Genomic DNA, 72,089 nt, shown 5'->3' with positions numbered 1-72,089 from the left:
CATCTTCAAATTTTTCTCTGTCAAAAAACAAGCCCCAGCTGCACAAAGTACGTGTACTCTCAAGCGGCTATAGCTAACTCCTTAATAAATTCACAATCCTGAAGAATTCAACTCTCTCTCTCTCTCTCTCTCTCTCTCTGGGGTGAGTGGTGTAGAAATCCAATAAAGATGATATTTATACGACTCAATTAGCAGAGAGGGGCAGATGCAGAAGGAGCAGTAGTAGCAGTAGGTATAGGGTGTGCATAGTTTCACTGTAGAAAAAAGTCCGTACTGATCATAAGTTAATAATGAAGCCATAGATTCACTGTTTTCAATACTACAATTCTACTGTGGCCTCTAGGCTTGTTGCAAAAGACATGAAAGTAAGTTCCTTTTCTTGTTTGCTTATGCACAGCTCTCTGCTACGTGTACTATCTCCCCCCTCCTTCCTTTCTCTTAAAATGGTATCGAGGTCTACCCTCTTGTTGGGTTCATTTCCAGGTTACAGAGTTAACCCCACTACTTTTTACCACATGCATATCAAAACAAAACAAACACAAAAAATATATATATGAACAGAATTATTTAATTAATTAATATTCTCTCTCAGTCACAAGAAACGAATTGTACTCTTATGTGTGTTTTTTCCCCGAGTTCCAGATTTTTATTTGAGACATCAATCAGCCCTAACTATAGCTGATTAGTTTTGGGTTATTACCAGGATGCATGTGTTAGATTAATATTCATACAGAACTATCAAATTGGTCAAGGTTTAGGTTTTAACATGGTTTATTATTATAACAAAGTTAGTGTTTAATATGTGAATGCTCTATATACCAACTTTGTTTACATTATTATATCTGAATTTCCAAGTAAAAGTTCCGTTAAGATTAAAACTCTATAAGCAGTTGAAGATTCAAATAAAAGTGTTAGTGTATTTGGGAATAATTCAGATTGTATTCTTTTCTCAAGGAAGTGAGATATATATAAGGAAATTCCTAAATACAAGGGAATCACAATATTACTAATATTACAATAAATACAATAATTCACGCCAACACTTCTCCTCAAGTTGGTGCATAAATATCTACTAGGCTCAACTTGTCCTATGAGTCATGAAAACCCCTTTCTAACACAAATGGGTTAACACATCCACTGGTTGCTCATCTGACCTCACCACATCCAACTTTTCTTCGATAAAATGATGATCCACCTCCACATGTTTAGAGCAATCATGTTGTGCTGGATTATTCGCTATTTCCCAAGCTGCGTGATTATCACAGTAAAGCTGCATATATCCTTGGGGTTTAAATCAAATCTCCATAAGCAGAGTTCGAATCCACAATAGCTCACAAATGCTATGAGCCATCCCTCTATCTCAACCTCAGGTGAAGACCGAGTAACTACCTTATGTTTCTTGCTCTACAAAGTTACAAGATTACCAGCAACAAACATGAAGTAGCCTGAAGTTGATTGTCTATCAGTCACAATCTTAGCCAAGTCTGCATCTGTATATCCTTTTATTTCCATATGTCCATGCTTCCCAAAAATTAATAATTTTTTTAGGAGCGGATTCCAGTATCTCCAAATTCTCATAAATGCAGCCATGTGATCATCGCTTGGAGAATGCATGAATTGACTGATTACACTGATAGCATAGGCTATGTCCAGATGAGTATGCGACAAATAAATTAGCTTCCTACCAACCTCTGATATCTCCCCTATCATTCGGAAACTGATTGGGGTAAATACTCAAGTGATGATTATGCATAATCGGTGTCTCAGCTAGTTTACAAGCTAACATACCAGTTTTAGACAATAAATTAAGTACATATTTTCATTGAGAAAAATACCTTCTTTTGATCAAGCAACCTCAATCTCCAGTAACTATTTCAGTCCTTCCAAGTTTTTCATCTCAAACTCAGAGGCCATATATCCTTATAACTTTTCAATTTCTTCCGCATCATCTCCTATAATAACCATCTCATCTAAACAAATGATGAATAAGGTCATTTTACCACCTTTTTGTTTGATAAACAAGGTGTGATTAGAGTTCCCCTAACGATAACCATACCTCTTCATAGCTTGAGTAAATCATCCAAACCAAGCATGAGGTGATTGTTTTAATCTATACAAGGCTTTACGAAGTTAAGGTACTTTTCCAGGAGTACCTTGTATTCCATATTTAGGAGGAAGATCCATGTACACCTCCTCCTCCAAGTAACCATGCATAAAAGCATTTTTCATCTCGAATTGTTTTAATGCCAATCAAGGTTAGCTACCAAGGACAATAATACTTGTTTGATATTCATTTTTGTGACTGATACAAATGACTCTTGATGATCCACACCAAATGTTTATATAATACCCTTTAGCAACTCACTTAGCCTTGTATCGATCTATGGTCTTGTCAACTTTGTGTTTGATGGTGAACAATCATTTTCAACCCACTGATCGATTCCCTTTTGGCAAAGACATAAAATTCCATGTCTTATTTTTCTGCAAAGCTTTCATCTCCATTTGCATATCCACTGTCCAATTTGGATCTTTCAAAGCATCTTCAACTCGAGTTAGAACTTGTAGACCCACCATTTGATTCACCATTGCCTGGTATTGGGTGAGAGTTGGTGGGTATCTACATACTAAGTAATAGCAAATCTAGTCTTCCTTTTTGGTGAGTACTGAATTGGTGGTTTGTCGCGATTCTGCCTTAGAGCTAATAATAAAATTGCTCAACACCAATAGGATTAGATAAAGTGTTAGTTTCTCAACTACCACTTACCTCATGGATATCCACAGGCTCATGGGCGAAAATAATTGAGTGAGGAAAAGGGGTTATTTCATGGTTGCTTGATGATTGACTCCATGGAAACCTCACTTTCAGACTCGAATATGAAACAGACTCTTGGGAAATTGGTTGTTGATCATTTGTTTTGCTACTGTTTGATACAGTATTCCCCGTAACCGGTTGTGCATCATCCACTGGTCGATCATGCAATTGCACATTACTCGAATTGTTCATTAAAACTACTTGTACACACCACTTCCCAACTGGTTGTCTACATGCATAGTTATTCTCTCATTTCCAAGCTCACACCAAGGGTATTCTCACGTGTCTCACGTGAAAAGCATATGGGTGTGATCAGTGGAGAACAAAAGCTCTGGCTTAGAGAAAGTAACATCCATAGTGACATACATATGACGAGATACTGAATGATAACACCGATATTTTTTTTTTTGTTGAGAAGAAAATTTCAAAAAAAAAAAATACAACAAATAACACATGGATCAAGCTTACTCCACTGGTTCTTATGAAGATGTACATAAGTAACACACTTAAAGACTCACGGGTACAAGTGTAAAGTGGAAGATAAAAGAAATGTTCTTTGCCAAAACCGTTAAAGGAGTATGATAATTGAGATTTGGGAGGGCATTCAATTTATGAGTAAAACCACATACATGACCGCATATGCCAAAAAAGATAAAGCAGCTGATGTGGTAATAAGGAAGCCCGAGAAGTCTTTATAATATGGAAATTTTTCATTCCCTAACAACATTCTGTTTCGGAGTTTGAGGGCACACATTCTCATGGAGAATGCCATGCTCGCTAAAAAACTGAGAAAGCTTTGTGTTAACATACTAACCCTCATCTGTCAGACCAAAGAACCTTGATGGGGAGTGAAAATTGAATGCCAATCATCCGACAAAAGCTTTGAAATATATAGCAAAATTAAAATTTATTTTTTATCACATAAACCCATCTCATTCCGGTGCAATCATCCACAAAAGTAACAAACCAACATCTTCCATAGAGTAGTAACGTGGGAGGGATCCTATACATCCGAATGAACCAAAACAAAAGGAAAAATCTCTTTTATTGAAACTCAAAGGGTACGAAACACAATTAGCTAAAGTGCAAACATTACATTTTAACTCAAAGTCTTAAATACCAGAAAATAAAGTAGGAAGAAACTTTCTTAAATAGCTAAATGATGGATGTCCAAGATGACGATGCCATAACCATATCTTCATAAGCCATTAACTATCACATATGCGAAGTTGATGTGCTCGACCATATGCCACATCGTATATATAGTATAGCCCTTTCTTTTAGTGCCACATCCAAAGATCGCCTGAGTCTGGATATCTTAAAGCAAGCAAAATTGGCAAACATTAATACAATACAATCTAATTGTTCCGTAACTTAAAACAACTGAAAGAAGATATTTTGATAAAGTCAGTAAGAATAGTGTGTGATGCTAAGATAGAGTAGAAGGAAGGCGATTGAGCCCACTCCTGCAACAGAGACCAAGTCACTGTTGGCAGTGACAACTTTTTCTTTCGGAGATGTAGTTATATATTTAAACAATGATTTATCATGTCATGTAGTCAATTGCACCTGACTTAATATTCCCACAGCCGTCTTTACCGTCAAAATAAATGAAGGCTTTACCGAGGTTACCTGAATCATCCATAGCATCAGAGCAAAAATGGAGTTGATCAAGAAGGGATAAAATTGATTTAGGAGTGTTAATCATAGTTGCATTTGTACCGCCATTGTCAGTAGCTAAACCACCATTTCCTTGCCTAGCATCTATTGCTGCAACCCTTGTGGCTCATTCGATCATTACTTTGGCTTATCCTGTGCAACGTGCACTCCTCTCAGCCTTGAGTTTTTTACATCACTCTAGAAACCAATCTAGATAACTGCACTTTTTGAAACACATTTCATTCGTGTGTTTAGTGCCATTGCAGAACACACAATGAAGACTATCTCTATCCACAAATCTTATAGATGAGTGCTACGAGACAGTCCAGATGCATAATTCTTAGCCACTATGGCAATGAAAGATTCACCAACCGGTCCCTTAATCCTAAGCATCGCAGGTTAAAGTCGAGCTTCTTAACGAATATTGTTGAAGCATTCCTCCAAACTAGGAAGTTGTTTCGTCTGCAGAAGATCATTCCGGGCTCGATCGAACACCTCATTAAGTCCAGCGAATAAACCATAAATACCGTTTTCCATAACCTCTTCCTTGTGGCTTTTCACATCAATAGTGCAAAATCGTTTTTTCATGGTGGCGCTTGTCGAGTTCTTGCCAAATATTCTTCAATTCGATAAAATACATGTTGATCGAACGGCCCTCTTGTTGGGTTTGAGTACCTTTGAAGCGAAGCTCATAAATCTAAGGCTCATTAGACCCATTGTAGAACATTTGGGTTATGCTCTTTCAAATAGCTTTGGATATCGATAATTTGATAAACGATAGATGGGATTTCGTGGTTTTCAACAACTAACCCCTAACAACTACATCTTTAGACTTTATTTGGTATAACCAGGATTAGTTTCTTCAACCTCAGGAGTTTTTCCATTAAGATAGCCAAGTTTTCCAAGCCCTGTAACATGTACTTCCATCATATTTGACCAAACCTTGAAGTTTGAGTCACACCACTTGAACCCAAATGGTATGGCGTTGATGTTGGTGGGTTCACTGGATGAGTGATTCACATGAACTATAGTTTCAACCTTATTCTCTTCGGCTATTGGAGAATTAGGATTTTCGATGTATGTGTAGCATGGAAGAAAGAATTGGGGTCAATGTTGTAAATACAATATGGTAGCAGAGCTTTAAGGTTCGATTTGAGCTAACTATAATACAATAGCCTGTGCATGGATGCTAGCCAAATATAGGTCGGCTAGTTTTTTTTTTCCGAGAAAAGACAACCTAATTTGCTTTGGTGCCAAGATAGAAGTAGTATTGTATTTGTGAATAATTTAGATTGTATTATTTTCTCAAGGTGGTGAGATTTATTTACAAGGAAATCCTAACTATAAGGGAATCAAAATATTACTCCATATTACGATAAATACAGTAATTGACTCACGCCAATAGATTCTTAGTTATCATTTTGCACGATGGTTGTTATTCTTTGAAAGAAAAAAAGAAAGGAAAGTCGGCCAAGTTATAGTTGATTTCTTGGATAACAAATTTTTGTTTTGAAAAAAATTTAGAACACAAAGGAACGTCACTAATAATGATTGCAATTATAACTTGTAAATCAATGGCATGATATCCCTGTAGGATTTCTTGGAAGTGATTTGGGATGGGCGTGAGAAGTATGGGCCTCGTTTGGTATAAGGAATAGATATGAATAGATAAACAATCACTTTCCAGGTATGTTGAAAGAAGAACTAAATTTTTTGTTCCAACTTGGAAATAAGAGATGGATTACTCAAGATGACAAGTTATCCATTAAAAATGAGAAGTTTATTTCATGTCTAATCTTCTTCTAATTCCCTTTAGATGAAAAATCATTCTTCTTCGCCTTTGAAATACCTTTAATTAAGAGGTTATCCATTTCAATACAATCCTCTATACTAGATAAGGCTTTAGATGTACTATGGTAAAAACTATGTTCAGTTTAGCTATGTCATGCTAGATGCCAAATTTTATTGGGAAATATACATATAATTCGTTGGTTCAACATAGACCTATATTTAGCATTGTAATGTCGCCAAATAAAATTAGAAACCCATCTTCAATGCATAAACTGTTTGATTTGTGCATTACCGCTTACGGTGAAGATGTCCAAACTCGTTAATCTATAGAAGAACAAACAATCGTAAGCAAGCATAGGACTCAAGGGGGGTGTGTCGGTTAAAGGCTCTCTTTTGGTCAAGTTAGTAAGCAATATTAAGACTCAAACAATAGGTAAAAGAATAAGTATGCAGAAATTTCGCTACCAAAGATGAACCTTAAAAGGGTGTATTTATACCAGTCGAGGCGAGAAACTTTTAAGATAGTAGATCCTTATTGAATCGAGAGAATCCGTGAGGATATCTATGAGGTAGATATTGCATCCTCTTAGGAGTGTGATTACTCATGGCACACACCAATCCTTAGATTGTAAGGACTCTAAGATTATAAGAAACCTGCTTATTCCTTGCTAGATTAGGTTCCCGAATCTTGCGGAATAAATAAGAATGATCTATCTTAGCAAAGTCGACGGACTTCACCCATTGATTTTGGAATAGGATGATGGTAGCATTGGTGATCCGTTTAGTCAGCTCTGCAATAGAGGCTGTTGAGTCCATGGCCAAACTTTTAAGGTAAGCATATTCTGATCCGTCTTACTCCGGCCCTGGAAAATCATGTTCCTACATTATATTTAACGTCAATTATAATTTCTTTCGACTTAAATGCATTGGATTTGAAATTTATATTTGGGTATGTAGTTTTTCCCTTCTATAAGGCTATTTATAAAGTCATATGTGACTCCAAATGTGGTGGTGCTAGTCATAGTATCTCTAATGCATATAGTGTCAAATTTAAATTTTAACTCTTATGTATTAGAAAGGGATATAGTGAACTTTAGAGTTAAATATAATTTCAGCATCTTCTAAAGGTGGGGTTCCACTTTTAACTCTTGAGTTCTACCTAAAGTGAAATATGACTTGCATATAGCATCAAAGCCTGCTCTGCTTCAACTTAAGCCTTATGTGCCAACTCTAGCTCCTTGCTCGCCTCTTGGAGGTCTCTATCTCCTTTTAGATTAAACTGTACCTGGTTTCCTCATTGCAAAGTTACACGACAAGGTTAACTTATGCTCATGTTTGGAGACCCACTGGTCCATTAGCACCTTCTCCCAAGTCCGCAACTTTTTCCTTCAATTGCCTCTCAAGCAGCACCCTAGATTCGAACTCGTTCTCTTAGGCAACTTTCACTTTTTGGATCTTGTTTGCCTCGTCCAGAAGAATGGCCTTAATCTACACTTGGGCCTATGTATTGTAATAAATCATATCATGCACTAAAGATCTTTAACATTATGAAATTTAAATAAGTGTCAGAAAAATGACTTACAGCATAGCTAGCCTGGTAGCAGTTTTGAATTAATTTGTCCAGATTAGACATTGCATTTTTCAAGTTTGTAGGGGAAATTACTGATCCATCTATGGCTTGGGAATGCTCAACGTTGTTTAATCCACTGGCATTTGCCAGTAGCTGTTGCATGTTCCATGAAGGCCTAAAAATAGGTGTAGGTTGTCTTGACTACTCAACTCTAACTCTGAAAGCAGTGGAGGAGCTTCCATTTCTAATGGGCACATAACTTAGCCTTATCGAGGCACCTGTCAGAATAAACAAAGACATAGTTAGAGCGAAATGAGGTCTAGATGTTGATACCTAATTGGTAGTTGGTATGGGTAGTGGCAATCGATAGAACATAAACTTGATTTGGCTCCAGGTCAGAGTTGACATTTTAGGTTCCTGAATCAACAACTTGGTCAGATTGATGTTGTTGCGCAGTTGGATTTTACCCTCTGATTTTTTTCCATCACTTTGTTGGCCAATTGCCAGGGATCTTTATAAATCTATCGCCTTCACTTACCGATGCTTCTTCTCTCTCTTTTATTACCTTCTCCTCAGTAACATGCATGTCAATACTTGGCATTAATGCCTCATAAACCATTGCCTCAACATGAATTGTTGCTTCAGTTCAAGACGATTTCACAATCTTCTTTCTAGAGGACTTGGATGTTTCTTCATTGAAGCTACCTTTTTTTCAGAGCAGTTTCTTTGAATTTCTTCTTGCAGACTTAACCTTGCTTCTTGCTCTACTTCCTCTTTAGCTTATATGGCTCATCAAAGAACCTTACCCCTTTCTTCGACTGCTCTGTGTTAATCCATATCGTATCAGGGATGACAATTTTAGAGCAGTGCCTCACGATGACGTCTCTACCATTGGCCATGTTATGTTCTAATGCTAACAACCATCGCTAATATCGATGCTTCCTAGAAATAATTGTGAAGGCTCGATCTATGAACTGGGGACAACAAGGTCCATCATATTTAATGTGTTGAATTTCAAATCCGTTGTAGCCATGTGAGGAATTTTGATGCCAAAAATGTTTCATTCCCACTCTTAGTCAACCACCGGCACATCCTTGTATCAATCTTTATCCTGTTTCGGATTGTTGTTGATGTACATGTCCTAGTGGAGGTTTTCCTGTTATTGAAAGAAGTACTAACTCTTGGAGCTGGTCTGCACGGTGTATAAGGCTTTGAACTATTGTACTCCAAGTTCTACACCGTACCACTTGTTTAGCAGTTGAAGCTGGTAATGATTCGAAATGAAGTCGAGGTAAGGTTGCAAAGGGAAAACCTATAGTTCATGATGATTTCCTTGGTAAAGTCCAACAAAGAAAATATTAGGCCCAAGTCTAAATATCATGGGTGGATTCTGGTGCAGGGGAAGTTTGGAATGGTCTGGCAACGAGGAATGGATATCTTAGCCGACCTCCCATTGTAGGCTATAATTGTTTAGAAGATCTCGCATATGATGAGCAAAATTTTGGCAGTCTGCTTCGCTTTTCACTCTCAGCAATGAAGGCTTGAATAAAGTATGGTAGTTCGTGGCTAGGGCAGGTTGAACGTTACTTGAAAAAGCCATGGTTTTAGCAGAAAAAAAAAATGATAGAAGAAAGAAGTTGGAGGTCTTTAGAAATTTTTGCGCAAGTGATATTTGGAAAATTTAGGAAAAAATGAATAGAAGAAAAGGGATTTATTAGCGTTTTCTTCGTAATCAAATAGTTGTTGAATCTGGAATGACTCTCTTCAAGATTCACAAACTCCATCAATTGAAACCTTTCAGGCTTCATGCACATGGGATGGGACAACCCATCTTAATGGCATGACCTTCCAAGTTGCATGCTTGAATTTGGAATTCTCCACTACCCAATGTTGGTAACGAAGTGAGATTGGCACGTGTAAGAAAATTTCGAATGACATGTTATCCTCCAAAAACCATGGTCCTTGGTAACTATCCATCCTCAAGAGGAATGCCCTTTCTGAAGTATACTTTGGGGCATTTGTGGAACCATGAATTCACTGGGCAAAACTATGGCGGATCAGAATACTAATGCCTCAGAAGTTCGGTTATGAACTCAATGGCTCCGATCAGGATTATGATGTTGGGCTTCAAAATGGTAGGCAAGACTTGCATGCCTTGTTGAGATTGACCATGCTTGCTCCGTAAGACACGGAAACCTGATCCAAATGAGGATCATATTCGTTTTCTATATTCTTAGAGGTTTCTACAATCTAAGGATTGGCGTGCGCTGCAAGTTATTGCAATCCGAAAATGAAGTAATATCTTATGAGCTATCTTTTGGGATTCTTTCGATTTAATGTGGATTTTATATCCTAAAAGGATTTTCTTTCGACTAGTATAAATACACCATCCTAGGAAATATCACTAGTATTGCATACTTTACTCTCTTTCCCACTACTTGAGTTCCAAGATTTATACTTACTTAACTGTTGAAGTGTCCTTGCCTGATACCACGCCAGTACCTTAGGCTAATCATCGTTGTTTGCTCTTGTTTATAGGTGACCAATCTCACATAACTCAACCATCGACGGTGGTGCGAAATATAGGTTCCAACATCATATATGAGTCCAACTTTTTCGATGCATTAGAGAGGGATATTGAGTAAAATTTTAGTGTCAAATATAACTTTTGGCTCTAAAGTTTCCATTCCATCGAAGATAGCCTAATGCACATTGTTAGAACTAGATCAAATTTGAGTTTTAACTCCAATATTTTTTTTCTTCAGTCCACATACTCAAATGTTAAAAAGCCATGTTTGTGTTTTAAGATTTGGGTATGCATTGGAGAAGAAAACAAACAATTTAATACACTACCAGTTTTACCACTTTTAATAGCCAATTATCTCCCCATCGGTAGATTACTAAACATTGCATTCAAATTCTATTCAAACTCATCACGTCGATAACACGTGAGCCACTTAAAAGAGTGAAGTTATTTTCACACTCAAATGACTCGTTGCTACAAAATTTGATAGATTATGCCTGAACCACTTGGAAGGATGGTAGAATTTGTTTGCCAGAGTGAGTTTTAAAGAGGGGAGAAAAGTCATTTGGTTCTGTAATGTCTAAAATGGCTCATGGGTTGTCCACATGACAATTTTTTTTTTTTTTTTGTTTTGGGGAGGGGTGGGGGGGGGTTAACTATTTATAAAAATTCAGCGGATTAATTGACAAAAATAAAAGTGCTGGATGAAAAATAGTGAACTTATAAGTTCACACAATAAATTGTTGGGGGGGGGGGGGAGGGGGAGGGGAGAATAGCATATCAAAGTTTTAAAATATTAAAATATGGCATTGAGAAGAAAATTAACTATTTATAAAAATTCAGCGGATTAAAGTTTTAAATCCGCCCCCGGGGGGAGGATCAAAGTTTTAAAATATTAAAATATGGTGTTGAGAAGAAAATTAACTATTTATAAAAATTCAGTGGATTAATTGACAAAAATAAAAGTACTTAATGAAAAATAGTGAAATTACAAGTTCACACAATATATCTATCCATACCTCGTATAAGTTTTGCATTGTAGATGACCTAACATGTGACATTATAAGACTAGAATAACTATTTGAGAATTGACCCACGTCCCTTCAATGTACAGAAAATATGTTGACAGTGTTTGCTCTGTCGAACTTGTTTCCCAAATGACCCACGTCCCTTCAATTTGCCCTAAGCTCGATTTGTTTGGTCGGTCGTTTATACCTTTGCCACCAGACTCCAACATTCTTGTAGTTTCAAAACACATGGTCTACCATTGTTCCTAATCTTGGTGACTGCCTTTCAAAACTTGACCTAATTTACCTGCCCAGCATCCAAGCAGGTTTCTGCATGTGGGGTTTGGAGGATTTATTTTGCTTTCAATTCATCCAACTTTGTTGTCCCTTCGCATCCTTTTTGTTAATTAATTAATTAATTAATGTTTTAATCAATAAAATCCACTCTGATTGGGATGAGGATCCTTTTCGGATCCTCTTTGTGAGGATCTCGGGAATCACTTCATCGTGCTCGTTGATCGTACATCGTGCAGTCAGTTTTCGTCAAGTACTGTTTATGTTTAATTTTAAATAAAAAAAATTCAAAATAATTTATGACTTAGATGATAGATGAACGAACACGATGAAGTAATATTTAAGATTCTCACGAAGAAGATCCGAATAGGATCTATTCCCTATGATTGACTCTCATCAAAACATGTCCCAAAACCACTCCAACATTTGGAATAAATTATTGTGATTTTGCATGCTGTAATAGCTCCATCAGAAAGCAGATTTGACAGCGTTTAGTTTTGATTTGGCTTTTTCCCTAAGCACTTTGGATTGCTTCTGGATTAAGACCCAGATGGACCATTCATTCAAGGACCCAAAGGCCTTGTCACCTCACGTGTTGCACCACCAAGTTCCATGTTAAGACATAGAAAATGTGTCTTTCGGTAAGGAAAAAACAAATAATGCCAGTGCAGGATTTAGTTTAGATTTTGATATCTAATTGCAGACTACATCAACTTACTTGTTACGAGTTCATAACTATCTTTTCTAGTCCTCACATGACATGTCACGTATCACACGAGGGGATATGGGAGAAGAGAGAGACATAGAAAGTAGGATATGAACCCGTGACATGCAAGTTTATCTCGAACTCCCATTTTTAAACAGTTACTGTGTATAGAAGCCAAACTATAATTCATTGGAATGGCACCACAAAATAGGCACCACTAACTTTTGAAATATATAAACAATTTGTCCCAAGAAATTACAGAAGCAAAATTCCCTAGAGAGGTACCATCGTTTAAAACTTTCTGCATCACAAATCTCATTCGTATATTTATTTTGAAAGCCAGTAGATAATAAGAAACAAGGTACAAGCTGCAATGACTGCAGACAGAATAAGCGTGTCTCTTGATCGCCGCCTTCGAATCGAACCTGTAAAGAAAAAGAGTGAACAGAAAATGAAAAAAAAAGCCACATCAGAAGATGAAAACGAATAGCATGGATTGTTTCGTAAAGTACCAAGTAGGCCGCGGATTATAGGGAACTTGTCACTTAGATTTTTCACTTTCCCTTGAACATCACCAAACAGAGCCCTTTGAGAGCCCAAGACTGCCCTTGTTGTTTGAGCTTGACTAATCACCTCATCTATCTGCACAGACAGGAACATATATGTTCTATCAAAGAAGATTTTATTTTGTTATATAAAAGTAAACAGAACTTCCCACGACGGACTTTCAGTTGAAGGCGAAATCTGAGCCCAATATTTACCCCACAGGGAAATAGTTAAATCCAAGTGCAATGAACCAATATGACAGATACAAAGTGCTTTATAATTGTCTGTTGTGTGTTGCTTCGATGCAAGGAAGTATTGTGCCAAGCCTCGGGGAGCTTTGTGCATTATTTTCGGAACTTGGTACAATCATCCACCATGTATGATCTTCTACCTTTTTAAGGAACCAACCGCAGTTGATAACTAGCTAGCAAATCACTGTCCTAACACAATAGATTGGATAGGAAAGTTATTTTTTTATATCATTAGAATTTTAATATAAAAAAATGGTTACTGAACCATGAGACCTTTTTTCCTTATTTTTTCGGGCCTAAACAATATGTTCTAATATGTAACATATCATGCAGATTGCTAAGGAACTACTCTATTAAAAGGCAAGGAGCACATGTGTTTTCCTCTCTGTAAATTTCACTTCAACATTGGTGGTTCTCTAAGACTTTGGTATACAATTGTTGGAAAGTGGAAACCAAACATATTCAGTGCTGGAAAAAGGTTAGGGAAACTTCTGTTTTGCTTTATTTCTACGTGGAAAACGCATCCATTTCTAACAGGATGTATAAGAGGGGAAGATATCAACATAAAACAAATCCTAGAGTTGCAAGTCTTAGAACTCAAACTACGAATTCACTGTAGTAATTGCAGGACGGTGGGCCAGCTAAAAAAATAAGGTTTCTGAAAATAAGTTGCACATAAAGGCATTTCACATCCTTCAGTGTTATCCTATTCCTACTCCCGTAAATATTCTTCATCAAATAAGCACGTACTGCTCATAAAACAGCATCAATCTCACAATAGAAAGACACCTGCCGAAGTGCAAGAAAATCTACCACCAATGTCAGAATCACCCGGCTTAGCACATCCTACTTGTAACTCCAATACCATTGCCTTGGGCATTATCTAAAGATAAGAAAATGGGCATATGGAAAGGATCAGAAGCATTTTACAGCCAGATCTTTGATCCAAGGAAAATTTGTTGGACCACTTTCGATCTGTAATATCCTAACCGGTGAATAGTTTGTTATTTGCGTTGCCCCTCATCCACTTCTATATTTACATTTGTTACTTTGAACTTCAACCTGTTTGAAGTGTAAAATCTGTATTCACTAAGACCTAGCATTGCATGCAATCTTTACCAATGTTTGCAAAGGGTTTATGGAATGGAAGAGAGGTACTCTTGTGAAGCTCATATAGACCAGATAAGCCTCAATTAGACCCAAATTAAAGAAGAAAGGAGGGCAGTGTTCCATGGGAAAATACAAAAAGCAATTATGTTGGTTCATAACCTAACATGTGATTATCAGCAAATAACACTTAAACTTACATGAGATACGCTTCCGTGGATGGCAGCTCTCTCCCGTAGTATTTGCATTCTTGGTGACATACTCCCCGATGCCTGCATGACGAGATGTAAAACAAACCTGATTTAAGAAAGAGGAGCATACAGAATTCAAGACAAAAAAGAAATAAAAGCAAAAGGAAAAACAACATGCAACTATTTTAATTATGTAATTATTTAATAACCAGAGTTTTAATTATAATTACCTTGTACTCACTGATATCATCCCTGACTGAAGTCAGAAGCTCTGCATGTTCCCTCAATGAATTTATGTTCCCCTTGATTCTTCTAAACTCCTAAAGAGACAAGCACCATTTTCACAATGGAAAAGATTTCAGTGATCATTTTGTTTACTCAGATACTAAAATGCTAATTACAGCAGTAAAGAGATCAATGTAAAACAACAAAAAAGCTAAAACAAAATACATAAGATAATTGCTACCCTGATATAAATACAAATGGTTGGAGAAGGTGGAGGGAGATCGTATGCATTCTAAGTGACCACGAGATGATTCACACATGTTCCAGCCAAAGGGATCCAATTAAATGATGAGAATATCCAATTCAAATGTCTTTCAAATGCCAGATTATTAAATCTGCATCAAAATTTAAAACTGACAATATACGAAATCTAATTTAGCTTAAGATTTAACCAGAGCCCAATCTTCAAGAACAAGATTTCAAAAACATTATCTTCGAGCCAGAACTCCATGAATATGGCAGTCATTAATGGCTTGTAGCTCTAACATTACTTCCGTCCCTCACCCCAAAAAAGGGAGGATATGTATTCACAGAAAGTTGCAAATGGGGCTACCTCAACTCACAAAGCACTGATAGAGTCAAAAAGCAAGATTTACTTTAGATGTCTGTAATGAGGACCTGGAGAATCTTAGGACTAGAATTCACACCTTGGATAATATTAAGGATGAACCTAAGATACCTGTGGCTGTGCCAAAACATAAACTGAGAAAGGATGTTTCAAGAGGCACCTTGCTCCATTCAAAATGATTACGAGAGTTACAAAATCCAGGTCCAGTCAGATTCAGGATTGAAATTCCAAAACAATAAAGCATATTACTGCACAGCGGTACACACGTTATATTACTATTATTTTTTATAATCAAATATGAAACTCGAGTAAGGTTTGTGACCATAGATGATATGCAAGATCATTCTAGAATATGGTAATATTTCACACTAGTCTTTTCATGTAGTTATATTATATATGTGTAACAATTATAAAACGAGCTTTGCATATCCGAGCCACAGCAATGCAAAGATTACTAATCTCCATGTATTAACATGCATCAAATAAGGAGATTACTATTTGAAACTAGCTATAAGTCGCATCAGAGGAAAAAAAAGGCAAAACGAGATGCTAGAAATTTGAAAACCAAAAGTAGAAGGTACAAGAAAGGTGAACCTGGGTAAACTCATGAAGTATGTCTCTATGCCTTGCTAGCTTCTGAGTTACAGAAGTAGCTGGTGTAGCAGATGCAGCACATCGACTCATTGAATCATTGATATCCAAAAGTTTCTCAAGCAAAGACTCGATCTCCATTTCCATGGACTTCCATGACCTGCTCGAACTAACAGGTGGTGACCCAGAGTCTACATAACCTGATTTCAATATTTATATTGTTATAAAGGCGGTCAGTTCATTGATAATACGTATGATGTCAATAATAAATATTCAAAAGTAGGGTCACAATGTTTAGCAGAAGCTAAGGGTACGTTTGTTGCACTGGACTATCTTGAACTAGACTAGCTTCAGGGATTAAGCTGGACTGTCTTGGCTTGGACTTAGCAGGATAATAATAGTGAAGCGTTTGGCGCACTGTCAAACTAAGTCACGGATAAATTATTTTTAGGATCCAAACACTTTTTTGTTATTTGTTTTAATTCATTTTTTTCAATATTTTATATTATTAATTCACATAGTTCTGACTTACTCTCTCTCCCCTCTCTACCCTTACTCTCTTGTTTTCTCCGTCAGTTTGTGCTCTGCATCTCTCCCATCTCTCCACTCTTTCTCCCTAAAGCCTCACCAACTTCTCCCATAAAATCCAATCTTTTTTTTTTTTTTTAATTTTTCCATCACTAGCCTAATCTCCTGTTGAATCAAGAACCACCATTACATTTATCATCTCAACCACATAGATCTTCAGCTTCAGTACGGGCAAATCTGATGTCCTCGCATGAGGGAAAATCCAATTTCGCCAAAAGGCGCTGCTGAATCGAGCAAACCCATCATACTAGGTTTTTATAATCAGCACAAGAGAAAATAAAATCATACATTATCCTTCCCTTTCCTCCAAAGTTTAGCAACTGGGTGGCCACCGCCATTTTTCCCAACTAGAACAATAACCAAAGCTTCCTTTCACTAAACTACCACAACCCATCATTCCAAATCCATCCATAACTAAAACGCAATGCACAAATCACGTAATTAACAAAACCCAACCCACATAATTCAGCAGTTAACAACTTTCATAAAAAAAAAACTAATAGCATTAGGATCAAAGTTGGAAGAAATGAACCTCCTTGTGTGAACCTAGCACCAAGCTTAGCGTAAGAAGAGAGCTTGACATCAAGATCCCCCTCAATCTTCCGGGCCTCTCTCCTCAGCTCCTCCCAACCCGATTCCTGCAACTCCAGATTCGAATCCGTCATTTGGATCTCCGAATTGCGGATCCGGATTCGGCAACCCTTTTGGCCAATTCGTGTTCCGTGACTGCGTCGTGATCCAACCGTGGTTCTCCACTGATTCAGTTATTTACAGTTGAAAAACATTTTCAAGTTATTCACAGTGTCTGCTTGGTGCCGAGAGAGATGAGGGCCGGGATGTAGAAATCGGTTGAATCTGGGTCGTCTGTGTCGTAGGGTGCTCATATCCTATGGATTGACAACACGTGGAATGGTAAAGGGATTGTTTGTGGGACCTGGCTGATGGGCTGGAAGTTGGGCTGGAGAAGTAGATTTAAGGAGATCTTTGGGTTTGTAGAAACATAACTTAGCCCAATTCAAGGGTGTGACGTGTGGGTCTGTCGACGAGCATCAGGTGTGGGTGATTCTTAATCGTTTTGCAGATCTTCAAGACCTCAAGGACGAGCATGGGTCCAAAATGGCGGCCTTGCGTGCTCGTCACAAAAAAGCGTCCGAAGAGGAATAGTGGAGGGGTGTAACTTTGGGTATATCTCGGCCTACGCATGGAAAAATCACCTGGGAAGCTGATTTCCCCGCTCCTGAAGACTTATTCAACAAAATTTCCGACTTGGAGGCGGAACAAAAAGAAGAGTCCAGCTCCAACGGTGATCCGCCAACTGCTACTCCTGCCAAAGGGAAGGCTACTGCAAAGGAATGATGATGACGTTTTGCATTTATTTTATTGTTCACTTGGCTGGGGGCGTGTCCTTCCATATCTTGAACACCTTTGCTCTGGTCATGAGATTTGGGCTCTTCTCATTCTATCGCACTTCGTTTATGGACGCACAATCTTTGAATGGCATTTATTCTTTTGGTTGAGTAGTTTTTATCCAAGCGACTTGAAATTTTTCATCCCTTGCTTCTACGTTGTAGATTATAGTTTAATCCAACAATCTTTTTGAAGTAAACTAACTTCATAGTAATGAGTAATAGAGGGGAATACAAGTAAGCTTATGGTACTGAGACAAAGCTCGAATTCCTGCTAGGTAATGTTGATTCCGAAAAACATTACCTCCCAAACTTAGTGCTCATAAACATTTCCATCATGATGGCTGAAGTACCACTTTACTCCGGTACTAGGTTTTAAACCCATGGATAATCTCTTACTCTGCACTTGCCTTAGTGCATTGATCGGATTGAGGATGAGAAAGTGTCGTCTTGTGTCTGTAATGGCCTCCAGTCTGTATCTTGTTCTCATTTATTCTTCTTGCTCCCGATTTGTAGTTAAGGTTCTTGACATACTCAACCTGATATTTAGGGAAGATTTCCTCCTTAGTTCAAATTGCTTGTTCGTCCCCACCGAATCATAAACGAAAGTTCTTTGGGGACTTGGTTGCCTGCATGTGGGTCGAAAATGCCTTTGGAATCCTTTTGTTAGACCCTATGCGTCAGACCTGAGCATTTCCGACCAGAATACATTGGTTGACTTAGCCAAAACATTTCCGCGTATCAGAGCTCTATGGGAATAAAATTCCTCTTGGGAATTGCCTAGTCTGGACGCCCCTTCGGACCTGCTGAGCACTTGGTGTCGCAAAACGTACTTAACTTAGTATGTTGAGAGCCGCCCTCAAATGATTTCCAGATCACCCTTTCTATTATTCCCTTGAATGGCGTATAGCCTAGGTTTGAATGTTATATTCCACAACTTTATTAATTGTATAAACTTTCTGGAGGGCGAGTGCATTAGATTTCTAGGTTAGGGCGTCATATGCCCATGCCTGTAGCCCGTCAATCGTAACCGCGCTTACTACGGTTCGAGTCTCCCAAGCTACTAACTAAATAATATGAAATGGGCTAAAGGAGACTCCTCTAACAATGTTACTTTGGATTTTTAGACTTGAAATCATGCAAAGTTTCAAAGTTCTGCTTTGCTCAAGTGATTGAGGTACTCCCTGCATCACTGAAAAAAAGAAACAAACAAACGTTGATTGTAGAATAAACAAACTTCGAAATTTGTTTATTGATAAAGGAAATAGGGTTGTTTGATAAGGGGGTGTGAATGAATCCGGGAAGGATTGCTTACATAACTCCGGGAAGGAGAATCAAATCACTTGCGTAACTCTAAGAAAAGATGATATAACATAAGTATTATATCAAGAATCATCTTTGACAAACAGCCTATGGCAGAACGTTAAGGAGATTAGTTCTCCATAGACTTGCCTTCGTGCAGATAGTGGCATTGCGATTGAGTACAAAATGGACGGCCTACATAATTAATCTTGCAATTTCTAATCCCGAGCAACGCGCAGACAATTATTTCTAGTAACATCTAAATGTACGGTGTCAAACGTTTGATTAGGTAATATTGTAACAACACAAGTCACATTACCTAATAAGTTACTGTAAAAAATAGTAAAAGTTGAGAATATAAGAATGTTAGGTTTTTGGTAGAAGAAAAAAAAAAATTAGGTCAATTTTGGCAGAAGAAAATGAGTAAGTAAAAGTGGGGTTCGATTACTATTAACTTAAGCAGTAGCAAAGCCAGACTCTTAAAGGATGAGCGACTTCTTGAAAAGGTGAGTGTAAACGATGGAAAATTGTGAGTGGGTGGTGTTTGGGTCATTATTTGAAAATCTTTGCCCTATCCGGAGGTAGTGTCATTATGGTTGAATAACATGTTCAGTCTTAATGAAGTTTTTCTTAGTGTCCATTGTAACGTCTCAATTTTAAAATGTCAATTAAACACTATAATTTTATACACGAGTCATTTGGGCTTGTAGCGATTCATGCATTAGTTAGTGTGCCCAACTTTAGATTCTACTAGAAAATTATGCATGAGCGACACATGCAAAATTACCATGTAAATTAAAGGTATTGGCTACAAAACTTAATCAATCTAACCAATTTCATAAGATGTTTTCTTTGAATAAGACCAAAAAAAACTAGAAAACGAATTTTGAAATGGCATATGGTCGAGATGTAGGAGAATTAAATTGAATAGGAAGCTTATCAAAGCCAAGAGTGGGTCATTAACAAATAGCAAGTAATCAGAATCCCAATTAAGATATAATCAAGTTTATATGGAGAGTTTACAAAGTCTAATTTGATAGAATAAAAGAGCTGGAACTAATACGTCTTCTAGAGAGCTGAACAATTAATCAATGTGAAGCTAAAGGTCATTTATTAATCTCAATACTACGCGATTGGATAGAACACAGCAAAGCAAAACTATGAAAAAGTTGTATGTGAAATGGGTCCCACAATTACTCCTCAATTTTTGAAAAATTACAAGAAAATCATGATAATTTTCTGAAAAGCGCATAGACAATTAAGCTGAGTATCTAGCTCTCTTCAAGGAGATTCAAGCCCACTCCGATTTGACAACCCGAACTGGTGTAGTAGTATATCTCTTGATTTGTCCCCTCCAGACTACAACAACCCAATTGATTCATTGTGTGACTCAAACCTATTTGCCTACCTACACCAACAAAAAAAAAAAAAAAAAAGTCCAAAGTTCCACCACATGAACACCCGTAAAATGGAAAAGATGGAGAAAATGATGAGAATAATGGTTATAGAAGAGATTGGGTAGCAGGATAATGAATAATAGGATGACGAAGAAAATGCTATTAATTATAGGTTTATTACTATCCTTAGTGTAACATCTCACATCGTTCAGGAGAGTCGATCATGTAAACCTTATATGTATATTCCAATCTCTACCTAGTACGAGGCCTTTTAGGAACTCACTGGCTTCGGGTTCCGTAGGAACTCCGAAGTTAACCGAGTTCGCGCGAGAGCAATCCCAGGATGGGTGACCCACTAGGAAGTTCTCATGTGAGTTCCCAGAAACAAAACCGTGAAGGCGTGGTCGGGATCCAAAGCAGACAATATCGTGTTACAGTGGAGTCGAGCCCAGGATGTGGTAAAGGCCCGAGCGGGGATGTGACAATTTGGTATCAGAGTCAATCCCTGGCCAAAAGTGTGCCGATAAGGACGTCGGGCCCCTAAGGGGGGTGGATTGTAACATCCCACATCGCCCAGGGGAGTGGATCCTATAAGCTTTATATGTATATTCTCATCTCTACCTAGTCCAAGGCCTTTTGGTAGCTCACTGGCTTCGGGTTCCGTAGGAACTCCAAAGTTAAGCGAGTTGGTGCGAGAGTAATCCCAGGATGGGTGACCCACTGAGAAGTTCTTGTGTGAGTTCCTAGAAATAAAATCGTGAAGGTGTGGTCGGGGTCCAAAACGAAATATCGTGCTACGGTGGAGTCGAGCCTGAGATGTGACACTTAGTAAATTGGGTAATAAACACAAATTAACTAGAAAAAAGCTACAAGAGTTACATAAGATGAAAAGTTAAAAGACTCCATCTTAATTTCCCACTAAAACAAAATATAACACCATCTTAATTTCGCACTAACAACAAATAATGACAATTTAAATTAGTTTATTTAATATTAAAAATGCACCAACATTCCCCCACTCATTATAATATTAATTGAGAAGAAAAGAAGAAAAATACTACTTGCCAAAGACAACAATTCCTACTCTAGAGTTGATAATGATCTTAGATTTGAACTACAACTGCTTGAAAAATAAGAAATATTGCTCACACATAATAATCCAAGTGTCAATTTGAGCTTTAATAGTTAGCACGATACGGCCTTGAGCTAATCTCGGTTTTCATGAGTGTATTTGAGAACAAGCCCAATTCTCATGGAAAGCGGCCCCACTCTCACACTCATATAGGTAAAATATGTTAAGGATGCTCTTGTAATTATACAATCTCACTCAAAACGAGCTACATATGTTTACTAAGAGTTTTAATAAACTCAATCTCCAAAAACGTTACAGAATAAATGCACTTACACCATAGGGATGATAAAAAATAATAGTGCATCTCTTATAGCCATTGTATAAATCATTTTTCTCATAGAACCTAGTTCTTAAGAGCTCTAATTACCGAGTTGGGTGTCCTCATACATGACTCCTAATTGCACCGATTTTTACTGTAATAATGATAATTTTTCACCATACCTATAGGAGTAGTGCTATCACAATAAATTACAATAGGTGGTATTGGTTTTTCCAAAGTGGGATCTCGTATAAAAAAAAACTCTCAATCATTCTGCTTCTTGAGTGACTGATGTCAAAGCAATAAGTTTAGCCTCCATGGTTGAATTAGCAATAATAGTTTGTTTCTTTGTTTTCAACAAAAAGCACAACCATCTAATGTAAAAATATATCCAGTAATGGAAGGAGAATCACCTGAAATAGTATTCCAGTAAGCATCACTAAAACCCTCAAGTATTGCAAAATATTTTTTTTTTTTATAAAATAAACCATAATTCTTAATGTCAAGTAAATATTTCGTTCCCTTTCTATGGCATGCCAATGCTCTTTACCTGGCTTACTGGAAAACATACTAAGCACTACAACTGCATATGCAATGTCAGGTCTAGTAAAGTTAGTTGCATATCTCAAACTACCAATTATGTTAGCATATTCCTTTTGATTAATCATATAATTTTCTTCTTCAATTGGATATAAGTGAATACTTGAATCAAAAGGAGTGGATACATATGCACAATCAATAAAATTATATGTTCTTAATTTTTTTTCTCAATATGGTGCAACCAAGAAAAATACCATCACATGTTTTTGTAATTTTCATGCCCAAAATAAAATTAGCCTCATCAAGATCTATCATGTCAAAATGGCTCATAATATTTTTTTTTTTTTTTGTTTCACTAATCACAAATAGATTTGAGTAAAAAATTAATAAATCATGAACATAGAGGCTAATAGTAACATGTGAATCTTTCCATGATTTATAATATATGCACTTGTCACTCGCATTATTTTTATAACCATTGTTAATTATACAATAATCAAATTCTTCATGCCACTGCTTAGGTGCCGGCTTTAAACCATAAAGAGATTTTCCAACTTACATACTTTGTTCTTTTGGCTAGGTTCAACAAAATCTTCGGGTAGATCCATATAGATTTCTTCATCTAAATCCCCATTCAAAAACCTATTTTCACATCCATTTGATGAATAATCAAATCTTGAATAGAAGCAATAGCAATTTCTAATGGATGTTAATCTAATAACTGGAGAAAAAAATATCAAAGAAATCTAGATCACCGTTTTGTCTAAAGCCCTTTGCAATAAGTTTGGCTTTAAATTTATTTATACTTCCATCTGGTTTGAATTTCTTTCTAAGGACCTATTTGCACCGTATAGTTTTACAACCTGGTGGTAAATCTACTAGTTTGCAAGTATTATTAGAGATTAGTGATTCTATTTCATCATTAATAGCTTCTTTTTTTCCGAAAAAAAAAAAAGAAAAAGAATAAAACATTAGGTGAGGATAAAACATCTTTCAAAGTAAGTGGATTTTTCTCAATATTATAAATATAAATATAACAATCTAGCCCAAAATCTTTTTGAATTCTAGCTCTTTTACCTCTTCTTGCTTCAATCTCAATATTTTCTTCAACCTGAAAATTAGAAGTAGAAGAATAAGTTTCATATAAATTATTTTGTTGACCTCCACTTGTTGGAGCCAAATTCGTGCACATCCACAGACTGCGGAAAAATCTTGTCGAAATTGCCTATGATCCTCGGAGAGGGAGTATGGAGTTGATTGGGGGAGTGGTTGAATCCAGTTTAGACTACCTACATATCTCCCAGAAAAGGAATCAAACCATGGGTTTAGTGCTATGAAAGAATAGTGTGATGTGCGATACATCATGAACCATCCTTAACGAATAGCCTGTCATGGGGCATTAAGGAAATGAGTTCTCCATGGACATGTATTCTCATGTATGCAGGATAAACCTATATTAAGCATAGAGAAAATAAAAGAGAGATATATCTTCTATTGTAATTGATTAAAGAATCCAGAGTTGATTCCCCTAATAAATACCCATGCTAGATTATTTATAGAGATCCTGAGAGTCATTGTAGGGAAAGTAATCTCCATTAAATCAAGAAACTATCCAAAAGGTATCCAATTCTCCTAGGATTATGATTAGATTGCCTAATCCCTAAGATCCTAATTTGACTTAAATTAGGTTTCTTTCATTGGGAGACAAGTAATATCTTCAATAAGCCTTAAGCCTAGCATGCCATACCAAGGTTCCCGGACTATGCTTCATGGGCTATTGAAATTCTAGTCCTTCTTGCCACTCAAGGTGCCACGTGTTATGGTCCAAGAAAATCATGGTCCCACAATTGCCCTTAACTATGCTTCTAACCGTGCGGTCAGCTTTGAAAATGGATAGTTAACAACAGACCATGAGTGAATCATCCAAAATAACTTCTTCGAAATGGGTAATGAAATAACCTTTGAACTGTTTGCGAGATTTGGTAATCCTGCTTCCCTGTTTCACAAATGTTTGATCTTCTAGAGTTCTGAACCATATGAACCTTAGTCAGAGTTTTAAATACATTGGTGAAAAGCTGGATGCGAGGTGGAATGTGCCTATATATTCCTCAAAAGACTTAGATATCTTAGGAAATATTTTTCTTAACTCTTTTTTTTTTTTTTTTTTTTTTAACACTCATGTCATTAAGCTTGTTAGAGTAAAACACTTGGAACTTGTCATCTTCTACTTCATAATTGTGGAATATAGTTTTATCTAACATTCTTTCCGAAGTAAACAAACTCTAAAGTGTGGAGTATTGAGCAGGTAAGTTTGTAGGCCCGGAGCGAACTTGAAGCCCCCTAGGTAACGTTGTTTCGGAAAAACATCACCTCATAAACTTAGTGTTTATAAAGGTTTTCACTATGATAATTGGAGTACTACCATACTTCGAAACCAGGTACTAGGCCTATGAGAAATCTTTTGCCCATACTTACGTTAATGCATTGATCAGATTATGGATGAGAAAGTGTAAATTATACCTGATCCTGTGAAAAGTTGAGCATGACTCTGATTCTGTTTGTTCTTTCACCTTGCCCCGTTCTTGGTCAAAGGATTTTAATAGTCGCAATGTGCCACCAATAAGGGCTTCATTTTCAGTCCGAATTATGTGTATGTCCCTAGTAAATCTTAAACGAAAGTTCGTCAGAGAATTGGTCGCTTGCATGTGAGTCGGAAATACCTATAGAATCCTTTTGTCAGACTATAGGCATTAGACCTAAGTGCTTTTGATTGGACTGCAATTAGCTAGCTTGGCTATAACACTTTCGAGTATTGGAGCTCCACTAGAATAAAATTCCTCTTTAGGATTCTGTAGTTTGGATGCCTCATTCAGACACGCTTAGGCATATGGTGTCACAGAATCTACTTAGCTTAGTACGCTGGCCTGGGATAGAAGTAATTGTACCTTGGCTCGAAGTTTAGAGATACCTTTTGGATCATTTCGAGAATGCCTTTTCGATTATCCCCGAATGTGGCATAGAGTCCAGGTTTGAACGTTATAACCCACGACCAATAGATTGTATAAACTTTCTAAAGGATAAAGAGCACATTGACCTTCCAGGTCAGGGGGCAATTATGGACGCAATTTTCCGCCATCTTCTCATTTGACAAAAGTGCACCTACAAAATAATAACACCTAAAATTAATGCCAAAAGCCTTACGCGCCCACGATGAATAGGGAGGCTTTGGCCGTAGAATCTCCGATACCAAAGTTAGAAATTGAGAGAGAAAGTGTTTAGGAATTTTAGGGAGAGAATGAACTAGCCTTTTAGTGGGAAAACATTGCTATTTATAGGGGAGTGACCAACCTTATTTGGAGAATAGGGACCTTACATACGGTCAAATTGTGAGTGTAATTGCAAGATATTATGTGAAATAATATCTTGCAATTAACTTGGCAATTAATCCCAAATTGAATAGGAAAATTGGGAGTTACCTTTTGAGTGAGGATTTGATGAGGAGTGATGAGTGAGTTTTGAATAAATACCATTTTGATCACCTTTGACTCTTTCTTGATTGAGTCGTTATTGTCAGTTGCATGTGCGTGGGAATCCCGGTGTGCCTCAATGGTAATTTTGTCATTTTAACCCAAAAGTACATGTGTCGCCTCCATAATTTTCTTGAATATTTTTGGTTCCATAAATGCCTCTACACCTAATGAGCTGCTCGTAAGAAAGGGCAACAGGTGTAGAGATCTCCAACTTTGATTCAGATTCCCGCTTAGACATGGAATTAGATTTTCTAGGAAAGGGAAATAAATTACCTCCAAAGCCTATTTAAGCCTACCTTAAGTAGGGGATTACATCAACTTCAAAGGGCAATCATTTATCACTACAAGAAAGGGTGAAAGCACAGGATATTTGTTCCCCTTCCCCTAGCACTCTTCTTTGGTTGTCCGTGCAAAGAACCGTTTTCCGTTGATTTCTTTATTTGCTCTGTGTCGCACCAATGTAAAAAAAAAAAAAAAAAAAAAACTTAATTTTCTTTGTCTTCTTCTTGGGTGATGTTGCCACAGGGCAGCTGTCGGGGTGGTACGACACGTCGGTTGGTATGGGCTAGAAGTCAGCTTGGTATGGACCTAAGAGGTTGTGTGGCAGAGACCACAGCTTATGCTGCTCAGCTTGACTGAAGCTAAGGGCTGACTTGGCATGGGCCAAGGAAGGGGTATGGTATGGGCGACAACTTGTGCTGCTCGGCTTGACTGAAGCCAAAGGCTGGCTTAGCATAGACCAAGGAAGTGGCATGGTGTGGGCAAGATTGGAGGTGCCAAGAATGAGGAAACTGCTTGAGTTTGATTTCTCAGCTGTCGTAGATGGAGCAACCAAAGACAGAGCTGCCAAGATCTGAGTTGCTAAAGATTAAGTGTCAGATAAGAGAACTGTTGAATGCGAAGTAGCTGATGCCCCCTGACCATTTGCTGCTTAACTGGTCTTCGAGTATATGATCTTTTGAGCTGTATAGCCTCTCATATTAGAGAGCAATTAGTTTATCTTCTCGCACTGGAGAGCAGACCCATATCGATGTCTGGGAATTAGTCTACCCTTTCGTACGGGAGAGCAGACCCAGATGGGTGTTAGGGAATTAATTTACCTTCTCGCATTAGAGAGCAATTAGTTTATCCTCTAGCACTGGAGAGCAAATCCACATGGGTGTTGGGGAATTAGTTTACCCTCTTGCATTAAAGAGCAATTAGTTTATCATCTCACATAGGAGAGCAAACCCAGATGAGTGTCGAAGAATTAGTTTACCCTATCGCACTGGAGAGCAATTAGTTTATCCTTTTGCACTAGAAAACAGACCCAGATGGGTGTCAGGGAATTAGTTTACCTTTTCGCACTTGAAAGCAATTAGTTTATCCTCTTGCACTTGAGAGTGGACCCAGATGGGTGTCGGGGAATTGGTTTACCCTCTTGCACTGGAGAGCTTACCCAGATGGGTGTCAGGGGATTAGTTTACCCTATCGCACTAGAGAGCATAGAAGTTGTTGTTGTGAGCGCAGCTGAGGAAAATTAGACTGCTAGATAACTGAAATAATCCTCAGCTTGTGAGGTCTTGTTCGACAATCTACTTAAGACCTTGAATTGTTTGTGAAACCCACGTAAAGGTGTACGTGGGAAGCATAGTGAGCTGCTTCCAGGCTTTCTTCAAGTATTGTGCCATCGTTATATGTTTCATTGTGTGCCCTTTTGAGGCTTGGTTAATGATCAGCTGAGAATCTGAATGGATTGCAAACTTATTAACTGCTAAGCATTTCGCTAACAGGGCTGCTAATAAAGCCTTATCTTCTGCTCCTTCATTGGATGCTTTGAAGATTGGAGTGCTATGAGCTTAGTCGACGCGATTAAGAGCCATATGGCAAGATCTACAAGGCTAGGAGCCGTGGTGCAAGATCGGCACGGTTAGGAGCCATGGTGACAAATCAAGGGCTGACGGAAGCCGTGGAGCAAGTAGACATGGTTGTGAGCACAGAGTTGGGGCTGGCTTGGGTTAGGTTATGCGCAACAAGAGGAATTGGACCATTAGATCCATAATGCTCGGCTACTAGTGATGTGCTACTTTAGTATTGAATTGTCTGGAGTGTTAGGAACAAAACTTGCTCCCGGTTCTTGGTAGTTGGGCTGGTGTGTCATTTTGGTACTCGTCTGCCCCCGGCGCACCATTAGGTTGAGTTGCTGCATTTGTCAGAACAGAAATAATCTTTGTATTCAACAATCTATGTGGGATAGTCTCGTCTGCTCGATCTTGTCAACGAAAGGTGATCCGCTTATGTTGGTCATGTCTCGTCAGTAGCTTCATTGCGCTGGAAATCGCGCAATTGTTCGGTCAAGAGCCTCTCAACTTCTTCTTGAATTTTCCTCTAGTAGGGGCAGCCAGAAGCTCATGACTTGTTGGTTTAGGCTTCTCTTCCATGTGCCTTGCTCGTTTATGTTGCTGCTGCGGTGCATATAGTGCGTTCCTATTAGACGAGCAGGTTACTCGCAAGTTGCCAGTGGAACTTGAGCCGAATTGAGTGACTACTTGTTTCCGTCTGTTGTGCTGCCTACTCCAATGTGAGGTGGATGATACTCATTGCGAGCCTAGTCACGAATGAATACTTCACTTGGAAGGTTACTTATGTGAATTATCAGAGTGTGGCCCCAACCGTGAATGTAAGCTCGTCCATGGGCCTAACCGAGAATGCATGCTTCTCTATGCACTAAGACGAGAGTATACGTTATCTTGGGGGATTTAGTCGGGAGTGTACACTGCCAGAACGCTTAGTTTGTGATTGGTCGAGTGGCTGCTTGCCGGGATGCTGCTGGAAAGGTTTGTCATCTGCCCTTATCTTACATCAAGACACCTTGTCTAAGGCATGATGAATCTTGGTACGCTACAGTAGCTGATTCACCAATGTAATCTGCTGCGCGAGGACGTTTATCAACTCTACGGCTTGTTAAGACAAGTATTGTTCACCATTTAGGGTGGAAGACTTGGACGGTATGCATCTCCTTGAGTAGTGGAAGTGTAATGGACTCCGGCCGCGAGATTTAAGTTGGGATATGCCAAATTTGCAGAGAAATGGGGTGAAAATACCCCCAGTTCAATTGTCGATCTAGAAATCTGAAGCCTGGATGGTTGAACCGATCTTGGACCAGTTGGGATTGCTTGGTGGGCCACAGGAGTGGGTTAGGCCACGTGAGTAGGCTGGACCCTAAGGTTACTACATATCTGGGTTTGTTCTACTCCCTATGCATCTCATAATAGATCACACCCCCTTGGTCTTCGGATGAGCTTGCCTTGTCGGTTATGCCGATACAAGCATGTTCTCAAACGGGTTATGTCATTACTGTTAGAGGCACCACCATATCTTGAAAATTAACGTAGATTTCAGAGGATTTTAATAGACTTTCCTTAAGTGACAAATTTCAATGAATTTTAATAAATTCACAATTCTATATGGATTTTAGCATATTTATATGAATTTGTATGGATTTCTTAGGATTTAGTTGACTCCTACAGCATAAAATGAATTTCTTTTCCAGTGCACAATCTAAAAATAACATAAAAGTATATATTGATATGGAAAAATGAACCAATCAAATATGTAAATAAAGCCACTATAGATACTATACTATGAAAAATAGGCCAAGCATAAGAACCATGGTAGGTGTATCCTCAAAATCAGTCAGGCAAACACTTCAGGTCGCAAGGTCTATCAACGCAGAATTTGGATGGAATTAAATCAGGTTCATGTTGAAATCATGTTTAAATTTATTTTCGCTGCCAAACGTTTTACATTGTAAAATCTTCTGGGGTTCATAAAGATAGTGTTGATGTGCATTCTGGTTGAATATGAAAATAGAACTGAATAATATCGTCTGGAGTCGGGGTTTACTGGAGAAGAATGGGGATGTGCTTATTTTTTTTCCCACTACAGCACTCCCAAGTAGATATTGTACTATGAAAAACAAACCAAGTATCAGAACCATGGTAATTATATCCTTAAAACGCATAAATTGTTGTTGGCAGAGGACGAAAAAGAAGTGAAAAAAAAAGTGAAGAAGAACTCATGGTACTTCTTCTATGGTCTAGTTGAAAAGAAATTAGAGAGGGAAGGGTTTGATTGTTGATGGCATTTGGTATTTTTACCATCCACCTTCATCCATAAAAATCCTATCAAATCTTTGGCATTCCCACTACACCTAGATTTGTATGAACTTTTTAAAAGTTTAATTAACTACCCATGAATTTGGATGTATTCTTTAAATCCTCTTAAAATCCTAGTTTGACTACACCATAATTTTAAAATCTTTTAAAATCATCCTTCAAACTCCTAGTTGACCGCACTCAAATTTTAAAGTATATTAAAATACTATCAAATCATAATTTGACTACACCCCCTTAGCTGCGACTTCCTTGAACCAAATTGAAATTTTCGCCCTACATGAAGCCACTCGTGAATGCTTCTAGCTGAGAGATGTTGTTAAGCATATTCAAAGCTATTGTGGGCTTTCTTCCGTCGTTGATGACCCTACAACGATCTATGAAGGCAACGCCGCATATACCAACCAGGTTAAGAAAAGATACATCAAAGTAGGCAATACTAAGCATAATATGCTGAAGTTCTCCTTCTTCCATCAACAACAAGAGCATCAGAAAATTGAAGTCAAGCAATTTTGTTCCCAAGACAACTTAGCCGACCTCTTCAACAAGTCACTGCCAAAGTCTACTTTCTACAAGCTTGTTCAAGGAATTGGTATTCGTAAATTGTATGATTTACGACATTATTTTTTTTTATCAAAACAAAGTTAATCCCACTCCAACATTGTTATCATGAGAAGTGACAATGAAAAAACCATGAAATACAAACAAACACTATGCCTCAATAAACCCTACATCAATAAAAAATAAAGAAAACCTATGAAAAGAGGTAGCTTCGAAGACCCACATAATTTCCACGATAATATGGTAGGATGAAGGTAGAAAGAGTGCCCCACCAAACAAGATCAGTAGAAAATATGCTGATTTCCTAGAGCATCAACAGCTTGATTACCTTTTCTGTAAATGTGAGAAGACCGAAAATGAATTTGAGAAATTCGATGCAAACAATTCCTCCACTCACCCTTAACTGCCAAGGCACCAATTGTGGAAAGCGCAAGAAAGAAAAAACTGAAGTAGAATTAACTTCCAACCAAATAAATTTAAAATCCCGAGATGAAGCCAATTCAGTAGCTTTAATTACCGCTATAAACTTCGTTGCAACAGAGCTAGGTCTCTTCAAGTTAGAGCAAAAAGCACCTAAGAATTGCCTTTTGAAATCCAGAAATACGCCATCATAACCAGCTCGACTAGATCCTCACTTGCAAGCACCATCATTACTTAAACATTACAACTTTCTCTTAATATTGACATGATATTACATTGCATTGAAGGAAGATTAAAAGGAGCGGGGGCCATGGAGACCTTTGGCCTTATCATGGCTCCACCCCTGTATGTGTGCGCGCGTGTGTTTATATATATATAATGCACTAAATAGTTACTATTTTAATATGAAACTAACTACTCGTTGGGACTCATTAAACAATATTTCTCATAGTCTAAATCTATAAATTTTTAGATTACCACTGCAATATCATCATACAAAAATTCACTAAAATTGGAAGACATTGAGTTATGTCATTGTGAGCATGAAAAATAGGCGAAGAAAACAGAGTTGTCGAGAAAGTATGAAATTTCTACAATAATAGCTAAAGAGCTAAATGATTTCCAATTTGAATGAATTTTTTCAAGGATGATCTAGTATTGATATTCTAAAATTTGAATGGTTCAAATCATGATATTACATGGTGGAATAAGCTCAAATAAATGGTTAGCGTCATATTAAAATACTAACTGTTTGACGCTTGAGCGCTCTTATGGTATACACTAATAGCTACATTAATAAAAATAAATGACGTGTTGCTTAAGTGATTAAAAAAAAAAAGAAGCAAGAAATTTCCTTAGTCGGGGCTACTTTGAACAATTAAGGTTTAACAAAAAATAATGCTATATACAAATTTCATATATTTCTTCTTATACCAGGGATGCCATTAACAATTGAAATGCCATTTTAATCTAGTGTAGTCTATTACATTAATTAGTTGTTAAGGACATCAGATGACACGTTATATATGTAGTTAAAATATACGATGCTTCTAGTATAAATTACTCTAATGAAAAGGTACCAATATAAAATACTAGAATCAAAGTCTGATGTAATCCCATATCATCTGACCTTAAAAGTTAAAAACTTCATGTCACCTGTCTATTCATACACTATCTCTCACACATGAAATTTCTCATACGTTGAAATGGGGTAAAAAAGATTTGAATTAAATCTTGTTAGAATATTGAAGATTTAAACCTTGTTTCCTTGAAAAGTTGTCAACTTGTCACACAATGGCAAAGCGGTCTCTAAGCTTTTTGAGGTTCTGTATGAAATTTAGAAAATAGCCCGTTTTAATAAGACAATTTTCATTAAAAAATTGAACTTTGTGGTTTTTTTTATTTAACAAAGAACCTATCAATAGCTCATCTGTTAAATTTAGTTAGTTGTTTTCGACTTTTCTTTTTCTGTGACACTTCAAATGGCTAGAAGAATATTTTATAATAGGTGTCATTTTTTATATCTCAAACAAGATCACAATTAAATTATAGTAGGTATGAACAATAAATCATGATAGTTCGCAATGTGTGTGCTTCTAGTGGTTTTTTTTTACTGCTTCCCTTTTGCTATGACAATTACTTGATTAATTCCTACGAGTTTTTCCTTGAAAAGTACAAAATAAAAAAAAAATCATTATAGATGAGAAATACCTAAATTTTCAAATTACAACTTAATGTAATTAAACTAGTAAATATCCTACTTTAATTGAAGTCTGCATCACTCTGATTACTTGAATTGTCTTCATAATTTAAAAAAAAATCTTCAATTGCATGAAATTATGAATTAGGGTTTAATGGTTTATGTGGAAAAAAGAGCAATGGAGAAGGGAAATACATGAGAAGCACAGGGAAGGCGTCCGGTGTGAGACAGAAAAGTAGACTCTGACTTTTTTTTTTTTTTTTTGAGTAAACAATATTATCTACACTAAGCGGAAGGGGGATACACTTAACCTCACAATGAGCTAGTAATAATGTAGTTCAAATTCTTCTTGGAAGAGAATCGAACTTAAGAAAAACAATGTGAGCAAGATCATTACTTTATAATTTATATATAATTTCTTACGGATTTAGTGGCTTTGTAGGCTTGTATCGTTCTGGTTTGTGGGCCCATTATCATTTTCATATTTTATTTTATTTTTTTTTGCTAATCATATATGATGTTATTTTATATTATTTATGATTATATTTGTTATTACATTAAAACTTATTCTTAATTGAGCATTGACATTTCTAACATAGCATAGAAGAACAACTTTGAAGGTCCTGGATTATTCATTGGCTTCTTCAAGATTTTTTTTCTTGTTTAATAGTTCAATTGGGGTTTTAATATTTTTGTGACAACCCATCCCAAATTTTATGTTTTTATTAATTTTAGAAGCGTGAAATTATGAAAATGCCTTAAAGGTCAGAACTTTGACTTCCGTTGATCATCGGTTGGAATGACGTATGACTTATTCTTTTAGCATATCCTCATAGTACTCGTCACTACAAACGCATAGGCGAAAGCCGTTTACGAGTCTGAATTATAAGGGTATAGTTACAGACGTTTGAAATTGGTTATTTAAAGGTAGTTAAATTATTTGAACTCCCACCATGTGGGAAGACTAACCAATCAGCCTTTAAGCAAGAAAATAAGGGACCAATCAGTAAAAGAAAGGGAGGACCAATCAGAAATTGAGGAGATGAGAAAGAGAGAAGCTACCAGCTTCCCCAAAACCGTGACCTAATCCAAAACGACCTGCGCGACCACCCATTTTCCGAGGCCGATTCCGGCCAACTTCTGTGGAGTTTTTCGACGCCACCACGACCATCTTGAAGCTCTCATTCACCTCTACAAAACCCAACTAAGAACCACCTTTATAAACTACCACATGTAGCGGGGCGAAGCCACGAAATCCGACGCATCAAAACCGTGTGCGACCACTCTTTTCAATTTTCCGACGAATCGGCAAAACGATGGCCGACGCCACCACTTGGGCTTTGTAGCCCATCATCCCAGGAGCAAATCCCAACCAACCTTGACCCTGTTGGGCCACCGTAGACGACGAATCGACATCGGGAAGTTTTAGGCACCTATCGGCTTTGTGGGCAAAATTGACCCCCTTCCGTCCACTTTTGGACTTTGTGGCAGGTGAGGATCATTTGTGACGTCTCAATATTCGTGCTTAGGAGTTGTAGCGTGGACCTAAGGTGAGTGGGTCATTTCCTTTTTATCATATGTATATAATTGATAGTTCCACAAACGCTTCTAAATTGATTTATGCATGTACTTATAAATAATTATTGTGAACTAATTGGCTTGATCCCTGTTTAGGGTACGTAGGCAGTCCAACGAGACGTTAGATGCAGCCATACAATAAATGAGACTAAATAATTGAGACAATAGCCTTGTTTGGGGATTTGAGCAATGTGAAGGAGATTGGTGGAAAATGTGAGATTTAACCTTATGTTTTGGTGGTTAAATGTTGGTTATAAATCAATGTGTGAAGAATTGTAACATTGAAGTGAAAAATAGTTAGTAATGATAGTTAATTAAACTAGTGTTTAGTTGGGCTTATCACCAATAATTATTTCTGAAGGTAAATAGTTCGGGAGTGGGGCGTTACAGCTTATGCATTTTATGCCATTTGTATATGTGTATATATTTGGAAATATTATGATATGGTTGAATTTCAGATTTACATCCTGGTATGTCCATATGTATATTACTTGCACATAATTATTGTGAACGCTTTGAAGTGTAAAGGTGAACGCATGACACATAGGTAAGTTCAGGTGAGTATATAGTATTAGTTGAAATGATGGGGTTATGGCATGACTACATTTATGTAATAGGCAACTCCGACACTGTCGTACTGGTTGCCTATGAGTCGTACATATGGTATTAGATGCATTTAGAGCTCATAAATCTGCACCCCGGTGTTAGTGCTCCCGCCCGAGGCCAAGGCACAGTCCTTCACGTGATGTTCACCTCCCGCACCTTACACCACCATGGATCCAAGGTAGGTGCATAGGTTTGTTGTCCAGACCACTATAGGTGTTTCCGACTCGTAGATGACCCGCGATTACTAGCAGTCTTCACGTGATCGTAGCACTTGAGCGTACTTATTTACACCCAGTCCTATCGTACAGACCACTAGAGGTGGTTCCGACTCATGTGCAGGGATATTTGATGAGCTATGAATAAGTCGTACAGGTCACTATAGGTGACTCTCGACTTATATGCTAGCATTGATTGATGAGATATGGATAAGTCGTACAAGTCACTATAGGTGACTCCCGACTTATGTGCTAGCATTGATTGATGAGATATGGATAAGTCGTACAAGTCACTATAGGTGACTCCGACTTACGTGCTAGCATTAATTGATGAGATATGGGTGCAGTTGTACAGGTCACGTGAGGTGACTTCGGCTAGCATGTTGATGAGCTATTGATTCAGTTGTATAGATCACTATAGGGGGATCCAACTCATATACCATTTCATATTGATTTATTTCACCTGGGTTACTTACTGTTGTTGAGATATTTGACACGGCATAACTGTGAGACTGTTATTTTGGTTATGACTTTGAGTTATGGTCAAGCCTGTTATTTGCTGGGAAACTATACAGGTTTTACGGCGAGAGGTTACTACCTTTGGTAATTGAAATTGATTTGAAATGTTTTGTTTCACTCACTCACATTTTCTATTTTTGTATCCCTCCAGGTTCTAGCAGCAGAGTTTCGTATCGACAAGGATTCGTGGCACTTTTTAGTACAGATGTCTTCATATGTTGGTATAATCATTATCTTACCTTACTCTACTTTGCTTATGCTCGGTATCGCGTGTGGATGGGTTCATGCCCGCTCATCAGCGCACTCTGGTATTTATATACTCTGAGGTTCAAATTAGTGCACATTTTTTTTCTCATCATCACATTCTTTTTTTTTTTTTTTGCTTCGTCACCTTCTAGGTGTCAGCCAGCACTGTTCGATTTGGTATCCTAGTGGACTTTCTGGGTTGGGGTATGTCAATTTTGGCCAATTGTGATTTAGTAGCTTGATCTTTAATCTTGTACTAGTTAGAACTTAATCTAACTATTCTATGTACCTTAAAATTGGACAAAATTTATTAACCTATTCCTCAAATATAACGAGTTCCACAATTTTGTCTAATCCTATGTGCCTAACCAGTCATTAATGTAACATATAATGTTCTGTTAATTAGTTAAGCATTTTGGTGCACATTAGAGTTATTCATATGCCAAAATAGACATGTATTAAACAATTGACCAAGTCTGTACTCATATTTCACACGGACAGTACTCTTTCTCAGCATGCACCCGACAATAATTGGTTTTCATGCCTATCCAAATTATTTTGTCATATAAGGTTGATGATTCAGGAGAAGATATGATCAAATTATAGCTTAAGTTTAGAAGAGAATAAAACCATTTTTGGATGATGCTATTTACTTTTTCACTTGGACCCTCTTATTTTACATTTTTTGCAAAAATAGTATTTTTACCATATTTGTGTCCTCTTCATATAAGGTTGATGATTCAGGAGAAGATATGATCAAATTATAGCTTAAGTTTAGAAGAGAATAAAACCATTTTTGGATGATGCTATTTACTTTTTCACTTGGACCCTCTCATTTTACATTTTTTGCAAAAATAGTATTTTTACCATATTTGTGTCCTCTTTAATGATGTGACTTGTATTGGTCATCTCTGTCTCTATTAAATAAGTGTACAAATATGGTATACAATATGTTGTAAATGTGGCATTACTTTTTCAGTTCTCATTTTCATCTTATATAATGTTTCTTCAGATGATCAAAATCGACAAATTAAAAATCAAATCTACACAAAAAAAAAAAATCAAATTAAAAATTTTCTAACCGTTTTATTATTATGAAAGTTTAGGATAAATTACATTTAACCACCTCAACCTTCAGTCGCATAACAAACTCATATATCATCTTTTGAAGGCTGCAATGTCATATATTAAAAATCAAATCTGTTAATTTGAACATTAAAATTGTATGAGAAACATAGTTCATATATTCATTGGATAACAATTAGATAACTAGATTACTTCAGATTTAGTAAAGGTTTTGTAGAGATGATCAAAGATTATTTAGATAAACGAACGATTCAAGATCATTATACAACTATCAAATGAGAAATATAATCATAAAAGATAATATAAAAATATCTAAAGAAAAAAAAAAGTTGCTTGTTATAAACTTCTTGTTTAAGTGTGATTGTGTAAATCCTAGATTAAATTGATTCTAGTTATTCTTCTTTATTTGGACTTGTATTTCTTGGAGGAGAAGGATTTCTTCTCTCTTAAATAAAGACATTACGTAGGGGGAATAACACACATCCTCTACACAACCCTACAAACACATCTCTTTATATTCTCTCTGTGCCGCTGGCCCCCTTCCCCCGTCAGTTAAATATAGGCCACAACATGTTATCAGCTTGCTCCTACCGCTGCACTTAAGAATCTAACGTGGAAGTTTTCTGCATCAAACTAGTTCACCAATATCAACACGCAATCAGGTTCTTCTAAAACAACAGTTTTTATCTCGATATTTTTGTAGCCCTGATAGCGTGAACATTCACCATAATGCATGACCCAACTTTCCGTTTTTCGAATTTTAGATTCTACATAAATTGTGTATGCATTATATCCATAATGGTTGAATTATGTGAATTTGATATTTCCATGAATTGCATCAAATATATATCCATGCATTAAATTATATATTCAATATGCATTGAATTATTATCTGAAAAAATTATTAGGGTCTGTCGAAACCCAACCCGAGCTCACGTGAGCCTTTTGAGTTGAGATACACCGAGCAAAACCCCATGCTCCATCTGAGACGACGTCGTTTTGGCATCAAACCCATGACCTAGCGCTACCTACAGTCAGCCACGATCTCATCGCCGTCTTCCCTGGGCAATCACGACTTGCAGTTGTGTCTCATGAGACCAAACCATCGTCGGAGATGATGGGTTTCTTGGAAAAAACCGATACACATGGGTAAATTTTTTATGGATTCTTCGAATCCTCATAGTTTCTTAAACCCCCGATAGCGAAACTTAAGTCTCCGTCCAAAACTAGGGTTCCAATTGAACCCTCGTGCATTGCCATGCCATGACCGATTAAGGGAAATCACTTGAAGCAACGCCAGAGATTTTTTCGGTTTAAAATCCCACACCCAGCGCCGTTGGGGTGTCTTAGGTTTTCCAAACCCGAGCCCTAGTAGGCCTCGAACCTTCAGGCTTACATCGTACAACACTTTCTTTTGGGTTGTTAGTTGTCTTTGTTGCCCCAGCCTAACTCCAAACAGCCCGTTGAGCTGAATTGGACTGTCGGCCCGCGAAGGACACTAGCCCAATTGGGCTTTGGTGTCCCCAGTGTCTCCGTTACAGTGGAACCCAGCCTACGCGACTATTGTGGACTCCCTACACTGTGACACATCTGATCCCAACCTGTAGCTGGTGCATCGGTGCACTTGCAATGCGCTGCATCTGATCGATGCCCATATAGGTCTCTGTTGTGGATCTTATTCTTGTAGCCCGTTTGCTGCTTCTGGGCTTGCGCCCAAATTCTGTGTGGGGCCTGATCAGCCTGTGTCTATCTAAGCACTATTTCTTTGGCCTAGACCTCATGGTTTCATTTTTCCAGCCCACCTATGGGTTTTTTATCCATGTTTTTGGGCCTCGATTTTAATTGTCTATTTTTTAGGCACTTTTGGGCTTTATAATTTTTCACCCACACTTTATATTTGGCTCGAAGTCCAAAAATAATTAATTCAATTATAATTATAGACCTAAAGTTCATAATTATTTTGAAACCTGAAGTTTCTAGAAACATGCCTTGTTTGAAAACGTGAAGTTTTCCTTAAAAACATCACCCATGAAAACCTGAAGCTTTTTCATGCGAATTTAAATCAATATATGTCTATTAGAACTTGAATATTCTACTCCTATGTGAATGGATTAATTTCTTTTCTCCATTACAGTAATCACATCTTATCCATTTATTTTTTGATAGGAATATGTTGAATTTGAACAAACTCAACTTCACTGCTTTAGAGGTCTCTGGAAGAAATTACCTCAAGTGGGTCCAAGATGTGAAACTCCACCTCACTGCAAAGAATTTGTGTCCCGCCATTGAAGATGAGATAAACAACCCGGTTGTCAAAGCTGAGAAAGCCACTGCCATGATCTTTATCCGAAGACATATTCATGACGCACTGCAAATTAAATACCTTGCTAAGTAAGATCCGCAAGAACTCTGGGTTGCTTTGGCTGATCACTTTGATCACCAAAAAGACATCTTTTTGCTTGAAGCAAGACATGACTGGTAGCATTTGTGCTTCCAAGATTTTAAGTCTGTGAATGAATATAATTCTGAAGTTTGTCGAATCTGATCCTGTCTCAAGTTCTGTAACGAGACATTGACTGAAGAAGATCTCCTGGAGAAGACAAATTTGACATTTTTTGCTACTAATATTGTCTAGCAGCAACAATATGGGGCTTAGAAGTTCACTAAGTTTTCGGATTTGATCTCTGTTTTACTTCGCCCTGAAAAGCAGAATCAGTTGTTAATGAAAAATCATTAAGCTCAACCTACTGGGGCAACTGTTGTGCCTGAAACACATTATAACACAAACAAATGCCCAAAATGCCAAAATAGGCGTGGTAGGGCGGCCAGAAGCCACCCCGTCAAGGTCAACAGAGCCAAGGCCCATCTAAGGGAGGAAACCGAGCCCAAAAGCGCCCTAACCTCGCTCCCAATGCCCCAAACTTCAAGAATTAGGGTAAAGCACCTGAAACCATGGATGCGGACATGTGTTATCGCTGAGGTTCAAAGACCATTGGTTCCATGTTTGCCGAGCTCCCCAGAAGGTTGTAGCTGAATATCATTTTTGTCATAAAAAGTTTGAATCAAACTTTGTGCAAGTGGATGAATTGGAGAGTACCAAGATGGAGGTTTCTAACTTTCAAGAGGCTATTACCCCCATGGAAGATTAGAATCTTAGACATAAACTATTTTTTTTAGTTGAAATTTAGACAATGGGGCCGAATTCCACCTAGTGGCCGAACCCCCCCTTGTTTTTGGTTTAATTTTGAACAATTTTCCTTTAAGTTTGGATTATTTGTTTGTTATTTGTTTTTGGATATTAAGTTAATTACCATCCTTGAATACTTATATTATTTTGAATGGATATTTGTTTTTAGAACTTTTATGCATGTGACCGATTCAAATTAATTTTTATTCTAGGTATGACTAGTGAGAAAGTTAGTTGTCTGGCAAATACTGCAACCACGCACATCGTTTTACGTGAATGCATCTATTTCACTAACTTCATACCTAATAATGCATCTCTGGCAACCCTCTTAGGCTCATCCAGCCTGATTGAAGGATACGGTAAGGCATGTATAATTTCCTCCAATGGTACAATTTTGACTATTGATGAGGCATTTTATTCTCCATGTTCCAGAAGAACGTTGTTGAGTTTCAAGGACATTAGAGATAATAATTACAACGCTGAAACCTATGTAGAAAATGGAGTTGAATTTTTGTGCATAACTTCCTACGAATATGACCAGAAGCGTATTCTAAAGAAGATTCAGCGTATCCTGAGTGGTCTGTATACTATGACCATACGCCCTATAGAAAGCCATTATGTGTCCAGCCCTACCTCTGGGACCGCGCACGAAATTACACTTTGATATAATCATTTGGGACACCTTGAACGAACAGCAATGCGACATATCCTTAAATCATCACACGGGTATCCACTAACCGGAAGCTTAAGTTCGATTCAAAGAATCGCATGTCAAACCTATTCTATGGGAAAGCTTATTATTAAGCATTTTTATGACAAGATTCGTTCGAATCTTCCTATTTTTCTACAAAGGATTTAGGGGGACATTTATGAACTGATTCACCCTCCCTACGGACCATTTAGATATTTTATGGCTTTGGTTGACGTTTCCACACGTTGGTCACACATGTGCTTGTTGTACACAAGGAACGCTACATTCTCCAAACTATTGGTTCAGGTTATCATGCTTAGGGCTCACTAACCTGATTATCCTATCAAATCTATTCGATTGGATAATGCTGGATAATTCACATCTAAAACTTTTGATGACTATTACATGTCGGTTGGGGTTGAAGTTGAACATCATGTACCCTATGTTCACACCCAGAACGGCCTGGCAGAGGCATTCATTAAGCGCTTACAAATGATTGCTTAATCGTTGGTCATACGTACCAAGTTCCTGATTGCTGCTTAGGGGCGATGCAATATTGCACGCGACTATGTTGGTTTGCCCTGAGGCCTGTTGCGACCTAACCATATAATGCCCTTCAGTTGGTTACTGGATACATACCCGACATATCAAATCTGCACATTTTTTGTTGTGTGGTCTATGTGTCAATTTCGCTGCCCTTATATACAAAAATGGGGCCTCAGCGAAGGATGGGAATTTATGCCAGATATGATTCTCCTTTGATTATTCGTTACTTAGAACCTTTGACAGGCAATCTGTGTTACCGCTCGTTTTGCGGATTATCACTTCTTTGAGATAGTCTTCCCGTTGTTAGGGGGAGATAAGAAAGTTAACATTTCTGATGAACGATGCGAATTATTGTGGATGACTCCCACTTCGTCTCATTTAGATCCCCGCACCACTCAATCTGAGACTGAAGTGCAACGCATATTAGTTCTTTAGGGCATAGCTCAAAGCATGCCAAATGCTTTTGCCAATCTAGCGCGAGTGACAAAATCACATAGTCCATCTGTGAATGTGCCTGCAAAGATGGATGTACCAAATGTACGATAGACTTCCTTCATGGAGGCTTGGGACGCCACTTTGGCCGATCCACGTACATTAGCGGCTAGCCAATCATCTGCCCTTACACATAAGCGTGGTAGATTACTTGGTTCAAAGGATTCATACCCCCAGAAGAGGAAACCCATAGCATAGGAACATGAATAACCTACAGTGAATCTGACTGTCGCTTACTTATTTTATCCAATTCATGAGAAAATTCTAGATTACGGAAGTGTCCTTAAAGAGACGAATCCACCTCCCGAGAATTGTGAGATTTCGGTCCATTATGCTAGCTTAGATGATGTTTGGTGTAGAAATGAGATGATTGTCGATGATGCATTAGCATATGTGGTAGCTACTGAGATCATGTTGAGCGATGACATTGAACTCCGTTCCATTGATGAATGTCGACGTAGAACCGATTGGTCAAATTGGAAACAAGCAATTTAAGTCCAACTCGATTTGCTTGTGAAATGTAAGGTGTTTGGACCTGTAGCTTCTACTTCTCCACATATGAAGCCCGTTGGCTACAAATAGGTTTTCGTTCAGAAGAGTAATAAGAATAATGAAAAACTGCGTTACAAAGCTCGTCTTGTTGCGCAAGGCTTCTCACAACACCCCGAAATTGACTATGACAAAACTTATTCACCCGTTATGAAAGTGATTACTTTTCGCCACCTTATCAGTTTGGTTGTTTCCGAAAAACTAAGTATGCAGCTGATAGACGTAGTAACTGCGTATCTTTATGGGGATCTTGATATAGAAATTTATATGAAAGTTCCCGAAAGACTTATATTGATTGGATCAAATATTTGCAAACCTCGAAACACGCTCTCAACTCGACTGAAGCGTTCACTCTATGGTTTAAAGCAATTCAAAAGAATGTGGTATAACCGTCTGAGTGAGTATTTGACTAATCAAGGTTATATGAACAAGGAACTATGCCCTTGTGTGTTCATTAAAAAGTCACATTCTGATTTTGTGATAGTTGCAATATATGTCAATAACAAGAATCTCATTGGAACTTCTGAAGAGCTGGTGAGAACTACCGCGCACCTGAAGTTGGAATTTGAGATGAAAGATCTAGGAAAGACTCAATATTGTCTCGATCTCGAGATAGAGCACCGTTCGGATGGAATCTTAGTACATAAATCGAACTACACCCATAAGGTGTTGCACCGCTTTAACGAGGATAAAACAAAGCCTTCGAGTACTCCTATGGTCGTTTGATCGCTAGATGCAAAACGAGATCCCTTTCGTCCAAAGAAGGATGATGAAGAGATTTTGGAGCCTGAAATTCCTTATCTAATTGTGATAAGCGCTTTATTGTACTTAGCTCAATGCTCTAGATCCGACATCTTCTTCGTTGTTAATCTATTGGCAAGATACAATAATACACAAACACGCAAACACTAGATTGATGTTAAAGACATTTTTCACCACCTTAAGGGTATTACGAATTTGGGCTTGTCTATCCCTATGGATCCTCGAGTGATGCCGCACTCCCCATATCTCGAGTCAATTCCCACCTTGTTGGTTATGCCGACACATGATACTTATCTGATATGCATAAGGCGTGTTCTCAAATGAGTTATGTCTTTATCGTTGGAGGCATTGCAATTTATTGAAGGTCAACTAAACAGACCTTAGTTGCCACTTGGTATAACCATACTGAAATTCTCGCCTTACACGATGCAACTCGGGAATGCTTTTGGTTAAGAGCAGTTGTGGGCCATATTCGAAGCTCCAGCCATCTTTACCCCGTTGTTGATGTCCCGACGATAATTTATAAAGACAATGCAGCATGCATCGAATAGCTCAAGAAGGGTTACATCAAAGGAGACAACACCAAGCACATTGGGCCGAAGTTCTTCTTCTCACATCAACAACAAGAGTATCAAAAGATTAAAGTCACGTAAATCCGTTCACAAGACAATCTGGCCGACCTCTTCACCAAATCACTCACCGAAGGCGATGTTTCAGAAGCTTGTTCAAGGAATTGGTATGTGTAAACTTTCTGAGCTGTAACATTGCTAGTTCTTTTTGGAATTGTGTCAAACTCAGGGGGAGTATCCTGAAGTATACTTGCTTGATCTTAATGTACTCTTTATCCCTACGATTAGGAGCATTTTTCTCATTGGGTTTTTGCTACTTAATGAGGTTTTGACAAGGCACCCACCTTGGGTTGATCATATCTCTGATGATGTCCTGTAAACGTTTCATTTGACTTTGCATTTCTTACACATTTTTCCTTAGACTATGGGTGTTGTCCCTACTTGGATTTTTACCACAGCCATAGGAGTTTTTGTGAGACTTACTTTCCTTATGCAAGTTCTTACCTTATTAAGAATAGTGTGTTCCCAGAATCAGTGCCGACAAGTCGACTTCCTCAACCTTTACATGATGCCGAATCTACTTGAGTATTTACACACTTAAGGGGGAGTGTTATAAACTTCTTTTTAAGTGTGATTGTGTAAATCCTAAATTATATTTGATTCTAGTTATTCGTCCCTATTAGGACTTGTATTCCTTGGAGGAGAATGATTTCTTCTTTCTTATTATTACAAATAAAGGCACTGCGTAAGGGGAATAACACACATCCTTTATACAACCCTACAAACACATATCTCTCTCTCTCTCTCTCTCTTTCCATCTCTCTCTATTCTCTCTGTGCCGCCGGCCTTCTTCTCCCATCAGTTAAATATAAGCCACAACATTGCTAGCATTCTCTTTTATCTTTTTTTCTTTACCACAATTAATTCATGAACTAAATTGCAATCACAGGACACAAGGGTAGGCATGGAGTAGTGTATCATATAGTCAGTAGTGTTCGCATAAATAGTGACAGCAAAACATATTGAAAAACACAGCTAAGACATGTTAATCTAGATTCTTGAAAGGTTACGCTTGCAATTGCATGCAGTTGAACGTATTGTCTCCAACTTGTTAATTACGACCTGCATAATTCGTCAGGTGTGAGATTTTATCAAAAAAGGTCTTGGTATTAGTTGAAGTGGGATTAAAATATTTAAACTCTTATTCTCTCAAAAGTATAGTCGATGTGACAGATTTCAACACGCATAAGCCAATTTAAACAGGTGCTTCGATTTCCCTTTTGACACCAAAATGAGGCTAGGGCTAAATTAAAATTATTTCTACAAATTATAATTGTAATCAAACCAGACAAAATTATCTTTACAAATTAGCTAAAAATTAAAATTTTGTTTGTCATCTAATTGTAATCAAATAAGTCAAACAACACGTAGTTTTCATTCAAACAACAAAATAATATAATCAAAAGTTGACTGTTGTTAAATCGATCAAAAAATTAGTTGAATGTTATTAATTTTATTGATATTTTACAGAATAAATTATAGTTTAAAACATAGACAATTTTGATCATGAATCATGAAGGTTGTACATTGAATTTTAGCCTCTCTTTATCATCCCAGTGCTTTGATTTGGGGTTAGTACATGAAGATTTAAGGTCATTTCTTTAATTTATTCTCCATTTCTATGTTTCCAAGATCATAACTTTAGCAGTGTAATATTATGATTAATTTTATAAGTTTTATGTACAGAAATTGTACTTGCACATAAGTCACGAAGAAATGGAAGAAAATGAAAGGAAGAGAAAAGATATTACTTGTACGTAGCCTAATTGGACAAATTATCTATATACTAAAGCTCAGCAGAAAACCACTGTTCATTATGTGAGAGCGAGCACTGTTCACCAACAGTGAAAGGGCGGAACTGCCCTCGGTTTCTGCTTTGGTCCCCGTACGGTTCACACTTTGCTACAGTAAGAAGTCCATTTTGTCCTTCGCGGCCTTGTGTCTCTCATCACCATGTACTCCCCTTTATTGCTAGAACCAAAGCCCTTGAAAAAAAAAGCCAAAACAAAAAAGCCACCCACGAAAGAGATAATAAATGCGAAGACCCACATGTTGATCGTTCCCTTCCATTTGAGAAAAAGACAGGAAAATAGGGATGCCATTGCCATTGCAGTTGCGTGGTGGTAGTAACGAAGGCCCATTCCTCGAAAAAGGATAATAAATGCGAAGTGGCAGAAAATTAAGATTAAAGTAATGGGTTGTTGACAAAAAATTAAGATTAAAAAAATGTTTGTAGCACCAAAAAGGATAAAAAATGATATAGATATTGGTTAGAGAGAAAACAAAATGATTAAAAAAAATATGAAAAGATGGTTTGGTGTGTTTGGTTTTTGTTTTCTAATATTTTCTCTTTTAGCATACCGAGGAAATTGATGGGCAGCTTTGAGTGCACTGGACGAAACCCTCCACGTGTTGATCATCGCTGCAAGTTTTGCTTTTCATTTGTTTTGGTTTTTTCTTTGCCTTTCACTTCCATCCTTCTCTATGCTTTCTACCGACGGAATGCCCTCCACGCGTTGATGATCGATGCACGTTTTCTTTTCCATTTGTTGTTTTTTCTTTGGCTTTCACTTCTCCGTTTGTCATTTTCCATTTTCTATCTGTTTTATGCTTTCTTTCTTTCATTTTCAGCTTTGGTTTTCTCTCTAATCGCTGCGTCGTGGTGTTTTTCTTGCAAATTGTTAACGGAGCAGGTTGTATTGTTTGGAATTATAGGTACAAGTTTGTTTTGTTGTAAATTGGTTTCATGTTGAAATTTTGCTTTCTTTCTTATTTTGGTGTTCATTTTGTAGTCTGGGGTTTTATATCTGCCTGTCTAACCCGTTTTTGTTTTCAGTTTCAGCAAATTCAGCTTTCTTGGGTTTTGTTGCTAGGTAATTAAGGGTGTAAGTTTGTTTTGTTCTTTGCTTCAGTCTTGATACGATCTTTTGGCATTTTTATATGTTTTGGTTGTGATTTTGGAATTGTGATGATTAAGTTATGTTTTGAGATTTTTTATTTTTTAGTTGTCATTTTGAGGTTTAATTTTATAGTCTTGGGTTCAGGTTTTTACAGCTTTATGCAAACCAAACTTGCCCCCTCTCCACATCAGCCGCATCTGCTGCCGCCATGATGCTCCAGCACCAGCTCATGATGTCCCGATCAAGCGCCACCGACTCCGACTTTGGTCCCATGCGATTGTCTTTGGGAAACAACGGCGACTTTGACCTCTCCAACAACGACGTCGGCGATGGCTCCTCCTTCAAATAGCCCAATTAAGTGGTGAGTATCTCTCTCCATCTCTCTATGCATGGAGTAACTGATGGCATAAATGTAAATTTACAATGGCGAACTAATGGAGTGGCATAAATGTAAATACGTTATTTTACAGGGAGGCGATGGGGCTTCTCCTGTAAAATCCTTGCTCAATGGCTTCGGTGTATCACTGCATGGAGCTACTAATTCTCAGTCTCCAAATTTTCAACACCCTCGGCATGCAGAAGACGTCTTTGTTAAAGGTGATAATTTTGGCTACTGGCTTTTGTGTGTTGTTATAGAGTTGAATTGAATTTATTTTTTCTTCTAAGAGTTAATGTTATGTATGGTCTCTCTCTTGGTTATTTTGTTTTTTTTTTATTTGGCTTATTGGTGTTATACCGTCTGCTTCGTTAGTAGGAAGGTGTGTGAAAAGGGCGTGTATATTTCGCCTGTGGATTTGGTCTTTTTATTGTTGGATTTTGTTGTTTTCAGATTTTATTTATTTATTTTAATTTTTTTTTGCAGATTTTGTTGTAACATGCTGTGTAGGGAGATTCAAAGAGTATTGCCATAACATGTTGAATTTAATCACCATATGTTGATATACACTTTATAGGAATGAATGTTCCATTTCTATGCATTTGTTTAATACTGTTAAGTGTAAAGTAGCACAAAATTTGGCTATAATTATAGGGTGCATGTGTTATAATTGGATTTTGGCATCCAAGTATAAGGATAAGTCATTTGTCTATTTAGTAATTGTTGTGATTCTAGCTATAACCCCACATTAAGCAAATTGGAAAAATAATGGATAAGTTTCTTACATGATGTTATGTTTACAGTAACTATGTTCATTAGGAACAAGAATTTCGTCTTTTGTATTACAAATTGAACCCCTGTTGGATAGGTGAGGTGTAGGAGTTTAATTTGTGTCTTTTATTTAGTGTATCTGATGACAATTCAGGTTTGATAAATTTTTAGTTATTCCAATATTTCTTGAGCTTTTTTTTTTTTAATTGCTCATAAAAAATTGCATCCATTTTGAATAGTTGAAATGGAAGCTGTGAGGCCAACTCCTCTGGATCAGTTGCGACCGTACGAAAACGCGGAAAAAAATTAAAGTCTGCATATTTGTCTGTTGACCAAATTACAAGATAATTTATAATGTCTTCGGTTTCAATTCATCTACTCTAATTTATACATTTTTGTGATTTCGGATTTGTACATGAATTGAAATTTAATTTTTCTGATTTCAGCTCTCATTGGGATCCTTACTCTCCATCATTAAAATCCTTTTTGTGTGATATTCGCCTCCAGTCACGGTTGCAAATACACAAACCGTCAAGGTATTTCATTCAATTATATATATTGTACATGTGTGTATTGTGTTATACATGTGTGAGTATAAATTTGTTTTTAGTAGGTTGATTTAATTAATGAGGTTTATTTTAATTTCAGGTTAATTTGGTTTTGTTAAACTAAAGACATTAGACGAGTGGAACCGGCTGTGTTTTAAAGGAGAAAAACTTGTCTGGGGCTTGACATGCCACTGGATGATGTTGAGTGGCACTACACGCCACTCATAAATTGCCATGTGTTAAACTTAAATATGATTTCTTATTTTTAGTTTTATATGAAAATAAAATTAAAAACTTAAATCATTATTTCTTAAAAAACTAAAATGGTAAAAACAAAATTCACAATCCCAGTTAAATCTACCTCCATCTGCGAACTCGCCTCTTTTCTCTCGTCGGCACCGATGATCTACAACGCTGTCAATTCTTCCTTGCTCTTCAGGCTCTCCCTTTATTAAGTCTCTCATCTCCCATCTCTCAACTCTCTCTAATAATTACTTATAACTCGTTCAATTTTACATCTATAGTCTATTAATATTTGAAAATTGGAAACGACAAACTACTGATGAACGAAGTTGGCTTTGAGAATTGGGTTCTTCTCCAGAATTTATATGCCCTTCCTTAATAATAATTTGATAATACATTGAAATAATGAGAGTTTTTTTTTTTTTTTTTTTATTGAATTGAAATAATGAGGTTAGTCAGAAACTTAATCCAGCTTTGATGGATTAATAAACCTTTGAACCAGTAATTACCTAAAATCTGCACAATTTCCCAGCAGCCATGCAAGGCCGTGAGAGAGAGATAAGCTTGTGATTATTTTTTATGCGAATCATGAGAAAGCTAATGTTTGTTTGTAATGAGTCACATACATAAACACATTCGATTATTCAAAATTCGAATACATTTGTTTCGATTCCATCACTCCTGGAAGAGTTGAAACTGCTTCAGTTTTCCAGGGCAGGTGCTGCGAAAAGAGGTGGTCTTGAAATTGTGGCTGAATTTCCACCGCCCCTTGCAATTCCACCATCGCCCATTCCCGACAATCCTCTCCGTAGCTGCACTTCACCCGGATCTGCATTCCTCTCTTACCGTGTGATTGTGGCGTCCTTGAAGTTCAGGCCTTCTAACAATTTACTTTTCCATATATATATTTTATTAATTAAATTTTGAATTATGATATAAAATATAAATAAGAAATTATACTAATGAAACAATATTTAACACATGGCAAGTTATGAATGGTATGGGACTACCACTCAGCATTGTCTAGTGGCATGTCAAGCCCCACACAAGTTTTTCTCGTTTTAAAGAGGTTGGTTTCTCAATATTTTCATTTATGTTCTTTTAGTTGTTTGAATTGACTTTGTATAATGTAAATCAAGCTTAATTTAATGGCTGTATTTCTATATTGTATTTGGTTTGTCTTTTTTTTTTTTTTTTTTTTTTTTTTTTTTTTTTTTTTTTTTTTTTTTGCTGAAAAATGTAATTTGGTTTTGTAGATCAATGTTTTCCGGTAGGAAAATTACCTTGGAAATAAAATTTAAATACGAACAGTTAATTTAGGATTTTGAGTTCATCTTTTGTTTTAGTACATTTTGGTTCTAAGTGTGATATAGTGTGTTGTAATCTTTATTTAATTGTGATTTTGTATATTTTAAGTGGTGGTTTGGATTTTGAAGAGTGAGAAAACGGTTTGATGGGTTTTAGAGGAAACGCGGATAATTTAATAGGAGTTTGGAAGCGGAAGAACGAATATGGAGGGTGTGGACTAAGGGGACTAAGGGGACTAAGAAGAATGAATATGGAAGTGCAAGAAGCAAAGTGGAAGGGATTGTAAACAGAGATTTCTGTGTTTGGGTATGTTTTTGTTTTGGATTGAAAACTCGCCAAGTGATTTAATTCGTTTGTTAAAATTTTTTCTTTTGGCACAACATAATACAGCTGCCCATATGTAGATATTGGAACTGCTTTTTTCTTGGTTATCGAATAAATTCTCTTATATGGCTACCTAATGTTTTCGTTTTCTTAATTGATGAAGGGGAGGTAGAAAATAGAAGTTTTTATTTATTTGTTAAGAAAATATAAGAGAAGCAATGTCAAGAACTTATTGTACATATTATTAAACTTAACAGAGTAATGTGTTTATTTCATTGTATAGATCTTATTTAATGTAATATTCTTTATATATATATATATATATATATATTATTTTTAACATTTGCTTTTGTCTATACATTTGATTCAAGTGTTATTTTGTGTTTTTAACAATTTTAGCTGATTCGTATTTCCATTTGGATCAGGATAATTTAATTGAAGCAACTGTTGCTAGCAGTGTATCGTCACGGTGCAGTGTTGGTTAGACATCTGTTCATTTTACTAAATTCGAGTTTACAATTTTTTCAAACATTTATCTATACAATTTCTAATCTCACAGCAACGCATAGATCAAATTTCTAGTAAAACCCTAATCATCGCATTCGTACGGTGTACGGTATTCAAATTGTAAGTGACTTCTCTTTCTGTAGAAGGTAGGCATCTATGATCTACCTCACCTGAAAATACGTAGCCAAAAATCATATTAAAATCAAAAAAGCCATCGAGACATGCAGAGATTCCCTCCTTCAAAGGTTATGTAACGGACGCTGATTACGATTGAAAGGGACGGCCCACTAGTCGGCTATATTGGATTCTTCTACCGACCCGGCCCACAACTACGCATTGAACGTCCTGATGAAGCCAAGTGGCAGGGTGGGGCCCACGCACATTGGAAGGGTTGAAACCGATATGCACGAGGTGGGCCCCGTGTGATTTGAATAATCATCAGACGGTCGGTTGGATACGGTAGAGTACACGGACTGACGGTACGGAAGCTGACTGCGGCAGCTTCGTGCTTTGTGCATCTGTTGCATCGTCGTACGTGCTTTGGCCTTCCAGGTTTCGTCGGACAAGTGGAACCGTGCGTTGATTGTCGTTTAACTCTAACGCATTTGACTAATTAAAGGAGGGACACAGTAAAATAGACTATAGAACAAAATCATATGGACAAAATCGCAAAAATAAAGATGGTTCTGAACATATTATATAATTATTATTATTCAAATAGCACGGTAGTATCCCCCTGTCTTTCTATCTAAAGTTTTCAACTGATATATATATATATATATATATATATATGTGTGTGTGTGTGTGTGTGTTTTTGGTGGGTTGGGGGGGGGGGGCATTCATCTATTTTATTAAAAAGAACCAACAACAAAACGTTATGCAATTGAAATTTTAAAAGAAATGATGAAGACACACTTCATTTAATTTTGCACACATATTTGTTCAATCATATCCATAGTTGTGCTTTGATTTATCCTAAGTAAATCACCACCTTACAAGTATTTTCCTTTTGTTATATTTCCCTTCACTCCTTTGTGGAGTTAAGATGTGTAAGTCACAATAAGTTAATGATAAACTAATGGAAAAAATAAATTGCGCATTTCATATGGTATTTTTCTTTAAATAATTGGTAATTAAGCATTTGTGACCATTAAACTTGATACATGAATTTACAAATTCAGATACTATAAAAAGATCAATTGAAAATCTATAAACGCACTAGCAGAAATAACGTTTACTAACCCAACATTGGGTTTCCTTCTTTTCCATTTTATGAGTATTTTATTCTCATGCAAGAACCAAACTACTTTATCCTCAAGCTCCAAAATTGCAAAAAACTATTTTTAGGGTTTAAGGGGAATGACTCACATCGACAAGGAACCAACTCCTTTTCTGTGTTGTTGTTTTAGGTGGTGCCGAACCGCGAGGTTAGGGTTATTTATATTACCTAAAACAAGACATAACCGTTTCCAAGAATCCAAGGGGAAGGTTATGGGATTGCCATTTAATACCATAGTCTAGTGAGATTCCTCTTTACTTGTAAGTGAGAGGTTTTAAGTTCGATTTTTTCCAAAGATGAATTTGAATCATATTATTGTGAGGCTAAGTTTACCTCATTCTCTTTAAACAAAAGAAATAGATATGGGGTTGGTCTCACAAGTTATTGGTAGCTAGGTTAATTTATTGCTAGATAATGAAAACACCTGATGGTTCATACAAGTAGGGCACCAGAATAATAAATTTAGATCGTGTAATGTAGGCTGTACCCGCAAGGTACTGTGAGTCTGACTTGGTCTTCTTCCGTCTTCTAGGCGTGTACCCTTTTTTTCCAACGGGAACGTACTTGTCCAATTCAGCAGCTTCTTGGAAACCAACGTGTTGAATTGGGAGCTCAGATTTTGACTTTCGGATCTAAACATTTCTATGTATGTAATGGGAACATGAGAGGTATACAACGTTATATAAGTAGATATGACAAGTGACGTACCAACTCATGCATACTTTAAGTACACTGAAAATCTCTTATTAATTTCAGGTGTATCTTCATTAATTGTCTCGTAACATTTAGTATTTTTAGCCATTTGATTTGATTCTACAACTATTAGATTTCCAATTTTCAATCTCAATCTTTCACTTTTCGTATTTCTCAGTATTACGTACTATTAAGAAAAATTGATAAGAGTTTCTTTTTCCTTTTTTTAGTCAATTGCTCTGATCAAAATTGAAAAGTATGGAATAGTAGGTTCAAGGGTCGTCTCTTTGATAAGTTGACGCATCCAACCGCCCAACACAAACCCTACACTTAAGGTTCAAGGGTTTTCCTCACGCGTTGGCTTAGTTGATGATCGACTATCGTTGGATATGAATGGATTCTCGTTCTACTTACACAGCTTGTTCAAAGAATTAACACATCATAGTTTTATTTATTTATTTTGAGTAAAACGATATATTTTACATTAAAAGAAGGAGAGAGTTCGGCTAAGTCATACAATGAGCAACATAATTTGGTATCGAATTCACCATCCACGAGATTCGAACCTAAGACTTTCCACTTACAAGTGAAGAGGAATAACACTATACCATAGTACTGAGTGGCATCATTGTTTTATTAATTTTTGTTCTTGTAACACATATACTTGCAAGTGTTTTTTGTGTAGGTAAGTAATATCATGCGAATGTGTGATTTCATAAGCAATAACATATCTTTTCTTAAGTACCTGTTTAACAAGAAATAATACGTTTATTCCAAAGGTTACATTTGTAGACGACATTGTGGGATGGGTTGATAATTAAGACAATGCCATGTAATGTGGTTTAACAGTGTGATTAATGATTATTAGAGAGTAAACCTATGAGACTTTCACGTCCAAGCCTTCTTACACACGCAAATAAGGTCTACATTCTCAGACGCCAATTACATGGGTGTATGTTGACCTTAAAACAAAAGGAGTTGACACAAGTATAAGTATTTGTATAGTATATATATATATATATACACACACACTTTTTAAGGATTCATACTTTTCAAGAATTAATGGTAAAACATTGTGTAAAAATTGAGTATGTGATATGTGAGAAAGAAACTTCTTTCTAATAACAAATAATAAAGTAAAGCATCTCATTAGAATGGATAAATTACACATAACTTAGTTGAAACTTTCATCATAAACTCAGCATAAGTCTTATTGAATTTACACTAATATTTAACCGAAATATCGACAAAATCTGTCGATTGTAACCGAAATTTAAGAGTTCTCCGATATAAGATGAAGTCTCCTTTTTCTATATTTTTCTTTGATTTTTCTGATTTTTCCAATAGTTTCACAAAAATACCGACCATATCTAAGAAATTTCAAACATCATAAAACACATACTCTCTTTGAATGATTACATTCTCATTTCTCTCATTCATCTAGTTTAAAATTCGTAGTTCTATTAAATTAGCTAACCAAAATATGTCAACAACGAAGAAAAGGAGGAACTACTTATTCGAATTAATTTGGGGGAGTCTCATGATAATTAATCTAATTAAGACTGATAACAAACTTAAACCATAATTAAGACTAATAACAAACTTAAACCATAAAAGTAAGATGGGCAAAGCCATGTGATGCAAACTACAATGATCATTTCCAATTCCAACTTTTTTCAAGGAAATTCAAGTCCTTCCCTGCTTGCACTTTCCTTCACCGCTTGCACTTGCTCTCCTCCTTCCCTTCGTACAGATTTGAATTCGTAATATTCTCCTCATTTGAGTCATTTTCCGAATCATATTTTATATATATATATATATCACTCTCTTCTCCTCCCAAACAATCTTTATCTCAATCCTCACCCAGCACACCAAAACCAGAACTCAAACACACACCCAGCACACCAAAACCAGAACTCAAACACACCCACCAAACCCTCATAGATCATCACCAAGAGATCAAATTCAGCTCAATTTTGTTCACTTTGAAAGAATAGTAGCTGGTGATCGAGTCCTTGTGTATAATTCTGCTTGCCTTATCGTTTTTTATCTTGTGTCCTCTCTTTGTTCAACATAATCATATTTTTTTTTGCTTCAAAAACACAATTTCAGCTACATCTCAAGCCCAAATAGTACAAATTAAGCATTTAGGTATTTTATATTTTAATGAAATACCCTAAAAGCTTGTGTAGTTGAACTGCGAAAGCCAGACCATGTCTAATATCCCCACCTTTCTCTCTGAAATCTGCTTAACCCTCTCTCGTCTCGCCATGTCCGAGGCCGACCCATGGCCATTTTCTTGAAGCAAATCACTCTCTAGCGACAACCCAATTCACTTCTCAACACGAATTTCAAAACCCAAAGCACAGATTTTCCTCTTTTTTCCCCCAGAAACAATGGCAAAATTCAGAGGATTCAAGCTCGGAAAGCGCCTTTGCCCGGTCATCCGGTGGTTCTTCGTCCGTACGACCCGACACGAATATACCCGGCTCAACCCGGGTTCTTCCTCCTCAGCTTGCAGCTACAAACCCATGTCGAAGCTGCTCACGTGGGGCCGGAAGCTATCCGCTGCCGCCAAATCTCTGTGCTGCAGCAGGTCGGGTTACAAGCAGTTGGGTCAAAGCCCGGTTGAGAAAAACAAGCCTGTTACGGTTCCGAAGGGACATCTGGCTGTATACGTGGGCCAAAAAGACGGTGACTTTCAGAGAGTTTTGGTGCCCGTCATTTACTTTAACCATCCCCTGTTCGGGCAGCTTCTGAGAGAGGCTGAGGAGGAGTACGGTTATCAGCACGACGGCGGAATCACCATACCCTGCCCGATGTCGGACTTTGAGAGAGTCAAGACCCGGATCGCCGCCGGGTCGGGTCAACGGAGGCTGACGTGGAAGCGCAGCGCCACGCTTTAGGCGGATAAGTGAATAGCGATGATATGACGATGATATTCCACGATGGATAATGATGTTTGTTAAATTTTTGTCGAGTTTTACTTTTTAGGGGTGTTTTACTTCTTTTTTTCACTTTTTATTACTTTTTGAAGCTTTCTTTTTGTACTTTTTCTTAGATGTATATATTTACGAAAAGAGTATAATATATGTGTGGATGCAAATTTCTTCCTTCTTATTTTTGAACGAAAATGCACCTGTAAAAATAATTAACACTTTAGGTCAAGACCAATAGCCTCACTCGCCCACGATGAATGGGGGAGGGCTTTGGCTGAAGAACCTCCGATGCTAAAGTTAAAATTTTGAGGGGAAAATGTTTAAAGAATTTAGAAAATTTTGCAAAAAGCTTGGCCTTGGGTTTTGGAGAAAATGAGGTGGTATTTATAGGGGTGTGGTCGCCCCCTTTGGAGAGGTGGGAACCAGTCACCCTTGGTATTTTTTGGTGTTAATCACCATCAATTAGCTAATTAATGAATTAATTGAGTAATAAATCAATTAATTAGCTAATTAATATAATTTGAAAGAAATAATTTGGGAGTTACCTTGTAGGGAAGATTTGATGAGGGTTGATGAAATAGGTTTTGAACAAATACCTATTTTGATCACTTTTGACCTTGATTAAGGGATGATTGTCTACTGCTTGCACGTAGAAATCCCGGTGTGCCTCAAGGGTAATCTTATTTTTTTTTGTCCAAAAATCCACGTGTCGCCTCCATATTTTTCTTGATTATTTTTGGCACCACAAATGTCCCCACACCTATTGGGCTGATCACAGGAAAGGGCAGCAGGTGTAGAGACGTTCTTACTTTAGGAAACATAGGATTGTTTCCTATTTGATGTTGATTCCCTCTTTAATTGGAAATTAGATCATTCTAGGAAAAGGAAATAAATTTCTCCCAAAGTGGATTATTAAATCAACTTTGGAGAGATATTTATTTTCCCTACAAGAGAGAGAAAGCTTAGAAGATATTTGTTCCCCCTCCTCTAATAATTCTACATCTTGCCCATGCAAAGGATCATCTTTCGTTACTTGCTTCGTCTTCACGCCGCTTCAAGGTAAGCAAAATTTAATTTTTCCTTGTCCTCTTAATTTTTTGGGAGCCTCGGGGCTTGAAATTTGGCTTGATGGGGGTCGAGGATGTGTGAAAAAAGCTTGGAGAAGCCACGACATTGTTGGCGTGTGTGGTGAAATGCGGCATGGTGGCAGCTCGGCTCGGCTTGGGTCGAGGGTTAGTACGGTTGGCACGGGCCAGGAAGTTGGGCTAGATGAGTGAGTCTCGGCCCACGGGGAGAAGTGGAGTGCCAACCTTCCTCCAGTGAAATTGGGCTATGAGACTTGTGGAGGTGAGAAAGGATAAACCAAGCCGTAGGGCCAAGCGTGGCTACTGGGCTCCTGCGGCTTGGGGCGAGAGCTGCTTCACCTTTTTTTTATTTATTTTTTTATTTTTTTATTTTTTTTTTGTGGCTAGGCTCGTGCCTATGGGAGAAATGAGAGAGGTCGAGAGCTTTATTAGGCCTCAAGGCCGAGAGTTGCTTCTTTTTTTTCTTAGGCAACCGTCTAACGAATTTTCTTCACATTTTTGTAGAATTTGTTTGAGCATGTCTTCCTTGAGCCACAAGAATGATGATGGGATGCCGCCACTGTATCGTCAAGGCGGGTCTTTGAGCAAGGTTGGCTACTTCAAGGCTGCTCACTTCAAAATTAGCTCCAATAACTTGTTTAGAGACTTTCTTGAGGCGTATAGGCATGCTATTCCAACGGGAGTGCATGTGAAACATGTTAAGGATGGTAGCAGCCGTGAGCCATATGGTGGGGCTCAGAGGACCATCAAGTTCCACCCCTACTACTTTGTGTTAGGATTTACTTTTCCCGTGCCTCGCTTCTTCTAGGAAGTACTTTGTTCTATGAAGTGTGCCTCTGCTCAACGCTCTCCGAATGCAGTTCGTGTGATGGTGGGATTCCTTAATCTAAGCCAATTTTTTGACTTAGATCTAACCGCCAATGAATTTTGGTACTTCTTTGACATAGGCCACATCGAGGGAGTTGGGCAGTTACGCGATTTTCATATCTGGTAAGTAGTTTGCTTAACCTCTCAGCTGCTTTGTATTTATGCTAAGCTGCTCTTTAATTTTCTGATTGTCTCCCGCTGCTTTTGTAGATTCTGAGTTTGGCTCAACTCCTAAGACTTCTCCGAACATGAAGAAATTGCATGTCGCTCTGGGTATCCCTTCCGAGTACCGTGAGTGGCGTTGGCTACTTAGTCCTCTTCGTAGGGAGAAAGGTGGGCTGCCCCCAAGAGAGGAGATAAAGTAGATCAAGGCAAAGGCATTTGCTCGTCCGATCGCCGTCGTGGAGCCCGCTGTAAGTGAAGGTGGGAAAAAGAGACCTTCCTCGCCTACTTAAGAAATGCCAACTGAGAAAAGCCGAAGACTTCTTTAGCTGCTCGCGAGGGTTCGCCAGCTGCCTCCAAGCTTGTGATTGACTTGACTTTTCCCAAGGGTGAGAAAGATGAGGTTGCTAGATCTGTGCCAGTGATGCCTATTGTTCCAAAGATGGCTAGTTCGGTTGCTGATAGGATTGCTCAGCGTAGAACTTCCTCCGTGCCTTCAATGCTGAAATTTGTGCCAAAACACCCGTATGGGACTAAGTCTGGTTCACCTTTGGAAAGGCTTGTTACTATAAAGAGTGACAAGGTGCCTCTGCCTGCTAAAGTGGCGCCAAAACCCGTTCCCTATGCTGTTAAGACCAACTTGTCTGCTGAGAAGAAGGAAACTGCTTGTATGGGCAACTGTGATAAATAAACCAAGTCTGTTTTTCTGGGGAAGCTGCTGAGATTTGTGCGCCTTTGAGACCAAATCTGCTTAAGGACATGGATGTATGTGCCAAATTTGTCGATGGGGTCAAAGGGGTTGTTGGCCAAGTTCCTTTGCGAAGCATTCGACCGAGTATAGGAGGATTGCTTTGATAGCCATGATGCAGAAAACGACGATTCTAGCAGCCAAGTCTATGTTCCTTGATCAAGAGGATACCAAAGCTGCCAAGGAGGTGGTAAGAACTGTGGCAGCTGAAGCTTATTCCTCGGCCGAGAAAGTCAAAAAGTTGAAATCTGAGCTTGCTGCTTTGAAGGGGTCTAATATCTATGCCCCCAATTCTCTGCAGCTTAAGACCGTTCGCCAAGAGATTATGGATTTGAAGACTAGACTTAACGTGATCCAAGTAAAGTATGAAAGTACAGAAAAGGAAATCGAGTGTTAGATACCTTAGATTCAAGACCTTGGGCGTGCTATCTCAAAACCTTGACGTGATCCAACTAAAATTAGCCCTCTTTCTCGAAATGGAATCTTGACTAGTCTCTTTTGCATAAATATTTTTAATGTCAATAATATATTAATATTGTGTATACAATATATTATTATTGTATCAATAATGAGGATATTTTCATCAAAGGCTAGGTGGAGATTATATTTTGAAAAATGAGCTATTTTAGATTGGTGGGTTTTTAAAAGGGCTGCTAAGCCCAATTTCGCCCCCTTTTTTTTATTTTTATTTTATTTATTTTTTATATTCTTTATTTTCCTCTAGTGGGTTGCCTTGTGTGGTTGGAAATGGTTATGAAATGAAAACCGTGATTATTTTGGGGTTTTTGATGTGGAATGCAACAAATGTTGATAAAAAGTGATTAGGATGGCAAGACTTTGACAATTTCAACATTATTGTGCGTGTGTGTGATATTTTATTTTTGGGTGGGGGTGGGTTGTTGGTTGTTATTTAGGGTTTTGAGGGATTTTAAATTTTTTGTTTTATAAACAATAAAGGTAATATGTTAAATTGTTAAATACTAAGGGGGAGAGTGAAAAGGTGGAAATCGAACCTGCACTAAGGTGCATAGACATTTATTTACTTTTCTTTACTGCGGTAAAGCGAAATCTGCTCCAAGGAATTTTAATTTGGAAAATGTTGTTTGGGTGATTAATTGGAAACGTATGAGAGTGGGAGAATTCTGATTGATGTTAACCTCGTTGGAAAAGTGGTGCGTATGAATAATTGATGAAGTCCACCTAGATGACTTGAATAGAACTATGCCATTGAAATTGTAATAAAGTAGGTACGGAGATATTTTAGTTCTCATACGAACGATATTGCAGAGGAGGAGTCGAACACATGAGTTTAGGAATATGAATAAATGTTCTTAATCACTTAAACTATAAATCTTGTGCAATAGAATACGAGTTTCACCTTTTGTCTCAGTTGCCATTTAAGCTAAATGTTTTATTGAACTGAGTTTGAGAGTTTCAAAATTTCGGAGATTTAGAAGAAAGATGAAGGAATTATCAAGTTTCAAGTAATGACACATAACTTGTGAGATGAGAGTGGATTAAATTACTTGTTATGAGATCACTTAGTAATACGGTCTAGTGATATTTTTCTTCACTTGTAAGTGAGAGGTCTTAGGCTCGACTCTCATCAAAAACGAAGTTGAACCACATTACTATGGCAAACCTTTTGTAAGACTTAACCCACTTCCCCACCCCCTTAGTGTAAATACTATCGTTTATTAAAAAAAAAAATTACTTGTTATGAGAAATTGTCAAAGCTTTTTTATTCGACTTCCACACGACACAAGTTTCCTATTTTATGCAAATATTGTCTATACAATGCGGGTGATTCCTAATTTCTTGTTACAAATAAGTTTGGTTATTGGTTTAGGGCTTTTCTAATCTTCAATGCAGAATATATTTTGTGGGGGATTCAATGTTGGAGAAACCAATTTTTCCTAAAAAGTTTATTGGTCGGTTGCAATATATATATATTTTTTCCAAATAAATATCTTTATTTGGTACCATAAGTTTATTACTCGGCCATGGAGGTGGGCATTGTGGAGACTCTGAAATTAGAATCAATTGATGGAGGCAGTTTCCCACCTCCACAACTCCACCAAGCATTTACATTGCTCCTTTTATTCCTCATCATTATGGTCAATACATTTATACACTTTTCTAGACTTTTTACTGATATTGCTGAAATTTTGAGCCACCTAGTGGAGAGGAGAAAGACAAACATCCCGTCGTGTGGTTCCACCGTGTCATTCTAACTAATACAATGTTTTATGAAAATGTTAAAACACATGACACCGAGATAAAGTCATTATGGAAAACAAAGGATGTAGGTAAGTCATCCCCCATACATTGTCGACATTTTTGAAAGATGGGCCACAAATGGTTCAACATCAATATTGTTGGCAGCTTAACCACATACAGCCCTATAAGTGTAGAGTTTTATCTTAAAAGGCGTCAATCTAATTAGGAATGAAACTATATGTATATAGAACATTTGCAACATATGTAGAGGTCCCAGAAGTGCTGGCACGCACTACATGCAGACCATGAAGCAATTGAATGCAGGCACCTCCAAAGTTCCAAATCTATGTTGTTCTGTATCCCATTTGCAACTCAGATGGATCATGAATTTGTGGAATTTTTCTTTTCTAAGAAGACGTTCAGATGGTGTGTTTGCTGGAGGAACGACTAAACAATTTTCGTCGTCCATTATTGTCTTGGGACTAAAGAGGCCTAAACATGACTTGGTTATACTACTTTGTTATAGTCACTGTTCAAAAAATCTTCGCCTAAGCAACTAGCCACCATCTTCTAGGAGTTTGAAAATTAAGAAAGTATGCCTAGACCCGCTTAGGCATTCACCTAGCCCAGTTGCCTAGGTCATAACTCTCACTTGACAGAAAATCATTAACCTTCATTTTGCATTTTAATTTTTCACTAAAATGTGACTTGTTGAATACTTGGATTAACAATCATTATATGTTTGTTCTCCCTGTTTTCAATAGTTCTAATACTTTATAATTTATATATTATTTTATTTTTTCAATTTATTTATCCCAATATAATTAAATGTGTATTTTTAAGTATAAATAGACATTTATTTATTTGATATATTACCTAAATCCGCCTACTCCGCCTAGGCCCCACCTGGCTAGTTGCCTAGACGCTCAGTCCACCATCTGACTAGCATTTAACGTCTTTGAGAACCTTCCTTACAATCCTACTATGTGATGTTTAAATTAAATGAACCGAATTAGTTAGCTAGTCTTTGTTTTTAGGCCTTGACCCATGTAATTGTAACTTGACCAGGTATGTGATTTGTTTAACCACTTGAAACCAATTATTTGGTAAATCCTTAAATTTATATGGCTAAAGATGCGGTTAAAATAACTCCTCATGCCCTCTCCAACAAAATCGCGACATAATTTATGAGGAATTGACCACAAACTAAAACATGAAAATAACCTCAAAAACCCAACAAACCGTTATGTTAGTTAAGATCGGAATACAAAATGTGAGAGGAGAGGACACAAAACAAAGAGAGAGAGACCAAGAAAACACAAAACATTTGATCAAACGATGACTGCATTGGAAAGATCATCCATGTCATTTAGGAGGCAAGGCTCCTCCGGTCGCATTTGGGAGGATAGGCTTCCGGTGTTCGATCAAAAACCTTCTCGCGCTTCCTTCTCCGGCTGCATAAGTGACTTCGAACACCACCCAAATTTCGACCGAAAATTTCAGGAAAGAGAGGTCGTGGATCATCCACATTACCCACATGCCAATGAAGCTTCACCTAATTCTAAGCAAGAAGGGAAGGTGGTTCAAAGGTGTTTTCTTTCTTCCTTCTTTGGACGATGCATGGGATCCCCTACTGCAGCCTAAGCTAGCTAACTCCTTAATTAGTTTTTATAGGTATAATCTTCCGATGTTCACCGTTAAATTACATAAGTTTAAAATTTTATTTCGATTATATATTTTAGTCAGTTTTGTGATTATTCTCGCATTATACATATGCTGTTATTATATGATAAATTTTCCAATTTTCCATTTATTTATTTGTACAAGACTCATTCTTCGACATCCCATGCATATATACTCATTACTGGATTAAAATGATTTTTTTTTCCTTCAAATCGAGAAAGATTAGGCGAGATTAGCTCTTCGGCAATGATCACATACGAGACACCTACCCTCTCTCGAGGTGTTGCCCTTGGCCCGTTCCCTCTCCACCATATTGATAATAAAGAAAAGTGAATGAAAAAGATAATTGCAGGGGGACTACGCCAAGACCCACAAAATCAAAGATGATCAACGAAAATAGTAATAAGGACAAAACGAAATGTCACGAGCATGAGCAGAGGCTACAAAATTTGGGAGTAATAAGCATAACTATTTGCCCCAAAAGAAGCTAAAGTATCTGCAACCTGATTTCATTCTTTGTAAATATGTGTACACATAAATCGCATTTGATGCAGTCGTTAGAGACCATTCTTCCAATCCACCATAAGAAACAATAGGACTACATTAGGAGGCTTAAAAAGATAGTGAATAACCAACATGGAGTGGTACAATTGAAATGAGAAATCAAATACATGAGCAATGAGCATACCTATTTTTCTTGTTAATACTATATGTAGAACTAGACGAGACCCAGAAACAAATGATACACGAAATATGAAATCACATATCGCAAAGTTGGGGTAACTAATAGTTATTAACCTACAACTTAGGTGTTCTATCATTGTAAGTGAATAAGTAGGTGTTCTATCAAAGATGTTCTATGGAAGATTTCCTATCATTGTAAGTAGAAAATTTATGGAATGTAAATGCCTATCAGTGTAAGCATATAAATAGGTGTTCTATCTGAAAATACAAGTTCGGATAAAAATACTTTAACATTAATTAATGAAAATGTTACATAGATTTTTATTAGGTGTTCTATCTGAAAATACAAGTTTGGACAAAAATGAAGTCGTACGAGGATCATTTTATATAAAGACCGTTAGATTAATCTAAGAGAAGATAGGGTTATGAAATAAAATGAAGTCGTACGAGGATCATCCCTCAATAGGGACAAACTCATCATACCAAAAATGCCCGACAAAAAAAAAAAAAAAAAAAAAAAAATTCAATAGACTTAATTTGAATTATTTTCATGAAGTCCTAATTGGATAAATGGTCTCTGTGATGATAAGGTAGTCATGGCCCAATTCCCATCCTTGATGCAGCCAGCTTTTTCTTTTTTTTTTTTCACCCAATTCTCAGGATGTGCCATGATTATAGCAATCAAGCAGCTTCTAATTCCAGATTTGAAAAGAAATCTTCAAAAGAGTGAAGAATGAAACTGATGGTTTATAAACTTGATATATGGTATGCAATTAGAAATTCAAATCTGGTGTCATACATACGCAATGTGCATTAGCCGGAAGTGACATCTTGTACTCGAAATTCAAAGCATAATGAAGGTAGCAGCTTTCCGGTAGAGGTTATAAACTTGTTAGCCTAGACAGGACATTGTTGAATATCATCAGTAATAATTCTAAATTCCAAGCTAATAAAACATTTTATCCAATTTCAAAACTCTGCCCCAATCCAAATCAAAACTCTACTAATACAGCAAGCGGCAAGCATTCGTTCTTGGCCACTCTTCAGCCCCTCAGTCTCGCTTAGCGACGGAACTCGGAGAAGATCAACGGCTTTAATCTATCACTGTCAAATTCTGAAGCTCACGTGCTCACAATCGTTCGAAGAACCTCAAGTTCTGGCCGCTGTCAATGATGACCTCAGGCAAGAAAATATAAATTGCAAAGAAGAGCTAATAGACAAGGAAGAAGGTGCTGTCCATTGTATGACTTTGCTCAACTCCTTCTCCTTTTAGTGTAAGAATATCGATGTACTAAAAAAAAAAAAAAAAAAAAACCTAAAAATCACTTTTAAGCTAAATTTGCTAACGGACTAAAACCACAAGGGTTTAATTCCTAATTTTTTTACCACGGGAACCATCTTCCGATTACCTTATCACCACGAGAATCATTTATCCGATTAGGCCTTTCATGAATAATAAATAATCATTATGTAACCGCGTATGTAGTAATTGTTGATGGTCATTATGTAAAAGATTAAAAGATGGATTGAAGTCATTATGTAAATGATGGATATAAAGTCATGATGTTGAGTTTTCGTGTGTTATCGGCTCCAATTGTGTCTACTTTGTTCTTTCTAATAGCATCGCTAATGGTTGGACTTCAACTCATTGGGTCAGCCAATGGGTTGAAGCCCAACCCGTCAAATGCCACCCCTACAACGTAATGCCAAAACAAGAAAAGAAAACACACAACTTGAAGGGAAAAGAGTATTAGCATAATTTCATTACTATAGCATTATCACAAGCAGGAACCATCATCCAACGATCATCACATTACATGGTTCAAATTTTCATCACGTAGTCCATGCAACCGAATTCTAACCATATAACTAAAGCGTAAAACTTGAAGTTCATGCATGAAAGAAATTAAGAGCTTCAGTTAACTAACCAAACAATAAATGGATAAATTGTAGTAAAGATCAAAATCAGCAATTTAAGCAAAAGACAATCGGAAGGACTGAAATAGGTGGTGCTCACAGGTCATTTGGCTTTGGCAGCCTCCAATTCTTCCCTGACCTTATCAAACGTGGAAAGCATCAAAGAACGCATATTGGCAATCTCTACAAGTGCGTCAAGTGCAGATTCAAATGAGAGTTGTGCTGCCCGTAGCTTCGGCGAAACCAAACCACCAAACATCAACAGTGACTTAGTCCGCTCCTTCTGAAGTTGATGTTGGTGATCAGTTTCAGCTTTAAGTGGGGGTGGAGATCCATCCTTATCCTTTCGTTGTCGTATCTGTGGACTCATATTCATAAGTGGAGCTCCATTGTCATTGTCAGAGGATGCCCATTTGCGCAATGTAAAATGATGAATTTGCTCTGTTTCAGTATCAGATTGCTGGGTTACTTGCAGAAATGTACTTGCATTGTGGGATTTCAGGTCCAACAAAGCACTGCTCACGCGTGACTCACCCATAGAATGTCGCGCACTTGCTAATTGCAACCACCCCTGTTAGTGTCATCCCTATTCCATGTTAGTATAACAATTTAAATTAAAAGTATACAAATAAAAATAGTATGATTTAAGCTAATTTTACCTGCCGGAGTGTCCAGGACAGTGAATCCAATAGGGTTAAATACCCGTCGATTGAATCCAGGAACTGCAATGAATTTTCATTCAATTCAGAGAATGCAATGTTATCTCGTCCTTCCAAGCTCAGTGATTTAGGGTCTTCTTCCAAGCTGAGTGATTTAGGGTTTTCTTCCAAGCTGAGTGATTTAGGGCCTTCTTTCAAGCTCTGGGATTTAGAGTCTCCTTCTTCCACGTTCTGCGATTTAGAGTCTTCTTTCAAGCTCTGTGATTTAGGGTCTCCTTTTTCCAAGCTCTGTAATTTAGGTTCTTCCAAGCTCTGTGGTGTAGGGTCTTCTTCTAAGCTTTGTGACATAGAGCCTTCTTTCAAGCTCGGGGCTTTATTGGCTTGTTCTTCCAAGCTTTGTGATTTAGGGTCGTCCTCTTCCAAGTTCTGCAATTTAGGTTCTTCCATCGAGAACTTGGGATTCAATATGAAAACCCCTCACTTTTTTCAGTCATAAGCCATCACTGTCACTGAGCTTTCTGAACAATTCGGTCATTTAGTCAGTGACATTACTAAAATTCAACTCGCCACAACTAAATTCATTTATGTTTTATATTTTTGGGCCAAAGATACTTTCCTAAAAAACGAAACAAACTGATAAGGCTTACAACTAGTTTAGATAAACAAATCTAACACCAATAACTAAAGAATGTGAAAATAAAACAAACATGATATAGGAGCTCAATTCTTTCAGATAAAGATTGGAGTGAGCTAATTGCAGCATTTGCACCAAATCATCAATGGTATCAATATTCTTCTCCTTTCTTCTTTCAACTACAGTCAGTAAGCACCAGCGCAAATTCTTAGAATAAAGATAACAAACATGAGAAGCAAGAAAACGACACATATTTAGGCCAGCCATTGGAAGGAGAATTTTAGGGTCTAAGGCTTATATTTTTGGCTTTTGGCCTACCACTGGACATGGTCTTAAAGCCACTGAAATTCGCAGGAGAAGCTTGACTGAAGCAGACCATGGACTTTCTATAATCCCCCGAAGTAAAAAATCACAAATTGACACCGAACTAATAAAACAAAAGAAACAAGATAAAAGACCAACCAAGAAGAATCATACAACAAAAATCCCCAAACGGGAATTCGAGATAAGTATCAGCTCTCCAACTTCTAAGAAGAAAAACAAAAATCATACATCCACAGCAAATCAGACCGTTTAAAAAACTAAGTGCTCCTTTAGATGTTCTATAAGCAGCCAACCACCATGAATCGTTTAGAGATCCGAAAAATGGAAATATTCGGAAGACAAATTCATTGCTTAATTTTGTGTGCCACCCAAAGCTGATAATTTGTTGGATATCCAAATCAAGAAAGCTCGAGCAAATAAAAACATAACCAGAAACTATAAGATGTTCACGGAAGCCAAAGAACACATCCACGACAAACCAAATAAAAGGACTACATGGTTTCTCATTAATTTTCTTTGAATTAAGAAAGAATTACCATTCCCCAGCTAACCAAATCATTATAACCTTATTAGAAATTGAAACAGAAACTCGAGGTATCACTGTATTAAAGAATGACAAAGAAAAAACATTCTAAATCTGATCAATCTAACCAGCACCTGAATTGAAGATTTTATTTTTGAGACAAATAACTAAGAAATAAATGGGGATACGATATAGATATATTTGATTTAACAAATTCGGCTTATACGAATTGAAAGGGGTTTCAGTTTCTAACTACTCGAATGCTCCCAGAACGAATTCAAACACATCAAACCCGAAATAACCTGGTTCGGCAAGTAAATCAGATCATAAAATTGGCACAAAGCATGTTCTATTTCATTCTAAAACACAAAAAGAAATAGTCTTTCACAACCGACCGTGTTTGCAAACGAAAACATTAACAGAGATCTAAAGAACATTACATCAAAATTTTAGCATAATTTGCATATGAAAATCCACCAAAAAAAAAAAAAAAAAAAATTCCATGAGAGAGGAATCACCTGAAAACAAATTGAAAGGTCCAAAACTGACAAAATAGATTGAAACAAAACGAAAAATAAAATGCAAACCATAAGGAGATTATGCAAATGTAATACTAAATACAACGCCCTCAGCTAAACAGTTGCTAAATCTAATATCTCAAAACTAGTATAGATCAACATAAAAACAGATTAAATTGATGCCACAATTCAAGTAGAGTTCTTCAAAATTTTCCATTACAATCGGTAACGAAACTACACAGACAAAGCCGAATTACAAGAAACTGGGGCCAAAATCTATTAATATCACCATAACAACACGAATGGTGAACAAGCAACGATGAATTTGGAGAAATTACCTGAGATTTGGAGTTGGGTTCGGATTGGAATCGTTTGGGTGTGGCTGTGCGAAGAAGATGTAAGGGTTCGGATTGGAATCCTCAGAGATTGACCGGAGGAGAGTTGGCGCCACAGGAAAGATGGGAGAGGGAGTGCTCAGAAGAACGATCCAGTCTTTTTTCTTTTGCCTTATTTTTTACAAAAACTTTTAATTTTGTGAGTCATGGATTTAGTCCACTTCGTTGGTAAGGAAAAGGATGATCGCCGGATTTTTTTCTAGGATCCTAAGAATTTCATGATTATGATCGTTTATTATATGTTACGGTCAATTTTTGTTAAGTACTATTTATATTTAATTTTAAAATTTAAATTTTGAAATAATTTCTGACCACAAGATTTACAATAAACAACTACAATCACAGAATCTCTAGGAAAATGATCTGACAAGGATCTTTTTCCTTATCTATCTTTAGTTTTTTTATTAAATTGTAACAAATATTGCCCTTCCTCTTTCGTATCTCAACCTGTTCTTCTATCTTGACAAAGAGGATTTCATTAATTAGTAGAGATACTAAAAGAGAAACTTTCGTTTTAATTCTATTTGTGTCCTTACAGACTTAGGGGGTGTATTCAATCGGAAATTTGAGATACTTTAATGGATTTATAAATTCATGGATTTTTATGGAGTTTAATTGATTTATAAAGATTCAAGATAAAATTTTGATTCAATTCCCTCGAAATCTCATGGGAAGAGATGAGATTTATGGATGCTTAAAATACATTACGAAATCTCTCTAATTCCTCAACTTTTTCAAATTCTTTAATGGGGGTGTATTTAATCGGGATTTTGAGAGATTTTAGTTCTTTTAATGAATCTAGAGGTATTCAGTTATGATTTTAAGTGATTACCTAAAATTCAATATGTACTCAATCAGGATTTTAAAATAATTTATTAAAATCTTTAGAAATCCGGGTATATTCAATTAAAATTTTAAAGAAGCTTATAACATTCAAGATGTATTCAATTAGAATTAGAATTTAAAGAATTTGGAAAAGTTGAGAAATTAGAGGGAATTGGAGAGATTTTGTAGTGTATTTTAAGTATCCACAAATCTCACATCTTCTCACAAGATTTCGAGGGAATTTAATCAAAATTTTACATAGAATCTCTACAAATTAGTAACTCCATAAAAATCTATGGATTTATAAATCTATTAAAATCTCTCAAATTCCTAATTGAATACACCCCTTAAAATCAATTTCTAATTAAATACACGTGGAATGTTATAAATTTATTTAAAATCCTAATTGAATGCATCCGGATTTATAAGGATTTTAATAAACTATCATAAAATCCTAATTGAATACACCTTAAATCTCAGAGAATTGCTTAAAATTATGATTGAATACCTTAGATTCATTAAAAAAAAAATTAAAATCCTTCAAAATCCCAATTGAATAGATCCCCTTAGATTACGGTTCATTTTACAGTGTACTTTCGTTTTTACCTAATGTTCTAAAAAATGGCCTAGGCGCTAGGCGGTGGTGACCCGAGGCGTTTTCTTGCAAATCGGTTGGAAAAATCGGTTGGGCTCTAAGCGGCCGCCTAGGCGGGCTAAGCGCTAGGCGGGCTAGGCGGTGCTAGGCGGCTAGGAGGCTAGGAGGTTTTTTTTGTTGTTTTTTTTTTTTTTTTGAAATTAAAAAAAAAATCCTATCTACGTTACTATATTTCCTTATTTTCCTCCTATTTTGCATTTTGTGTGGTTTAAAATTGGGAACTTATTATACATGTGTTATCCTACAATACTCCTCACTATGGTTTTATGACATATATGCTTATTGTGTTTTTAAATTTTGTTCTTGTTGGATACTCTTTTTGCATTTTATTATTCTTTTATTATCTTATCCATGGATTTCATACAAGTTTAATTTTTTGTAAGTGTCAATATGCACTTATTTACAAGATACAAGAAATTTACCTAAATCCGCCTAGGCCGCCTAGGCGGGCCTAGACCCCGTCTAGCAGCCTAGGCACTAGGCGCCAGCCCGCCGCCCAACTAGCGCCTAACGTTTTTTAGAACCTTGTTTTTACCCATCCTTTTTTGTTATTTTAACTTTGCTAGTTTGCTTTGCTAACAAATAGAGAACAAAATGGTGACGCGTGGTTCTTTCTTCTCAATGTTTCGACTTGCTTCTTTCTCGCTCTGCTCTCAGCAACTCACTTCCTTCAAATCTTTCTCTCGCAGAAACCACAAGTTCTTTTTCATAGAAATGACGAACCCAGCTCGACTTCTCTTTCAAAACTCAGCTCGAGTCCTCGACTTCTCTTCAAAACTTAGCTCAAGTCCTCAGGTGTTAGGAACCTAAAATAAGTGGTTTTTCTTAATCACTGAAGGTTTAGTTATTTAGCTAAATTTTGCTTATTTTGTCCTTTCTGTTAATGGATTGTTGAGTGGCTACCCTTGGGTTCCAGCACCTTTAAATGGAGCAATAGTCTCTTTTCCTTTATTATGGTATTTTGATAAAAAAAAATATATTAAAAAATACAAGCACGCTCTCAGTGCTTCTTCTTCCTCTATCTTCATCCATTATTGTACTTGTTGAGGTTGAATTCCCAGTGCAGGAATTTGGCACTCATCATTGGTATCATCATTCCAATCCTTAAGTTATGCCTCTTTGCATGACCCACCACAACCATAACACACGCCTCACCGTTATGGACACCCATGTTTTTGCTTTGGAAGCTGCCTTCGATACCTTCATGGATTCCATGGATGATCGGTTCGCTGCCTATTTCGAGTAATTTCGGCCAGAACAAGCTTGTCGTGCTAGGGGAAATGGCTTTTCGTCATCCATTGATCCAAATCCACCTTCGATCATCGCCAATCTTCCTGATCCTCAAGAACACGACCTCAATCGCACTCATCGACGTGATTTAATTGACGAGGGAGGTAACCAGTGTGTTCAATGGCATCATCGTATTGATTTCCCTTTATTTGTGATTGGCAAGGATCCTCTCGCTTGGATTTACAAATTTGAGCAGTGCTTCAACTACTACTCAACTCCTAAACACCAAAAAGTCGTCATAGTCTTGTTCCACCTCAATTGCGAAGCTTTTCAATGGTGTTGGTGGATGGATTGTATACAAACGACACCTCGATGGAAGGATTTCACTGGTGCCTTTTGCAGAGAATTTGGTCCCAACGAATTTGAGGACAGTGTTGAATCTTTTCTTCAAGCTACGCCAAACAAGTACACTTAAGGATTATGTGCTTGAATTTCGAAGGTTGGTTAATTGTACTATTGATTTGAGTCCAATACTTCTTAAGAGTTGTTTCCTAGGGGGTCTTAAACGAGAATTGAAATATGATGTTAAATTGCTGCGTCCTAATACTATTCATGGAGCAATTTCTCTTGCTGCTTAGTTAGATGCTAAGTTTACTGATCTAAAAATTGGTTATACAAAACCTACCCCTACATTTAGATCTCCTGTAAATACTTTCCATGCTACCACTCAGCCTGTTCGGCCTTCCAATTTTCCTGTTAAGAGGTTGACACCTGAGAGATCCATCGAAAGCGAAAGCACGATGATTGTTAGTTTTGTGATGAAAAATGATCTCATGGTCACAAGTGTGCTAACAAACAGTTACTTATGCTTGATATAGCTATAACTGAAGAGGAAGTTACCTTTGAAATTGAGGAAGAGTCTCAGCCCACTCTTCAAAACATGGAGCTTAATGAGTGTGCCTTTTATGGCACCACTACTAGGCAAACCGTGTGCACAATGAAAGTTCATGGGATTTTGAATGGGCATCATGTCACTATCTTGTTGGATTCTGGTAGCACCCACAATTTTATGGATT

At 37.1% G+C, this 72,089-nt stretch overlaps 3 protein-coding genes and 1 long non-coding RNA gene across 12 annotated transcripts; 2 read left to right on the top strand and 2 right to left on the bottom strand.

Annotated features, from left to right (window-relative positions):
• Positions 1–12,548: 12,548 nt before the first annotated feature.
• On the bottom strand, positions 12,549–17,343 carry LOC103964552 (Golgi SNAP receptor complex member 1-2). The gene is made up of 6 exons (XM_009377499.3): positions 17,023–17,343; positions 15,906–16,102; positions 14,689–14,778; positions 14,468–14,539; positions 12,876–13,005; positions 12,549–12,788 (listed from the first exon to the last, which is right to left on the bottom strand). Exons 1-6 carry the CDS (start codon positions 17,153–17,155, stop codon positions 12,691–12,693), a joined length of 720 nt encoding a protein of 239 aa, XP_009375774.1. The 5' UTR covers positions 17,156–17,343; the 3' UTR covers positions 12,549–12,690.
• A 29,187-nt stretch (positions 17,344–46,530) lies between these two features.
• Positions 46,531–48,750, top strand: LOC103964553. 8 transcript variants are annotated; one of them, XR_007251753.1, is made up of 7 exons: positions 46,531–46,711; positions 46,833–46,869; positions 47,041–47,257; positions 47,367–47,493; positions 48,283–48,354; positions 48,490–48,579; positions 48,692–48,750. It is a non-coding gene; the product is annotated as an uncharacterized LOC103964553 (long non-coding RNA). The 8 variants fall into 8 exon arrangements; XR_007251754.1 differs by having other exon boundaries at positions 48,283–48,366; XR_007251752.1 differs by lacking the exon at positions 48,283–48,354.
• A 6,249-nt stretch (positions 48,751–54,999) lies between these two features.
• Positions 55,000–56,058, top strand: LOC125469477 (auxin-responsive protein SAUR36). Its single transcript, XM_048566844.1, has one exon. The coding sequence runs from the start codon at positions 55,342–55,344 to the stop codon at positions 55,849–55,851; it is 510 nt and encodes a 169-aa protein (XP_048422801.1). The 5' UTR covers positions 55,000–55,341; the 3' UTR covers positions 55,852–56,058.
• Positions 56,059–65,066: 9,008 nt separating this feature from the next.
• On the bottom strand, positions 65,067–68,456 carry LOC125469518 (coiled-coil domain-containing protein 115). 2 transcript variants are annotated; one of them, XM_048566913.1, is made up of 4 exons: positions 68,247–68,456; positions 66,617–66,722; positions 65,910–66,427; positions 65,067–65,821 (listed from the first exon to the last, which is right to left on the bottom strand). In XM_048566913.1, exons 3-4 carry the CDS (start codon positions 66,354–66,356, stop codon positions 65,354–65,356), a joined length of 915 nt encoding a protein of 304 aa, XP_048422870.1. In that variant the 5' UTR covers positions 66,357–66,427; positions 66,617–66,722; positions 68,247–68,456; the 3' UTR covers positions 65,067–65,353. The 2 variants fall into 2 exon arrangements, with proteins under 2 accessions (XP_048422870.1, XP_048422868.1); XM_048566911.1 differs by lacking the exon at positions 66,617–66,722 and having other exon boundaries at positions 68,247–68,454.
• Positions 68,457–72,089: the final 3,633 nt, after the last annotated feature.

This window comes from the organism of the source record quoted next, unplaced genomic scaffold (genome assembly GCF_019419815.1).
Source record: "Pyrus x bretschneideri cultivar Hongxiangsu unplaced genomic scaffold, Pyrus_bretschneideri_v1 Contig43, whole genome shotgun sequence".
In the NCBI taxonomy this organism is placed as follows: domain Eukaryota; kingdom Viridiplantae; phylum Streptophyta; class Magnoliopsida; order Rosales; family Rosaceae; genus Pyrus; species Pyrus x bretschneideri.
Note: the sequence above shows the minus strand (reverse complement) of the source record. Positions and strands in the feature narration are given on the sequence as shown.

Coding starts and splice junctions, on each gene's coding strand:
- LOC103964552 (XM_009377499.3), bottom strand. CDS start 17,155: ATGACGGATTCGAATCTGGAGTTGCAGGAATCGGGTTGGGAGGAGCTG. Junction 16,103..17,022: donor TGCTAGGTTCACACAAGGAG/GTTCATTTCTTC, acceptor TATTGAAATCAG/GTTATGTAGACTCTGGGTCA. Junction 14,779..15,905: donor TACTTCATGAGTTTACCCAG/GTTCACCTTTCT, acceptor TTGTCTCTTTAG/GAGTTTAGAAGAATCAAGGG.
- LOC125469477 (XM_048566844.1), top strand. CDS start 55,342: ATGGCAAAATTCAGAGGATTCAAGCTCGGAAAGCGCCTTTGCCCGGTC.
- LOC125469518 (XM_048566913.1), bottom strand. CDS start 66,356: ATGGAAGAACCTAAATTGCAGAACTTGGAAGAGGACGACCCTAAATCA. Junction 65,822..65,909: donor TGTCCTGGACACTCCGGCAG/GTAAAATTAGCT, acceptor TGACACTAACAG/GGGTGGTTGCAATTAGCAAG.